The sequence below is a fragment of the Mus caroli genome, unplaced genomic scaffold (genome assembly GCF_978045245.1).
Source record: "Mus caroli unplaced genomic scaffold, Mus_caroli_1 scaffold_20, whole genome shotgun sequence".
NCBI classification, from domain to species: domain Eukaryota; kingdom Metazoa; phylum Chordata; class Mammalia; order Rodentia; family Muridae; genus Mus; species Mus caroli.
The window spans coordinates 48397493-48469581 of NW_028227275.1; the positions used below are offsets into that span (position 1 = coordinate 48397493).

At 37.7% G+C, this 72089-nt stretch overlaps 3 protein-coding genes across 3 annotated transcripts; 1 reads left to right on the top strand and 2 right to left on the bottom strand.

Moving 5' to 3' along the window:
• Positions 1 to 20369: 20369 nt before the first annotated feature.
• On the bottom strand, positions 20370 to 21347 carry LOC110285805 (olfactory receptor 5B2-like). The gene has a single exon (XM_021152227.1). The coding sequence runs from the start codon at positions 21345 to 21347 to the stop codon at positions 20370 to 20372; it is 978 nt and encodes a 325-aa protein (XP_021007886.1).
• Positions 21348 to 40112: 18765 nt separating this feature from the next.
• On the bottom strand, positions 40113 to 41057 carry LOC110285790 (olfactory receptor 5B2-like). The gene has a single exon (XM_021152198.2). It carries the CDS (start codon positions 41055 to 41057, stop codon positions 40113 to 40115), a length of 945 nt encoding a protein of 314 aa, XP_021007857.1.
• Positions 41058 to 54198: 13141 nt separating this feature from the next.
• LOC110285663 (olfactory receptor 5B12-like) lies at positions 54199 to 55143 on the top strand. Its single transcript, XM_021151990.1, has one exon. The coding sequence runs from the start codon at positions 54199 to 54201 to the stop codon at positions 55141 to 55143; it is 945 nt and encodes a 314-aa protein (XP_021007649.1).
• The last annotated feature ends 16946 nt before the right edge of the window (positions 55144 to 72089 follow it).

Sequence of the window (72089 nt, forward strand, 5' to 3'; positions counted from 1 at the left end):
CAAGTGTGTTCTTGCCAGCGAGAACAATAGCTCGGGACAGAGATCAAGGTAATACAAACTGGTAAAGAAGAATTCAGTGTATCCCTGTTTGCAGATGATGTGATATTCATACATAAGTGACCCAAAAACTTCTACCGGAGAACTTCTACAGCTGATAATCAACTTAGCAAAGTGGACAGATATAAATTTAAATCAAACAAATCAGTTACCTTCCTCTACACAAATGAGAAACTAGCTGAGAGAAAAAAATAGGGAAACAACACCCTTCACAACAGTCACAAATAATATAAAATAGCTTGGGGTTACTCTATCCAAACAAGTGAAAGATATGTATGACAAGAACTTCAAGTATCTCAAGAAAGAATTTGAAGAAGACCTCACAAAATGGAGAGACCTCTCATGCTTATAGACTAGGATTAACATAGTAAAAATGACCATCCTACCAAAAGCAATCTGCAGATTCAATGAATCCACTTCAAAATTCCAATACAATTCTTCAAAACACAGAAAGAGCATTTCTCAATTTCATATGGAGAAACAAAAAAGCTCAGGATAGTGAAAACAATCTTAACAATAAAAGAATGCCTGCAGAGGGATGGGGTTATCATCTCACAGTCAAAAACTCTGATCCAGAATTGTTCCTGTCTGCATGGACAAGGAGAAGAGAGTGAGGCAAAGGAGGTCCAGTGACCACTTAATATTGGTATCCAGCTCAAGGGGAGAATCCAAGGCCTGACACTATTATTGATGATATGGTGTCCTTACAGACAGGAGCCTAGCATGGCTGTATTCTGAAAGACCCAACAAGCGGCTGAATGAGTCAGATGTAGATACTTGCACCCAAACAATGTACAGAGGTCAGGGATTTCTGTGGTTAAATTGGGAAAAGGCTGAAAGAAGCTGAGGAAGAGGGCAATACCATACATAGTCTGACCTCAGTTAGAGAAGATGTATCTAACCCTCATGAGACTTGAAGCCCCAGAAATTGTGTAGTCCTGGTTGGGAAACTGGCATGGGCAACATTATCTTGGAGCTCAGGAGGAGGAATGGGATGACGAACAGTTGGATGGCAGACTGGAAGGGGAATAAAAATGGACTGTAAAAACAAGATTAAAGATTAATAATAATAATAAATAATAATAATAATAAATATTGGACCCCCAACCAAAAAAAGCCCAGGGCCAGATGGCTTTAGTGCAGAATGCTACCAGACCTTCAAACATTTGGAATTCAAATAAAAAACTAATTAATAAAAATTAGTTTTGAAATGATGTTTAAAATCTAGATTTTGTAACGTGTTTAGAAGAATCAAATGGAAATTATATCATTACACTTGTTTAACAAAGCATAAAACATTTCCTTTTTTTAAAGAGACAGATTTAATAATATATGTTTAATTCCATGTTTTAATCTTATTTTTTAACGTTTTCCAATTTTTTGATTAGGTATTTTCTTCATTTACATTTCCAGTACTAGCCCAAAATTCCCCCATACGCTCCCACCCACACTCCCCTACCCACACACTTCCACTTCTTGGCCCTGGTGTTCCCCTGTACTGAGGCATATAAAGTTTGCAAGACCAATGGGCCTCTCTTCCCAATGATGGCTGACTAGGCCATCTTCTGCTACATATGCAGTTAGAGACACGAGCTTCGGGGGAGGGGGAGTACTGGTTAGTTCATACTGTTATTCCACCTATAGGGATGCAGACACCTTTAGCTCCTTGGGTATTTTCTCTAGCTCCTACACGGGGGGCCCTGTGATCCATCCAATAGCTGACTATGAGCATCCACTTATGTGTTTGCCAGGCACCAGCTTAGCCTCACAAGAGACAGGTATATAAGGGTCCTTTCAGCAAAATCTTGTTAGTGTATACAATGGTGTCAGCGTTTGGAGGATGATTATGGGATGGAACCCCAGGTATGGTAGTCTCTAGATGGTCCATCCTTTCATCTCAGCTCCAAACTTTGTCTCTTTAACTCCTTCCATGGGTGTTTTGTTCCCAATTCTAAGAAGGGACACAGTGTCCACACTTTGGTCTTCATTCTTCTTGAGTTTCACATGTTTTGCAAATTGTATCTTGTATCTTGGGTATTCTAAGTTTCTGGGATAATATCCACTTATCAGTGAGTATATATCATGTGAATTCTTTTGTGATTGGGTTACCTCACTCAGGATAATGCCCTCCAGGTCCATCCATTTGCCTAGGAATTTCATAAATTCATTCTTTTTAATAGCTGAGTAGTATTTCATTGTGTAAATGTACCACATTTTCTGTATCCATTCCTCTGTTAAGGGACATCTGGGCTCTTTCCAGCTTCTGGCTATTATAAATAAGGCTGCTATGAACATAGTGGAACATGTGTCCTTCCTACCAGTTGGAACATCTTCTGGATATATGCCAAGGAGAGATATTGTGGGATCCACCAGTAGTACTATGTCCAATTTTCTGAGGAAACGCCAGACTGAATTCCAGAGTGATTGTACAAGCTTGCAATCCCACCAACAATGGAGGAGTGTCCCTCTTTCTCCACATCCTCACCAGCATCTGCTGTCACCTACATTTTTGATCTTAGCCATTCTGAAAGGTGTGAGGTAGAATATCAGGGTTGTTTTGATTTGCATTTCCCTGATGATTAAGGATGCTGAACATTTTTCCAGGTGCTTCTCAGCTATTCGGTATTACTCAGGTGAGAATTCTTTGTTTAGCTCTAAGCCCCATTTTCAATGGTGTTATTTGATTTTCTGGAGTCCACCTTCTTGAGTTATATATATATATATATATATATATATATATATATATATATATTGGATATTATTCCCCTATCTGATTTAGGATTGGTAAAGATCCTTTCCCAATCTGTTGCTGACCTTTTTGTCTATTGACTGTGTCTTTTTGCCTTACAAAAGCTTTGCAATTTTATGAGGTCCCATTTGTCGATTCTTGATCTTACAGCATAAGCCATTGCTGTTCTATTCAGGAAAATTTTCCCTGTGCCCATATCTTCGAGGCTTTTCCACACTTTCTCCTCTGTAAGTTTCAGTGAGATTATTTCATTTTGACCAAAAAAACAACTCACCAAATGGAAATTCTGAATCTGAACATATTTTCCCCAAAAGTGGGTGGATCCACTACAAGTCATTTGTCTGTAGATTAACAAGTAGTAGTAGGAAACTTAAATAACTTCACTAAGAGACAGGACATGTAGACAAGGATCAGCAGAGAAACAGTGGAAATGAATGAAATCATTTTTTATTAGGTATCTTTGTAGCCTCCGCCAGCCTGAAGCTGGCTTGTGCAGACATGTCGCCACTGATGTGGACCCACCTGTGGTGCAGCTTTCAGACTTGGCTGGCTTCTTTTGATGTGTCAAATGCCCTGCTCTTCTCAGAGATCCTGATGCCTGCTGAGATACCTTTGAGGCAATCCATGTTGTATGGTGACTTCGGGCTGGCTTCAGGCACCAAGAATGGATTGGTGGGGGGTGGGCCTTCCCCCTTTATAAACCCAGTCTCTTAGTAAACTCTTGGGCCTTGATCAGAGAAAATTTGTCTTGGCTTCATTCTTCTCTAGCAGTCTAAGACTTTTTCAGCCTCAGCCTGCCTTTCAGGAGTACCCGGTTCTTATAGGCCACAAGCAGCTTACAACTACAGATTGGCGCCTGAACCAGGGACCTAAAAATGGTGGGATACACTGAGGGAACGCTGCCTTATGTAGAGCTCCACGAGAAGGGAAGTACAAGAAGATTGTGTAGGGCACAGTGAGTAACTGGATTTATGCTAGTGCTGGTTTTAAACTTCATTTTTTTAAAGTGTTGCTGAAAGTGCTATAGGATACGGGCTAAGTTGGAGCAGTGCTGACCCAGCGCTGATTCCACTTAGGATTTGGCAGCGAAAAATGTGACTAGAAACTTCAAAACAGGCGGTTGTCCACAGTCAAGAACTGCATTAGGCGAGAGGAGTATGGCTTAAAATAATAAAATAAAATAAAATAAAATAAAATAAAATAAAATAAAATAAAATAAAATAAAATAAAATAAAATAAATAAAATAGAGGAAAATGGATTTCAGAAATCTCCATGGACGCAGGGAAATCTGAGACGTCCGGCCTTTTCTCTGGCCCCTACAGGAGAAGTTCTCTACCCTCTTTGTATTGTTTGATGCACTAATCTGTCCACGTGTCAATCCATGTATGCTTTTTTTCGCCTTGTCTGAGTGACTAAATGTTCTGTGTTTCTTGTTGAAAAATAAAAATGGCTAAAACTTTATTTGCTGATTCAGCAAAGCCCGAGAATGGCCCACACTTTAGCCAAGAATCAAGCACAGCAGGGGAGCCACTGCTGAAAAACTGTTTTTAAAGAAAAGGAGTCTGTAACCTCTTAGTTCTAAGACAAATAAGCTGATAGTTTTTTCCTAGAAAATTCTCTGCAATCATGATTATTGTGTTTAGCAAATGACAAAGTGCTTTTTTATCTTATAATTATAGCTAGAAAAGTTAAAACTCTTTGATCTAAATTTATAAGATTCGTGTAGCCACTTAATTTGGTTTTTTAACTGGTCTTAAAGGTGTAATATGTTCCAAATGTCTTCATCATAGAATATTAGCTTATAAGTTATTGGGTATGATTAAAAAGGTGCAACAATGGTAGCAAGACAGCTTTAAATTGGTAACTCAGGGTTGGTGTCTTTCAAACACATGGCATACAGCAGGCAAAAAAACTAGGCCTCTAAGGATTATCTAGTTGAGATAATATTTAATGTGATTCTTATCTTAGAAAGTAGACTTAGAGATAAGATTTAAAACAATGTCTCTTTAATGAAACATTAAAATTTGCACTGTCATGCATTCATAGATATAAATTAGCAGCCAAATTTTGTAACATGATAGTGATGTTTCTAATATTGATTTTAAAGATGACAAATTGTTTTAAAATTGGGGTTTGCTTTCCCAAAGTTGTAGCTATAGTCTAATATTGCAAGAGAAACTTAAAAATTCTAAAATCTGTCCTCGCAGCAAGAGAAACAAAGCTCAGAGCAGCTTCAGGGAAGCTTGTGTGACATTCTTTTGTTTTGCAAGTGGTGCCTAAGGAAGTTCTTGAAACTTGCCTCTCCCTGCCTTCTGGGGAATTTTTTAACTATATAACTTTGTTGCAGATCTATCCAGATGTTATTCTAAATAAAGTTCAAATTCAAAATGTATAAAAGGTCAATCAGGTGGTAGAACTTATAAAGACATTACAATCTGGCTTGCCTACTTCATATAAAGTTATTATAGATTTAAAAGTTTCTTTTTTCCTTTGCTTCATGATAATTGTAAAGGGTTTGCTACTAGTGAACTTGTTATCACTGGAAAGTTTTGCCTCTAGGTATTATTTTACATTATGTAAGAAAAAATTTTATTGCCTCTGCTTCAATACAAGAAGCTAATAGTTTGAATCTTTCAGTGTATATTGTTTCCTAAATGGAAAGTATGTTATTAGCTAATGCCACTCAAGGGAAGTTTACTTCAAATCTTTGCTCTCACACAATGAACTTTAAAGTTCTGGGGAATAGTTGTTGCTCCATAAGACTCAGAGGCAATATCTTTTTAATATTTGTGGTTTTAGTTATACTAGAAAATTGTGGTACAGAAAATCTAAGAACGAAAAAATTGATTTGCTTCAAAATTTTATTTTCAAAAGCTTCCGGATGTTAATTGGCTAAGACCTCACCTTAAAGTCTTAAAGTGACTTCAACCTTTGTTGGATGTTATCTTGAGAGACACAAATTAACTAGTAAAAAACAAGGCTTTCCAGAAAATAAAGGAAAAACATTATAATTGTTATCAATTATAATCAATTGTAATTAAATATTAGCTGCTTATTTTAATTATGGTTATTAAATGTGCCCACAGCAATTCTTTGGCAAGAGAAAACATTAATGTAAAATCATCTTTCTTCACCTCAAAGTAAAGTTTTAACATCCTATTATAAGGCTGCTGTGGTGCTAATAAAGAATTGTAAGATAAAATCATATATTTTAGAAAACCTATAACAAAAAAAAAATGTGTCTTAAAAACCTGACAAAATGTCTGTTCCTTGTTCCAAACGGCAATTAAATTGGTTATTGCAGAATATTGACATTTGGCCTATTGCATACAATCATTTTAAATATAATTGATAATCACTATCCTAAAGATAAGTTAAAAATTTTATGCATGCTTTTATGCCTTCTATAAATTCATGCATGCGTGCATCCAATTTACTGTGTTTAAAAACAGCCCTTGTATGGGAGAAAAGTATATGTGAATTGGATCACATGCTTATTCTTTTGAGTTTTCTCCTGCTTCAGCACAGATAATTAAATTGTGTGCTATAGATGGTGTTTTAAAATGTTGAATAATCAAGCTTTAATTTGTATATTTATCAATATATATCTCAGAGCTTACAATTGCTTAAAATTCTTCATCTGTCAGATACTATAAATTATCAAATTTGCAATGGTTTATGCACTTACAACTCATAAGAAAAAATGCTGTTCTTTATAGAATACAGTTTTTGGACATTTAAGAATTTGTCCTAGATTGCCTGGGCAAGACCTTAAGTCAATGCCATGCTAGATTTATATTCCAGGTGGATTACAGGCCTTACACAAAAATAATTGGCCATATAGTCTCGTTCTTTATATAATCGAAACAGTAATGGCTTTAGATAATATTTTGGTATTTTTAAAGAATATGCATGTCAAATTGTAAAAAAAAAAAAAAAAAATGTTCTTAGTACCCTCAGATTCTACTTGTTTCCACATAATGGTGATAATTCTTGAGAACTTATACTTAATCAATTGCTGCAAATGGATACTCTTATTTCTGATTAATAAATCAATTATGCACATGTGACTAATAATACCCTTTCAAGCAATTTCTTTTTGCTTCTCTACATATGGGAGAGGCCTCTAGAAAGGTAATTGATCATTGTTTACAAACCTTTAATGCTATGGGATTGCCTAAACTCATTAAGACAGATAATTGGCCATCCTATACTGGCAACAATTTTACTTCATTTTGTAAGGAAATTGGTATCAAACATAAAACTGGAATTCCTTATAACACCCTTGGGACAAGGAATTGTTGAACGTGCTCATTGCACTCTGAAAAATTGGCTTTTAAAAACAAAACAGGGGGGGCTGGTGAGATGGCTCAGTGGGTAAGAGCACCCGACTGCTCTTCCGAAGGTCCAGAGTTCAAATCCCAGCAACCACATGGTGGCTCACAACCACCCACAACGAGATCTGGCACCCTCTTCGGGAGAGTCTGAAGACAGCTACAGTGTACTTACATATAATAAATAAATAAATCTTTAAAAAAAAAAAAAAAAAAAAACAGGGGCAGTTATAACCCCCCCAAGGTTACCAAAAGCACATCTTGCTTTTGTCTTTTTCGTTTTAAATTTTTTCAATCTGATATTAAAGGTCAGTCTGGCATCCAGTTACTTCCAGTTCTTATGCCATGGATAAATGGCGGGAACCATTAACTAATGTGTGGAATGGTCCAGACCCTGTGTTAATCTGGAGAAGAGGTTCTGTCTGTGTTTTTTCACAAAAAGAAGATGGAGTGCGATGGCTGCCTGAAAGATTGGTTCTTCAAATGGACACAGATCCTGAATCTTTCAGTAAGTATGATTCTAACCTCCTTGATGGCTAAAAATTCTTTTTAGCTGAAAAAGTTAATTTGGAGCACAGCCTCCACTCTCAGAGAATTTTCGGCTTTTCTGTTAATTCTCAAAGCCATATCCCCCACACTGTGAGGTCAGAGTCTGAGCTTGATCATTGCTAATTTGCAACTGAATAATAAAGTACCTGGACTTCCCAAAAGAAGCTTTTTTCCTGTTGTTTTTCAACTGTCTCAATTTTGTTTTTCAAGCAGGTCAGTCTCTCCTTACAGCCTGATTTCAAAAAGCGTGCACCCTCACCTCCAGCAAGCAGAGGTGGCAGAAATTCATTAATAAGAAGAAGCATTTTAAGTATATCTTGTGGCTTTGGTCTGATTTGGGAATAAGTGTGCTATGAGAGACAGTCAGCCAATGACGGGCAGCCAGATTTCAGAACTATATCAATCTAAGATAGAGGTATATGCCAAGAGGACATAGTTTGTTAATAATACACCACAGAGTCATGTTTGTATAAAATAAACACAAACAGGCTGCATATATACTCCTACGGATAAGAATGGTTCAGGAAAATCTGAGTCCCCAAGCCAGGCGCAGCCGCCAGCCACCATAACTCGCAGGCAGGACTATGAAGCATAAATAATTTTTTTGTCTTGGTCCAGCTATTTTTATTATATTATCAGGGAGGAATTGTAGCCTCCCCCAGCCTGCAGCACTCTTGTGCAGACCTTGTTGCCACTGAGGTGGGGCCACCTGCGGTGCAGCTTTTCTACTTGGCTGGCTTCTTTTGATGTGTCAACTGCCCTGCTCTTCTCTAAGATCCTCACAGGCCTTGATCAGAGAAAATTTGTCTTGACTTCATTCTTCTCTCGCAGGCTAAATCTTTTTCAGCCCCAGCCTACATTTCAGGAGTACCCTAATCATGTAGGCCATGAGCGGCTTACAACTACATATTTTCTTCATTTACATTTCAAATGCTATCCCCAAATACCCCTATATCCACCTCCCACCCTATTCTCCTACCCATGCACTCCCACTTCTTGCCCCTGGTGTTCCACTGTAATGGGGAATATGAAGTTTGAAAGACAAAGGGGCCTCTCTTCCCAATGATGGCCGACTAGGCCATCTTCTGCTACATACGCCACTAGAGACATGAGCTCTCCAAGTACTGGTTAGTTAGTATTGTTGTTCCACCTATAGGGTTGTAGACCCCTTATCTCCTTGAGTACTTTCTCTAGCTTCTCCATTGGGGGCCCTGTGTTCCATCCAAAAGCTGACTGTGAGCATCCACTTCTATGTTTCCCAGGCACTGGCATAGCATTATGAGGGACAGCTATATCAGGGTCCTTTCAGCAAAACCTTGCAGGAATATACAATAGTGTCTGTGTTTGGTGGCTGATTATGTGATGGATCCCCAGGTGGGGCAATCTCTGGATGGTCTATCCTTTCATCTCAGCTCCAAATTTTGTCTCTGTAACTCCTTCCAAAGGTATTTTATTCCCAATTCTAAGAAGGATCAAAGTATCCATAAATACTTTATAAATAAGGCTGCTATGAACATAGTGGAGCATGTGTTCTTATTACCAGTTGGAACATCTTCTGAATATATGCCCAGGAGAAGTATTGCTGGATTCTCCGGTAGTACTATGTCCAGTTTTCTGAGGAACCACCAGACTGATTTCCAGAGTGGTTGTACAAGCTTACAATCCCACCAACAATGGAGGAGTGTTCCTCTTCTCCACATCCTCGCCAGCATCTGATGTCACCTGAAGAATTGATCTTAGCCATTCTGACTGGTGTGAGGTGGAATCCAAGGGTTGTTTTGATTTGCATTTCCCTGGTGATTAAGGATATTGAACATTTTTTCAGGTGCTTCTCAGCGATTTGGTATTCATCAGTTGAAAATTATTTGTTTAGCTTTGTACCCCATTTTAATGGGGTTATTGGAATTTCTGGAGTCCATCTTGTTGAGTTTTTTTATATATATTGAATATTAGACCCCTATCTGATTTAGGAATGGTAGAGACAATTTCCAAATCTGTTGGCGGTCTTTTTGTCTTATTAACAGTGTCTTTTGCCTTACAGAAACTTACCAGTTTTATGAGGTTCCATTTGTCAATTCTCGATCTTAAAACACAAGCCATTGCTATTCTATTCAGGAATTTGTCCCCTGTACCCATATCTTGAAGGATTTTCCCCACATTTTCCTCTATAAGTTTCAGTGTCTCTGGTTTTATGCGGAGTTCCTTGATCCACTTAGACTTGACCTTAGTACAAGGAGATAAGAATGGATCAATTAACATTCTTTTACATGATAACCACCAGTTGTTCCAACACATTTGTTGAAAATGCTGTCTTTTTTACAATGGATGGTTTCATCTCCCTTGTTAAAAATCAAGTGACTATAGGTGTATGGGTTCATTTCAGGGTCTTCAATTTTATTCCATTGGTCTACCTGTCTGTCATGATACCAGTACCATGCAGTTTTTATCACAATTGTTCTGTAGTACAGCTTTAGGTCAGGCATGGTGATTCCACCAGAGATTCATTTATCATTGAGAAGAGTTTTTGCTATCCTAGGTTTTTTGTTATTCCAGATGAATTTGCAAATTGCCCTTTCTAATTCGTTGAAGAACTGAGTTGGAATTTTGATGGGGATTGCATTGAATCTGTAGATTGCTTTCAGCAGGATAGCCACTTTTACTATATTGATCCTGCTAATCCATGAGCATGGGCGATCTTTCCATCTTCTGAGATCTTCTTTGATTTCTTTCTTCAGAGACTTGAAGTTCTTATCATACAGATCTTTCACTTCCTTAGTTAGAATCACACCAAGGTATTTTATATTATTTCTGAATATTGTGAAGGGTGTTAGTACTGGCTAGTTTTGTGTCAACTTGACATAGCTGGAGTTATCACAGAGAAAGGAGATTCAGTTGGGGAAATGCCTCCATGAGATACAACTGTAAGGCATTTCCTCAATTAATGTTCAAGGGGGAAAGACCCCTTGTGGGTGGGACCATGTCTGGGCTGTTAGTCTTGGTTCTATAAGAGAGCAGGCTGAGCAAGCCAGGAGAAGCAAGCCAGTAAAGAACATCCCTCCATGGCCTCTGTATCAGCTCCTGCTTCCTGATCTGTTTGAGTTCCAGTCCTAAATTCCTTGGTGATAAACAGCAGTATGGAATTGTAAGCTGAATAACCCCTTTCCTCCCCAGCTTGCTTCTTGGTCATGATGTTTCTTCAGGAATAGAAACCCTGACCAAGACAGTGTTGTTTCCCTAATTTCTTTCTCAGCCTGTTTATCGTTTGTGTAGAGAAAGGCCATTTATTTGTTTGAGTTAATTTTATATCCAGCTACTACACTGAAGCTGTTTATCAGGTTTAGGGGTTCTTTGGTGAAATTTTTAGGGTCATGTATATATACTATCATATCATCGGCAAATAGTGTTATTTGGACTTCTTCCACTCCTATCTGTATCGCCTTGATCTTCTCCTTTTGTTGTCGAATTGCTCTAGCTAGCAATTTGAGTACTATCTTGAATAGGAAGAGAGAACTTGGGCAGACTTTTCTAGTCCCTGATTTTAGTGGGATTTCTTCCACCTTCTCACCATTTACATTAATGTTGGCTACTGGTTTACTGTAGATTCCTTTTAGTATGTTTAGGGATGGACCTTGAATTCCTGATCTTTCCAAGACTTTTATCATGAATGGGTGTTGGATTTTCTCCAAATGCTTTCTCAGAATTTAGTGAGATGATCATGTGGTTTTTGTCTTTGAGTTTGTTAACATAGTCGATTACGTTGGTGGATTTCCATATATTAAACCGTTCCTGCATCCCTGGAATGAAGCCTACTTGATCATGACAGATGATTATTTGATGTGTTCTTGGATTCAGTTTACAAGGATTTTATTGACTATTTTTGCATTGATATTCAAAAGGGAAATTGGTCTGAAGTTCTCTTACTTTATGGGTCTTTAGGTGGTTTATGTATCAGAGTAATTGTGGCTTCATAGAATGAAATGAGTAGAGTACCATTTGTTACTATTTTGTGGAATAGTTTGAGAAGAACTTGAATTAGATTTTCTTTGAAGGCCTGATAGAACTCTGCACTAAACCCATCTGGCCCTGGGCTTTTTTTTTTTTTTTTTTTTTTTTTGGTTGGGAAACCATTATGAATGTGTCTATTTCTTTAGGAGAGATGGGACAGTTTAGGTCATTAATCTGATCCTGATTTAACTTTGGTACCTGATATCTGTCTAGAAAAGTGTCCATTTCATCTAGGTTTTCTAGTTTTGCCTTTTGTAAAAGGATCTGATGGTGTTTTGGATTTCCTGAGGATCTGTTGTTATGTCCCCCTTTTCATTTCTGATTTTGTTAATTAGGATGCTGTCTCTGTGCCCTTTAGTGAGTCTGACTAAGGGTTTATCTATCCTGTTGATTTTCTCAAAGAACCAGCTCCTCCTTTGGTTGAGTCTTTGAATAGTTCTTCTTGTTTCCACTTGGTTGATTTCAGCCCTGAGTTTGATTATTTCCCGCCTTCTACTCCTCTTGGGTGAATTTGCTTCATTTTTTTCTAGAGCTTTTAGGTGTGTTGTCAAGCTGTTAGTGTGTACTCTCTCTAGTTTCTTTCTGGAGGCACTCCAAGCTATGGGTTTTCCTCTTAGGACTGATTTCATTGTGTCCCATTAGTTTGGGTATGTTGTGGCTTCATTTTCATTAAACTCTAAAAAGACTTTAATTTCTTTCTTTATTTCTTCCTTGATCAAGGTATCATTGAGTAGAGTGTTGTTCATCTTCCATGTGAATGTTGGCTTTGTATTATTTATGTTTTTATTGAAGATCAGCCTTAGTCCATGGTGATCTGATATGATGTATAGGACAATTTCAATATTTTTGTATCTGTTGAGGCCTGTTTTCTTGACCAATTATATGGTCAGTTTTGGAGAAGGTACCATGAGGTGTTGAGAAGAAATTATTTCCTTTTGTTTTAGGATAAAATATTCTGTAGATATCTGTTAAATCTATTTGTTTCATAACTTTTGTTAGTTTCACTGTGTCTCTGTTTAGTTTCTATTTCCAGGATCTGTCCATTGATGATAGTGGGGTGTTGAAGTCTCCCACCATTATTGTGTGAGATATAATGTGTGCTTTGAGCTTTACTAAAGTTTCTTTAATGAATGTGGCTGCCCTTGTATTTGGACCATAGATATTCAGAATTGAGAGTTGGAATCTTGGAAGATTTTAACGTTGATGTGTATGAAGTGCCCCTCCTTGACTTTTTTGATATCTTTGGGTTGGAAGTCGATTTTATTCAATATTAGAATGGCTACTCCAGCTTTTTTCTTCAGACTGTTTGCTTGGAAAATTGTTTTCCAGCATTTCACTATGAGGTAGTGACTGTCTTTTTCTCTGAGGTGGGTTTCCTATATGCAGCAAAATGTTGGGTCCTGTATGTGTAGCCAGTCTGTTTGTCTATGTCTTTTTATTGGGGAATTGAGTCCATTGCTATTAAGAGATATTAAGGAAAAGTAATTGTTGCTTCCTATTATTTTTGTTGTTAGAGTTGGAATTCTGTTCTTGTGGCTGTTATCTTTTAGGTTTGTTGAAGGATTACTTTCTTGTTTTTTCTAGGGCATAGTTTCTGTCCTTGTATTGGTGTTTTCCCATTATTACCCTTTGAAAGGCTCAATTCATGGAAAGATATTGTATGAATTTGGTTTTGTCATGGAATACTTTGGTTTCTTCATCTATGGTAATTGAGAGTTTTGCTGGGTATAGTAGGCTGTCCTGGCATTTGTGTTCTCTTAGGGTCTGTATAACCTCTGTCCAGGATCATCTGGCTTTCTTTGTCTCTGGTGAGAAGTGTGGTGTAATTCTAATAGGTCTGCCTTTATATGTTATTTGACCTTTTTCCCTTACTACTTTTAATATTCTGCCTTTATTTAGTTCTGATTTTTGTTCTGATTATTTTGTGTCAGAAGGAATTTCTTTTCTGGTCCAGTCTATTTGGAGGTCTGTGGGCTTTCTTTAGGTTAGGGAAGTTTTCTTTTATAATTTTGTTGAAGACATTTACTGGCACTTTAAGTTGAAAGTCTTCATTCTCATCTCTACCTATTAATCTTAGATTTGGTCTTCTCACTGTGTCATGGATTTCCTGGGTGTTTTGAGTTAGGATCTTTTTGTATTTTTCATTTTCTTTGATTGTTGTGCCCATGTTTTCTATGGAGTCTTCTGCAACTGAGATTCTCTCTTCCATCTCTTGTATTCTATTGCTGATGCTCACAACTATGGTTCCTGATTTCTTTCCTAGGATTTCTATCTCCAGAGTTGTCTCCCTTTGTGATTTCTTTACTGTTTCTACTTCCATTTTTAGATCCATGATGTTTTTTTTCAATTCCATCACCTGTTTCATAGTGTTTTCCTGTATCTCTCTAAGGGATTTTTGTGTTTCCTCTTTAAGGGCTTCTAGCTGTTAACCTGTGTTTTCCTGTATTTCCTCTTTAAAGTCCTCCATCATCATCATGAGAAGTGACTTTAGATCCATGTCTTGCTTTTCTGGTGTGATGTTGTATCCAGGACTTGCTATGGTGGGAGAGTTTGGTGCTGATGTTGCCAAATAACCTTGGTTTTTGTTGCTTCTGTTCTTACGATTGCCTCCTGCCATCTGATTATCTCAAGTTCTTGTTGCCTCCAATATATCTGATTGGAGTCTGTCCTTCCTATACTCTCAGTTGATTCAGGACTCCTCAGAGTCCAGCTTTCTTTGTGATCCTTTTATTGTGAGCTCCTGTGAATCTAAGATTCTGGGTGTGTCAGAGTTCTTGGCAGTCAAGCTTCCTCTGAGACCCTCAAATAGTGGTGTGACCCAGCTCCTATTATCCTGGGATTCTGTTATCCTGGGCGTGTTACAGTGCCTGGAAGTGTTATCTCCTTTGAGGACCATGGAGCTGTCTCGTCTGTTCGAAACCAACGTAAACCAGTACTGATCAAAAGGAACCTGGGCCTCTGGTCAGGAAGCGCTCCAGTGTTCTTGTTCCTGCTGTCACAGGCCTGTCACAATTGGATTGGAACTGATGTTGTGTTCCACTCACCAGAGATCCTAAGATCAAGTGGAGAGTCCTATGGGGACTGTGAGGGTGTCTGCCAATTCCATGCCCAAGGTGATCCTGACCTGGTGCTGGTGCCAACCAGGAGGGACTTGTGCCCCTAGTCAGGAAGGTTTTCTGCTTCCCTAATGCTGTCTCAGGTCCCACGCAATTGGATTGGAACTGATGTTGTGTTCCACTCACCCCAGACCCTAAGATCCTGTGGAGAGTCCTTCCATGGTCAAGGTGACCTGGTGCTGGCGCCAACCAGAAGGGTGCATAAAACATTTCTAAGATTTATATAAATTAAATGTCAAAAGAAGAGACCTCAAGTGATTACTAGCAATAGCTAATACAATGACAAAAGTGGACTATGTTAAAGTTACTCAAAGTGTAATAAAAGAAGTTCTGAATGGCTGCATGTAGAAGAATAGAAATAAATCCATATTTATCACTCTGCACAAATCTCAAGTCCAAGTAGAGCCCAACATTATGTAACTGCCTTGAACACACTGGCACAAGAGACAAATTCCAGAACAGAACACTAATAGCTCAGGCACTATGATCAACAAGTAATAAATGGGACCACATGAAGGTGAAATGATTGAAAATGAGAATCTACAGAATGGGAAAAGATCTTTACTAACCCTATCTGACAAAGCACTAATATCCAAAATTGTGGAGAGCCGCAATAACATTTACCATCATAAGATGGCGCTGGCTCCACAGTGCCTTATGCCACTAAACAAAGAACAAGCTATGTGCGCATGTGCAAGGAGCAAAAGCCCGCCAAGTCACTAGCCCATCTCCGGGGCTTAGGAGATCGTGGGTGAAGCTACCAGTCGGGTATAGACACATCACAACAGGGGGTATTTAAGCAACACGTTTCTGAGCCTTGTTGGTCTTTCTCATCAAGATGTAATAAAGATTAGCTATGGAAGGATCTTGTGTCCTGTGTGCGTTCCTGCGGGCGGGAACAATAGCTCAGGACACAAAATATATAAATAAATCATGAAATTAGACACCAACAAACTAAATTAAAACCCAATTATAAATGGGGTATAGAGCCAAACAGAGTTCATAACAGAGAAAATTCTAATAGCCAAGAAACACTTAAAGTGCTGGGCGGTGGTGGTGCACACCTTTAATCCCAGCACTTGGGAGGCAAAGGAAAGCAGATTTCTGAGATCGAAGCCAGCCAGGTCTATAAAGTGTGTTACAGGACAGCCAGGACTATATAGAGAAACTCTGTCTCAAAAATGAAGAGAAGAGAAGAGAAGAGAAGAGAAGAGAAGAGAAGAGAAGAGAAGAGAAGAGAAGAGAAGAGAAGAGAAGAGAAGAGAAGAGAAGAGAAGAGAAGGGAAGGGAGGGGAGGGGAGGGGAGGGGAGGGGAGGGGAGGGGAGGGGAGGGGAGGGGAGGGGAGGGGAGGGGAGGGGAGGGGAGGGGAGGGGAGGGGAGGGGAGGGGAGGGGAGGGGAGGGGAGGGGAGGGGAGGGGAGGGGAGGGGAGGGGAGGGGAGGAGAGGAGGAATAGAAAAAAGAAAGAAACACTTAAAGTGTCAACATTCTTAGTCATTAGGGAAATTTATATGAAAAGAACTGTAAGATTTCATCTTACACCCATCAAAATGGCTAAGATCAAAAACTCAAGTGACAGCACATGCTAGTGAGAATGTGGAACAAAGGGAACACTCCGTCATTGCTCGTAGGAATGCAAATTAGTACAACCACTTTGAAAATCAATTTAGTGGTTTCTCAGAAAGTTGAGAAGAGTTCTATTCCTATACCACTCTTGGCATATACCCAAAAGATGTCCTACTGTACCACAAGGACATTTGATTAACTATGTTTTATTTATTTGTAACAGCCAGAAACTGGAAACAACCTAGTTGTACCTTCACTAAAGAATGGAAAAAGAAAATGTAGTACATCTACGCACTCAGGTGTTAAAAACAAATACATCATGAAAATTGCAGTCAAATGTATGTAACTAGAAAATATTATCCTGAGTGAGGTATCCCCAACCCAGAAAGTTATACATGATATGTATTCACTTATAACTGGACATTAGCCATAATGTACAGGATAACTACACTACAAACCACAGACTCGAAGAAATTAAATAATAAGGAGAGATCAAGTGACAAATTGTAAATATCACTCAGAAGAGGAAATAGAATTGGAGGTGGATGGAAGAAAAGAAATGGGTGGGAGAAGGTAAGGAGGGGAACTGAAATGGGGATCATGAGGGGGGCAGAAGAGGGCTGTGAGAGAGAATGGAAATTGGTAGGGAGAGGCATCTCTAGGATTAGCCAGAGACCTGGAAAGGGGGAGACTTCCGGAAGTCTATGGGCATAACCCTAGCTGAGGTTCTTAACAGTGGAGGATATGGAGACTAAAGTGACTATGTCCTGCAGCCAGGTGGGACTTCCAGTTTAGGAAAGGGATATCCAAATTTTTTCCTGCCTTCAGGATGTGCAGGGATAAGGATGACCCAAAGACCAGGTTTAACTTGAGACCCATCCCATGGGAGAGAACCAATGCTTGACACTATTTTTTTAATTACATTTTTATTAGATATTTTCTTCATTTACATTTCAAATGTTATCACCTTTCCTAGATTCCTCTCCAAAAGTCCCCTATACCCTTCCCCTGCCTAGCTCCCCAACCCACCCACTCCTGCTTCCTGGCCCTGGCATTCCCCTGTACTGGGGCATATAATCTTCACAAGACTAAGGGCCTCTCCTCCCATTGATGGCTGACTAGGCCATCCTCTGCTACATATGCAACTAGAGACACAAGCTCTGGGGAGGGGGTGGGTACTGGTTAGTTCATGTTGTTCTTCAAATAACATATAAAGGCAGACCTATTAGAATTATACCACACTTCTCACCAGAGACTATGAAAGCCAGAAGTTCCTGGACAGCGGTTATACAGACCCTAAGAGAACACAAATGCCAGCCCAGGGTACTATACCCAGAAAAACTCTCAATTGCCATAGATGGAGAAACCAAAGTATTCTCACACAATATCTTTCCACCAATCCAGCCCTTCAAAGGATAATAAAGGGAAAACTCCAACACAAGGATGGAAATTATGCCCTAGAAAAAGCAAGAAAGTAATCCTTCAACAAACCTAAGAGAAGATAGTCACAAGAACAGAATTCCAACTCTAACAACAAAAATAACAGGAAGCAACAATTACTTTTCTTTAATATCTCTTAATATCGATGGACTCAATTCCGCAGTAAAAAGACATAGACGAACAGAATGGCTACATAAAAAGGACCCAACATTTTGCTGTATATAGGAAACCTACCTCAGGGACAAAGAAAGACAAATACCTCAGAGTAAAAGGCTGGAAAACAATTTTCCAAGCAAATGGTCCAAAGAAACAAGCTGAAGTAGCCATTCTTATATTGAATAAAATCGACTTATGCTTGACACTATACTCTGCTATGCTTGGAGATAGGAGCTAGTATAACTATCTCTGAAAGCCTTTATCCAGTAGTGAATGGAAACAGAGGCAGAGACCAACAGCCAAACATCAAGGGGAGTTTGGGGAGTCTTGGGGAAGAGTTGGAAGAAATATTGAGGGAGCCAGGAGGGAGAAGGACACTACAAGAAAACCTAGAGTCAACTAACCTGGCCCCATGGGGATTCACAGAGACTGAATCAGCAACCAAAGATCATATAGGGGTTGGACCTAGGCCCCTGATACATTTGTAGCAGATATGCAGCTTGGTCTTCATGTGGGTCCCCTAAAAATTGGAGTAGGGTCTGTCATTGATTTGGTTTCCTGACATTGGATCCCCTTCTACTAGCTGGACTTACTGGTCAGGTCTCAGTGAAAGATATGTGCTTAGTCCTGCTGCAATTTGATGTCCTAGAGCAGGCAGTACCCAAGGTGGGCTTCCCTTTCTCTGAGGAGTAGGGAAAGGGATAGTTAACAGAGGTATTTGGAAGAGTGGGAATGGGAGGAGAGGAGAGAAGGGGTGTTGCTACCAGAATGAAAGTAAGTAAGTAAGTAAGTAAGTAAGTAAGTAAGTAAATAAATAAATTGATGGAAAAAAGTTCTAGGAGATAAAAAATCAAGGTAATAGTTCAGTTATTTTTTAATAAGCTTGGAAATTTAGATTCAGGTTGCATTACTCAGACTACGTGTTTGTTTACTCCCAAACTCTACTCAGTGTTTCTCTTCTAGAAAACATGGATTTCAGGTAGGCACTTTGTTATTCACAAAAGCATTCAAAACCAATGACAATTTTGCATCTAGTCATGGCTGTAATACTAAATCATTGACAAGTTTTGCTCAGTAGTATTGTGTATAGCCAGTACCTAAATTACTAAAAAAGATAATGCCCATCTCTTTTTATTTTCTTTCCAAAGAAAAATATGGAAATACAGAAGATAGACTTTCAAAATTTCAAGAATGACAGAAATAAACAGATGAAATAGACATGTACCCTGGCATAGAATTTAGAATAACAGTAGTCTAAATAGTAGATCTTCACACTTCTACATGAGCTACTACTATTTGAGAAATAATATTTATTTATGTCTTCATATTTTGTATCCTTTTATATATTTCTAATTTTTTTTTGTTTTTATAAGACACGTTTGAACATAACCAATCCCTTCCCCAACTCCACCATAACCACCAACTCATACTTTCCCATCAAACCTTGGATTTTACTTTTTCTTCCTCCTATCACATATGGTTCACTGTGTGCCCCTACCCAGAAAGTCCTGCAAATAGACCCTGTGTTCTTATGCAGTTTAACTGACCAGGGTCATATTATTAATGAAAACTGACTTTCCTTCTCCCAGAAGTATTTACCTCCTCCTCCATCTGTACTTGAATTTTGTCTGACTTAACATTGTGCAGATCTTTTGCATTCTATCACAATCACTGAGAGCAGATACATATGTGTACGTTCCATTCTGTGTCCAGAAAACACTGTTTCCTTGATTTTGCCTACCACTTAGGCCTCTTATAATCTCCCATCCCTCTTTTTCACAAAGATCCTTGAACCCTGGGAAGAGAAGTCTCATATGTATATCCCAATTAAGACTGAGAACTCCACAACCCCCTGTTCTCTATATGTTGACCATATTTTGTATTCTTTAGCAGACTAGCATTATTGTTTCACATTATCTCTGATATAGAGAAGTGCTAGTCAACAAACAAAAACAAATTCATCCTCACCCACTTTCTCAAAAGTTAGTATCTCATTCCTCATATTTAAATGTTGATGAGGTTTAAATACCATCTCCTGGTGTAGAGTGGTTGAGGAAATGAGCACATTTTTAGTTAAAATTTTAAATTACATAATTTTCAGTGAGAAAACTGCCAGGAAATTTCACATAAACCACATGAATCATGCTCCAAACTATAAGAGACCATGAGTACATGAACAAATATTTCCTAGAAAATAGCCACTATCATTAACCAAAAGAAAATGAGACTATCTTGTAACATTTGGCTAATCTGGAGTCATGTAAATTATTAAACACCATGACTAAGCCCTGATACAAACACAAAGGAACTTCCCTGACCAGACAAGTATGTGCCATACTAAACCATTTCCAAGAGCCTCTAAATGTGGGAAATTTCTGCTACACAATAGATAAATGATTAATTACATAAACCGAATAAATCTCTAATAAGAAATTTGTGTTGAGCAGACTTCAACTTCTCAATGGCTTTCTTGAAGGCATTATGAACCTCTTTATTCCTTAAGCTATAAACAACTGGGTTTAACATGGGAACTACTGTGGTATAGAAAACAGATGCCATTTGGTCATTGTCCATGGAATGACTAGAACTGGGCTGTAAGTACATGAAGATTATAGTTCCATAGAATATAGTTACAGCAGTGAGGTGGGATGCACAAGTAGAGGAGGCCTTCTTCCTTCCTTCTGCTGAATGCATCCTCAGGATAGCAATGAATATAAATGCATAGGAGGTCAAGATAACTATCAGAGAAAAAAAGACATTGAAGGATGTTATGATAAAGAGCACAATCTCATTTGTATATATATCAGAGCAGGAAAGATTTAGGATTGGAGGTATATCACAAAAAAAGTGATGAATCACATTAGAATGGCAGAAGGAGAGATCAAAGATAAACCCAATATAGACAGAAGATTCAGCTAAACTGAACACATAACAGCCAATCACCATGCGAGCACACACACTGGTAGTCATAGTTGTGGTGTAATGTAAGGGCTTGCACACTGCAGCATGCCTGTCAAAAGCCATGACAGCAAGTAGGAAACAGTCAATACTGGCAAAAGTCACAAAGAAGAACATTTGAGCAACACATCCTCCATAGGAGATAACTTTATCCCCTGTGAGAAGCCCAACCATCACTTTTGGAGTCACAGCAGAGGAATAAACATAGTCTGCCAAGGAGAGGTGACTGAGGAAAATATACATGGGGGTATGGAGATGGGAGTCGAACCAGATCAACACAATCATGCCCAGGTTCCCAATCAGTGTGATGAGATAGATGATATTGAATATGATGAACAGGGGGGCTTCCAGGTCTGGGTTGTCAGTTAGTCCCAAGAGTATGAATGCATTCACTCTACTGCTGTTGGCCACATACATTTTAGAACTGTATTTTACCTATCAAAATAAAAAAAAGACATAAACAATTTGCTAAAATTTGTCTTTCTCAGACTGCATAAGGCCCTATATTCAATCCTCAGTAACCCTCACAAGTAAACACAAGATAAAATAGGGAAGAAACAATGTAAAGAGTTTGAGTTTAAACTGCTCAGAATACTTCTTAATGTATTGTTAATATACAATGAACAACAATAATAACATACTAAATATAAATGATGTTTTAATAAGATAAATAATATACACATGTTATTGGAAAAGAGAAAATAAGAAAAAGAAAAACTATTTGAATCATATCACTCAAGCTCTTTATGTCAGCAATCTTCTAACTATAACTCAAAATTATTAAGCAAAATAAATCTTTCACAAATACTGAATACTAACCAGAAAATTGTGTTTCAGAAGGAATAAGAAGCAGAAATTTTGAAATGCCATCTTTTGCTATAGCATAACCTGTTAAAGTTCAGGTTTGACCACTTACCTTACTTGGCTACATAATCTGATTATAAAATAGCCTCCTTGGTGTACAAAACTCAAGGGAAATATCTGTTGAAAATATAATAAAGCCTCAGTAACCAAGAATTTAATACCAACATAATTCAGCTTTTGGTCTTTTACTCTCTTGTTCAACACAAAATCCATAAGCGTATGCAGGACTCTCTTCAACATGTACCCCCAAAGCATTCTCAGTGACTAATTCCAAGAGAGCTACTATCATTTGGGTCATAGCTGAGAAGAACTGAGACTTCATATTAGTCCCTGGGAAAGTTGGTAAAAAGAAATCTCATGTGATATGCAAATATGGGAGCTTAAAGATGGTGGGGATGAAGAATAAATATTATAGTTTTGTCTTTTTAAATACAGAGAAAATTTATGCAGAGACTGCATCTTTTTCAGTTATTATTTCTCTGACAATTTCACATGTGTTTGTAAGTCATTCCAGTTATTCTGTCCTATTGCCATTTTTTATCTTCTTTTGATAGGGACCAACGGTTCCTCTTCTCTATTTATTCCTTTCTCAGCTTCATGACTTAACTTTGTCTGTGACACACCCAGTTTATTCAGGGCCATCTAAGTGACCATTGGATTAGAGCTGCACATTGCAACCCAGTGGAATTACCATGGGTACAAAACTGAAGACAATGACTGTCCCCTTTTCTGAATCTATCAGCAATAGTTAAACATTGAGGGGTAAGGCACCATAAACCATTCTTCCATCCATAACTGGTTATCAATGTATCTGTTTTTAACTCTAAGGATAACATTGACACCAGTCTCCTTTGTGCCAGACACTGTTGTCCTATGTTTTATAGATTCATACCCCCAAAAATTCTAAATTTGAATATGATAACCTAAGCAATGTAGTTTGATATTATAAGGTTATTTCTCTGTGTCTTGTTATACTTAGAATAAAGCTAAACATATAAGATAGTGTCATTCTATCTAGGAAGCAAAAATGAAAATATTGTGAAGTCACTCCTACCTGGGTGATAGAGTGAGATCAAGGCTGGCTTGAGTAGCTCAGCAAGATGCTGTTTAAAAGTAAAATTAATGAAAACACTGAAATGGAGCAGCACAGGATAGTAAGGTGTTTGTATGCCATGAACAACACCCTAGGTTCATTGATCAGCATCATAAAACAATCAATAGAGACTTGGGGAGATAAAGATAGAGAGGAGAGAGAAATAAATGAAGGTACAGAATGACCCAAGAACTTTACACATGAAAATTAATCCAAGATAGCAAAATGTGCCTGAGCATCAGGTTATAGATCACATCTTAGAATTCAGTTTTTTATTTAATAACTTTACTTAATTACATTTTCACTTAATAACTTTTAAAGTTTCCAAATAATTTTCCTCTAAAAAACATGAAGATGTGAGATGCTGCATAGTTATTGGAGAAATATGTGCCCATATGTTTGAGTATCTGTAGTATATGCAATCAAAACCCAGAGAAGCCTTGGTTGATTTTTCTTCCTGCTATTGTGCCTATCACGCAGCACACACAGCATACAGGCAGTCCATTGTTTATATGAGGAAACTACTGAAGAAATATTCGTAATTCTCCCAAACAGCTATTTCAAGAGCAATCCCACTAAGAATTTAAACATTTCTAATGATGTCTGATCTGAGTCTTGAAAAAAAAATCCAAACATATTCTCATACTTTTTTGTTGGTATTTTCATAAGAATATATTCTTATAATTTATATTTTACATTGAGTTCAATACAGGTAGTATGAGTAGCTTTCTTTAAGAATTGTGTTGAAATAGACTCTAAAACTATTTTTAAATTATACTATGCATATTCTTTTTGAAATATAACCAAGAATAATAACCAATGTAATGGCATTTAAACATAATTGAAATATATTTATTGTTATACTTATGTTATTAATATTCACTGTATTCTCCATGAATTTCTCTTACATGAGTCTTTGAGAATAAAGCTATGACAGGTTGTTCAAACATAGTATTCTATAAATCAAAAGATACAAGCCACTAGTGGATGTTGAAATTAAATAATGGATTAAACCAGCAATTTTTTTAAATTATGTTAAATGACACTGGTGTTATTAGTAATGATTTCTAATACAGATAACTGGTATTATATTACACTGTTCTGCTTAAAGTTTGCAAATATTACCTTACATAAGACAAAAGGAACATAAAGATGAATCTCAATTGCATAAAAAAGCAGGAGTATATGGTAGTTTCATTTATTCTATGAATATACCCATGATGGAATGTGTGTGTGTGTGTGTGTAGATGTAGATTAGATAGATAGATGGTAGAAAGATAGATAGATAGATAGATAGATAGATAGATAGATAGATAGATAGATAGATAGATAGATGATAAGTGTGCATTTTCCATGTCACAATATAAATTGTACTTCTAGCTATATACTCCATATTCAAAGAACACTTGATCATGCAAGAATGTTGCTTTAGAAATGCACATTAAATAACTTAACAAACAGTTGGTTATACATAGACTTCATTCAGTCCTTCATTTATGTGTTCCTCATGTTAAAATTCACTTACTGAGCATGCTTCATCTTCTCAACATTCTCTTAAAAACAGATTTGAAACAGTGAAAATGAAGTCATCATCTATTTGGAAGTAGAGGAAGCAGTTGTGTTTTGGGGCTCCTTGTAAAAAAGTATGAGCTCAGAAGGATATTAGATACCAGAATGTTAAACTCTGATCATTCCATAGAAAAAAATACTTACCATTGTAACTTTACACAAAAGTTTTTCTGCTTCTGCAGTCTGAACAAAGCAAACCAAAAGCTAGAAAGTTACCTTGTTTTTTAAGGAAGGTGGCACTGTGTCACTTGGGACCCAATTGGAAGTCCCTCTCAAAAAAGGAAAGATCCATTTGAAGAAGTTATGTCTTAATGACTAGATGAGCAAAATTCTCCAGAGACAGACAGATACAAGGAAAAGGTTATTATTATGTTGTGGTTACAGAATAGTCTCTAACCTGTCACATAGAGCTGCTAGGAGAAAAAAATAGACAGAAGACAGCCTATACTCTATAAAGTGGCCAGCAACTCCAGTAGAAAGGAGCACACCATTGTGAACTTAAATATCAATTTTAACTGGGTATTTGTTTGAGCTAGATTTTGCTTCAGACTCATTAGTATGCAAGTGTGAATATAAAACAATAACACCAAGACAGACCTCTCTGCCTATCTGTTTCTTGAGCATGTTGTCCTTTGTCCTTCAAAACTTCCTAAAGATTGGCCAATTGGCATCCTTTCTTTATTCTATGTCTCATGAAACAAGCAGGGCATTTGCTAAACTTAGACAAATTTCATAAAAATCAAGTATGCATGATAGTTTTGAATCCCTTCTGTCTCATCCAGTGTCACTAAAAATAGTTTTACTCATTTTTTTCCTCAAATTCATAGTTTACTTGTTTTTAATTGATACACACACACACTTAAATACTCATAGTACCCTAAGAAATCTCTGTAATTACAAAAATTTCAGTTACAAAAATATCAAAGTGATAACTTTTGTCATTATTTTAATTTATATATTTCTTTTGTAAATATAAAGTTTTAATACATTAAATAGGAGCCAATCATTCAATCAATATTTTTTACCTATCACACATAAAATAATCCTATGGATGATGTAGGTTTTTGTCCCCTGCTTAGAACTACTTGGAAAGTGATGAGACTTGGTTGCCTTTAAGTATTTTTACCCATGGCATGTTATAGCTAACAATAATTATCAGAATACATTTTTGCATTGCTTTTAATATTCAGTTATGTTATCTAGGTAGGTCCCTTTTTGGCTCAACCAAGTAGGGGAGACTGAATGGCTTTACTCCTGAACACAAAAGAGAGTATCTTTTCCAGACGTATCTTTTCTTCAGTCAGTTCCTCTGTGAACTGAAGATGAATTACATGTGATAACTTTTCAACTCAATGACGTTTACACTGAAGATACAGTAATAAAAAAATTACTGTTGTGTGTCTTTATTACCTGATAGTAGTACCAGCAATAGTAAGAAGCCACGATTATTTTAATCAGTAGGTAGGTGGCATTTTTACATGTAGAAGGCAGCTAAACTTTGTGTGGATGGGCTCATTTAGATAAATTATCTGAAAGCAAAACACTGAACTTCTAACTCTGAAGATTAGTAACATTGAAATATTTAGTGAGTGAACAAGAAAGAAATTTCTAGAAAGGAAAGATCAAAAGATGATAATGCAGAAGATTTACATCATTGACTAGATTGGCTTCTAAGAGCTACATCATAAGAAAGGGCAGGGTGAGTTAAACTTGAGAAGCTGTTCATAGTTTGGAGAAAACTCCAAACTTAAAATGTAAGTACAGCCATTCTGCCATGTGAAATTCCTATGGAAACAGTCATTGCTGCTCCAACTTTTGTGGGAGCTTTGGGTGTTCATTGACTTCTAATGCGTAACCTTTTTTTGTTCTTTCTTCAAAGGGTCATCTTTCCAGTACCTTTCCATTTTTTTTCCTTTTCTGTCAAAAATTCCATCTATTAAAAAAAAAAAAAGAATATTAGTTTCACTGGACCAGTTCCCACCTTACATGATGATATCCTCACTACTTGGTCACATTTGCAAAAGATGTTTGTCTAAATAAGGTGAATATGGTCATAGGAATATTCAGTAAGGGTGAAGGCTTCTTTTTGGAGGACAGAATTCAATCTATAAGACAGTGGGGGAGAAAGGAGGGTCAAACAAAAGAAATAAAGGTGAGAAGATGAAAGATAAAAAAAAAAAAAAAAAGAAATGAATGCCAAAAGGCCCTTGGCACACAGGTTGTTCCTTCTAAAATTATCTCATGCATATCATGTTGAATGCCAGACACCTATCTTATCTCCACATAAAATCTGCAGAGAAATTGGTGCCCAAAAGGACATCCACAGGCCTTCATTCTATTCTCCTAGAGAAGTAGTAATTACATTGTCTATAGAGACTTACCCACATCAGCTTGTTGAGGAATAACAGTCATTCATATGTGTGTGTGTGTGTGTTCATCTGTCCATCTGTCTGTCTGTGTCTCTGTGTATGTCTGTCTGTGTCTGTGTTTTATTGTGTAGCTATGCCATACAAATAAAAATTTCCCCTTTAGAGAGTGGAGGAAAGTTCATAAGATTTGGGAAGCTAACAAAACTTACAATTGTATGAGAGTTTACAAGTCACAAAGCTTAGAAAGTTACAAAATTCATGAGTCCTTAACCACATGTTATATAAATATCTAGTGATAAGCAGAAGACGGATTTGTGGTAGTCTGCAAACTGTACTCAGATTTTGTGTTTTTATCAATCTAGGGTAGAATTTTAGTTATGCAACGGCCTTTAAATCCCCCATGATTTGTGCTGTAAGTAACCTATCATCCTGTTCCTATTAGAGCCTGCAATGCACTCACTTCTTCACCAGGATAAATTTTGTTGGAATCAGTTTTCAGTCTGTTTCTGGTGCTGTCTTGGATGAAAAGCTATCCATTCATGTCTTTCTAGAACAAGTCATGCATAATGATTTAACATTTATTCAGTTCAAGATATTTTCTTTTTTATGAATTATTTTAACTACATGTTGCTGATTTCAGAAAAATCAATTTAAAAATACACTTATACACTGTTGACAGCAGTGAAAATTTATGTGTCCACTATAAAACTCAATATAAAAGTGAACCTAACCCTCAAGCGATGGGAGGCCCCAGGGAGTTTAGAGGTGTGGTGGGGTGGAAGTGGGAGGTAAGGATATCCTCATGGAGACAGGGACAGGGAGGAAGTATGGAATGTAGAACAGTTGGAGGGTGGACCAGGAGGGGAATAAACTCTGGGGTTTAGAATAAATAAAGAAATAATAAAAAAAATATCTTAGAGTAACTCTAACCAAACATGTGAAAGATCTATATGATGAGAACTTCAAGTCTCTCAAGAAAGAAATTGAAGAAGACCTCAGAAAATGGAGAGATCTTTCATGCTCATGGACTGGTAGGATTGACATAGCAAACATAGCCATTCTACCAAAAGCAATCTAGAGATTCAATGAAATCCCCATCGAAATTCCAACACAATCCATCAAAGACATGGAAAGAGCAATTCTCAATTTCATATGGAAAAACAAAAAGCCCAGGAGAACGAATACAATTCTTAATAATAAAAGAGCTTCTGGGGGAATCACCATACCTGACCTCAAGCTGTATTACAGAATAATGGCCAGCAGAATTAATGGAAATATACAACCTCAGGAGGAAGGAGATGGGTGGGACTCTCTCCAGTGACCTGGAAAGTGAGAGATTCTCAGGACTCAGAGGGAGGGACCTTAGAAGAAATAACCAACAATGAGGAGAGGGAACTTGTAGAGTCCACCTGAGTAGAAAGACAGAGAACATCAAGTGGAGGGATGGAGTTGCCACCCCACAGTCAAAAACTCTGACCCAAAATTCTTCCTGTCTAAAAGAACTACAAGAACAAAAATGGAAAAGAGACTGAGGCAAAGGAGGTAGACTATCTGACGCAAATTGGGATCTAGGTCAAAGGCAGGCTCCAAGGCTTGACACTATTACTGATGCTATTGTGTTCTTACAGAAAGGAGCATAAGACAGCTGCCCTCCTAGAGGCCCAATAAGCAGCTGACTGAGACAGATATAGATTCTTGCACCCAACCAATGAACTGAAGTTGGGGACTCCTGTGGTTGAATGAGGGAAAGGCTGGAAGAAGTTGAAGTGAAGAACAACCCTACAGGAAGAGCAGTATCCTTAACTAACCTCTGAGATCTCGCAGACACCGAGCCACCAACCAGGCAGCCTACACTGGCTGGTACAAGGCCCCAGACACATATACAGCAGACACCTGCTCTAGCCACAGTGAGAGAAGAAACATCGAATCTTAGAGACTTGAAGCACCAGGGAGTGCATAGGTCTGGTGGGGTGGGGTGGGATGCTGTGTGTCGGGGGGTTATCCTCTTGGAGAAGGGGAAGGGGGGATGCTATGAAGAATTGTAAGAGGGTAGACCTGAAAGGGGTTGTACTGGCTATTTTTGTGTCAACTTGACACAGCTGGAGTTATCACAGAGAAAGGAGCTTCAGTTGAGGAAATGCCTCCATGAGATCCAACTGTAAGGCATTTTCTCAATTAGTGATCAAGGGGGAAAGGCCCCTTGTGGGTGGGACCATCTCTGGGCTGGTAGTCTTGGGTTCTATAAGAGAGTAGGCTGAGCAAGCCAGGGGAGGCAAGCCAGTAAAGAACATCCCTCCATGGCCTCTGCATCAGCTCCTGCTTCCTGACCTGCTTGAGTTCCAGTCCTGACTTCCTTTGGTGATGAACAGCAGTATGGAAGTGTAAGCCGAATAAACCCTTTCCTCCCCAACTTGCTTCTTGGTCATGATGTTTGTGCAGGAATAGAAACCCTGACTAAGACAGGGGTGTAATGACTGGACTGTAAAAAAAAAAAAAATGGTGCAGGTGAGAGTGTGAACTACAGAAGCTAACAGCATCTGGGATAGGCAGAAGCCACACAGCTTCTGGAGCAGACCCCGTTTTGGGCTCCAGACATCCAGGCACCTTCCCAGCCAGAGGAGAGTTGTCCTCCCTGATTGGGAGGGCTATGCTGGAGCACCTGGGGAGCCATCTAGGTTCCCGGACCCCTCAGAGACTAGTCTGTGCAGGTGAGTGTGTGGACTACAGAAGCTAACAACTTCTGGGACAGGCAGAAGCCACACAGCTTCTGGGGCAGGCCCTGTTTAGAGTTCCAGACATCCAGGCACCTTCCCAGCCAGAGGAGAGGTGTCCGCCCTGATTGGGAGGGCTTTGCTGGAGCACCTGGGGGAGCCATCTTGGTTCCCAAATCCCTCAGAGACTAGTCTGCACAGGTGAGAGTGTGGACTACAGAAGCTAACAGTTTCTGGGACAGGCAGAAGAGACACAGCATCGGGGGCAGACCCCGTTTCGGGCTTCAGACATCAGGGCACCTTCCCTGCCAGAGGAGAAGTGTCCGCCCCTCGTGGAAGGACTTTTCCCGAACACCTTGGGGAGCCATCCCTGGTATGGGATCTCTCATTGACTAGACTGTGTAGGTGAGAGTGCCAACTACAGAAGCTACATAGCTTCTGGGACAGGCGGAAGCCAAACAGCTTCTGGGACAGACCCTGTTTCAGGCCTTCATATTCTGCTAGGAGGCAGGTCCGAATACCAGATATACCGAATACCAGGGAAGGTGCACACCTTCCCTGCAAGAGGAGAGCATACAGAGAATACTCTGACCACTGAAACTCAGGAGAGAGCTAGTCTCCCAGGTCTGCTGATAGAGGCTAACAGAATCATGGGAGGAACAAGCTTTAACCAGAGACAACTATAACAACTAAGTCCAGAGATTACCAGATGGATAAAGGCAAACATAAGAATCTGACTAACAGAAACCAAGACCACTCACCATCATCAGAACCCAGCACTCCCATCTCAGCCAGTCCCTGATACCCCAACACACCAGAAAAGCTAGACGCAGATTTAAAAGCATATCTTATGATGATGGTAGAGGACATGAAGAAGGACTTTAATAACTCACTTAGAGAAATAGAGGTGAACACTGCGAAAGAGGTACAAGTCCTTAAAGAAAAACATGAAAACACAACCAAACAGGTGATAGAATTGAACAAAACCATACAAGACCAAAAAAGGGGAGTAGACATAATAAAGAAAACCCAAAGTAAGGGTTTATTCAGCAACAGAATATAAGAGATGTAAGAGAGAATCTCAGGTGCAGAAGATTCCATAGAGAACATGGGCACAAAAATCAAAGAAAATGCAAAATGCATAAAGATTCTAAGTCAAAACATCCAAGAAAATCAGGACACAATGAGAAGACCAAACCTACAAATAATAGGAGTAGATGAGAATGAAGATTTTTACCTTAAAGGGCCAGCAAATATCATAAACAAAATTATAGAAGAAAACTTCGCAAACCTAAAGAAAGAGATGCCCATGAACATACAAGAAGCCTACAGAACTCCAAATATACTGGGCCAGAAAAGAAATACCTCCCAACACATAATAATCAGAACAACAAATGCACTATATAAAGATAGAATATTAAAAGCAGTAAGAGAAAAAGGTCAAGTAATATATAAAGGCAGGCCTATTAGAATTACACCAGACTTTTCACCAGAGACTATGAAAGCCAGAAGAGCCTGGACAGATGTTACACAGACACTAAGAGAACATAAATGCCAGCCCAGGCTACTATATCCAGCCAAACTTTCAATTACCATAGATGGAGAAAATGAATATTCCAAGACAAAACCAAATTCACACAATATCTTTCCACGAATCCAGCCCTTCAAAGGATAATAACTGAAAGAAAAACAAACAATACAAGGACAGAAACTACGCCCTAGAAAAAGCAAGAAAGTAATCCTTCAACAAACCTAAAAGAAGAGAGCCACAAGAACAGGATGCCAACTCTAACAACAAAAATAATAGGAAGCAACAATTACTTTTCCTTAATATTTCTTAATATCAATGGAATCAATTCCCCCAATAAAAAGACATAGACTAACAGACTGGCTACACAAACAGGACCCAATATTTTGCTGCCTTCAGGAAACCCATCTCAGAGAAAAATGCAGACACTACGTCAGAGTGAAAGCCTGGAAAACAAGTTTCCAAGCACAAGGTCTGAAGAAACAAGCTGGAGTAGCCATTCTAATATCGAATAAAATCAACTTCCAACTCAAAGTTATCAAAAAAGAAAAGGAGGGGCACTTCATACTCATCAAAGGAAAAATCCGCCAAGAGGAACTCTCAATTCTGAATATCTATGCTCCAAATGCAAGGGCAGCCACATTCATTAAAGACACTTTAGTAAAGCTCAAAGCACACATTGCACCTCACACAATAATAGTGGGAAACTTCAACACACCACTTTCATCAATGGACAGATCGCGGAAACAGAAACTAAACAGGGACACAGTGAAACTAACAGAAGTTATGAAATAAATGGATTTAATAGATATCTACAGAACATTTTATCCTAAAACAAAAGGATATACCTTCTTCTCAGCACCTCATGGTACCTTATCCAAAACTGACCATATGATTGGTCACAAAACAGGCCTCAACAGATACAAAAATATTGAAATTCTCCCATGCATCCTATTAGATCACCATGGACTAAGGCTGATCTTCAATAACAACATAAATAATAGAAAGCCAACATTCATGTGGCTTAACATTCAAGTGTACAACACTCAACTCAATGATACTTTGGTCAAGGAAGGAATGAAGAAAGAAATTAAAGACTTTTTAGAGTTTAATGAAAATGAAGCCACAACATACCCAAAATTATGGGACACAATGAAAGCATTTCTAAGAGGAAAACTCATAGCTCTGAGTACCTCCAAAAAGAAACTAGAGACAGTACACACTAACAGCTTGACAACACACCTAAAAGCTCTAGAACTAAAGGAAGCAAATTCACCCAAGAGGAGTAGAGAGCAGGAAATAATCAAACTCAGGGGCGAAATCAACCAAGTGGAAACAAGAAGAACTATTCAAAGAATCAACCAATCAAGGAGCTGGTTCTTTGAGAAAATCAACAAGATAGATAAACCCTTAGCCAGACTCACTAGAGGGCATAGGGACAGCCTCCTAATTAACAAAATTAGAAAAGAAAAGGAGACATAACAACAGATCCTGAAGAAATCCAAAACACCATCAGATCCTTCTATAAAAGGCAATACTCAATGAAATTTGTGAAACTGGATGAAATGGACAAATTTCTAGACAGAACTAGGTACCAAAGTTAAATCAGGATCAGATTAATTATCTAAACAGTCCTATATCCCCTAAATAAATAGAAGCAGTCATTAATATTCTCCCAACCAAAAAAAAAGCCCAGGACTTTTAGTGAAGAGTTCTATCAGACCTTCAAAGAAGATCTATTTCCAGGTCTTCATAAACTATTCCACAAAATAGAAGAAGAAGGTACTCTACCCAATTCATTCTATGAAGCCACAATTACTCTGCTACCTAAGCCACAGAAAGACCCAACAAACATAGAGAACTTCAGACCAATTTCCCTTATGAATATCGATGCAAAAATACTCAATAAAATTCTCACAAACTGATCTAAGAACACAACAAAACAATCATTGATCCTAACCAAGTAAGTTTCATTCCAGGGATGCAGGAATGGTTTAATACACGGAAATCCATCAACATAATCCACTATATAAAAAAAACTCAAAGACAAAAACCACATGATCATCTCCTTAGATGCAGAGTCAGCATTTGACAAAATCCAACACCCATTCATGATAAAAGTTTTGGAAAGATCAGGAATTCGAGGCTCATACCTAAACATGATAAAAGCAATCTACACCAAAAGAGTAGCCAAGATCAAAGTAAATGGTGAGAAGCTGGAAGCAATCCCACTTAAATCTGGGACTAGACAAGGCTACCCACTTTCTCCCTACCTATTCAACATAGTACTTCAAGTCCTAGCCAGAGCAATTCAACAACAAAAGGAGATCAAGGGGATACAAATTGGAAAGGAAGAAGTCAAAATATCACTTTTTGCAGATGAAATGATACTATATTTAAGTGACCCTAAAAATTCCACCAGAGAACTAAACCTGATAAACAGTTTCAGTGAAGTACCTGGATATAAAATTAACTCAAACAAGTCAATGGCCTTTATCTACAGAAAGGATAAACATGCTGAGAAAGAAATTAGTGAAACAACACCCTTCACAATAGTCACAAACAATATAAATACCTTGGCATGACTCTAACTAAGGAAGTGAAAGATCTGTATGATAAGAACTTCAAGTCTCTGAAGAAAGAAATTAAAGAAGATCTCAGAAGATGGAAAGATCTCCCATGCTCATGGATTGGCAGGATCAATATAGAAAAATGGCTATCTTGCCAAAAGCAGTCTACAGATTCAATGTAATCCCCATCAAAATTCCAACTCTCCAATGAATTAGAAAGGGCAATCAGCAAATTCATCTGGAATAACAAAAAACCTAGGATAGCAAAAACTCTTCTCAATGATAAAAGAACCTCTGGTGGAATCACCATGCCTGACCTAAAGCTGTACTACAGAGCAATTGTGATTAAAACTGCGTGGTACTGGTATAGCGAAAGACAAGTAGACCAATGGAATAGAATTGAAGAACCAGAAATGAACCCACACACCTATGGTCACTTGATCTTTGACAAAGGAGATAAAAGCATCCAGTGGAAAATAGGCAGCATTTTCAACAAATGGTGCTGGCACAACTGGTGGTTATTATGTAGAAGAATGTGAATTGATCCATTCTTACTTTCTTGTACTAAGATCAAATCTAAGTGGATCAAGGAATTCCACATAAAACCAGAGACAATGAGACTTATAGAGGATAAAGTGGGGGAAATCCTCGAATATATAGGTACAGAGGAAAAATTCCTGAATAGAACAGCAATGGCTTGTCCTGTACGATCAAGAATCGACAAATAGGACTTCATAAAATTACAAAGCTCTGTAAGGCAAAAGATACCTTCAATAAGACAAAAAGGCCACTAACAAATTGGGAAAGGATCTTTACCAATCCTAAATCAGATAGAGGACTAATATCCAATATATATAAAAAAAACTCAAGAAGGTGGACTCCAGATATCAAATAACCCCATTAAAAATGGGGTTCAGAGCTAAACAAAGAATTCTTACCTGGGGAATACCGAATGGCTGAGAAGCACCTGAAAAAAAATGCTCAGCATCCTTAATCATCAGGGAAATGCAACTCAAAACAACCCTGAGATTCCACCTCACGCCAGTCAGAATGGCTAAGATCAAAAATTCAGGGAACAGCAGATGGTGGTGAGGATGTGGAGAAAGAGGAACATTGCTCCATTGTTGGTGGGATTGCAAGCTTGTACAACCACTCTGGAAATCAGTCTGGTGTTTCCTCAGAAAATTGGACATAGCACTACCAGAGAATCCAGCAATACCTCTCCTGGGCATATATCCAGAAGATGTTCCAACCGGTAATAAGGACACATGCTCCACTATGTTCATAGCAGCCTTATGTATAATAGCCAGAAGCTGGAAAGAACCCAGATTTCCCTCAACAGAGTAATGGATACAGAAAATGTGGTACATTTACACAATGAAGTACTACTCAGCTATTAAAAATAATGAATTCATGAAATTCCTAGGCAAGATGCACCTGGTGGGCATCATCCTGAGTGAGGTAACACAATCACAAAAGAACTCACATGATATGTACTCACTGATAAGTGGACATTAGCCCAGAAACTTAGAATACCCAAGATACAAGATACAATTTGCAAAACACATGAAACTCAAGAAGAACAAAGACCAAAGTGTGGACACTTTGCCCATCCTCAATTGGGAACAAAACACCCATGGAAGGAGTTACAGAGACAAAGTTTGGAGCTGAGACAAAAGGATGGACCATCTAGAGACTGCCATACCCGGGGACCCATCCCATAACCAGCCTCCCAACGCTGACACCATTGCATACACCAGCAAGATTTTGCTGAAAGGTCCATGATATAGCTGTCTCTTGTGAGGCTATGCCAGGGCCTGGCAAACACAGAAGTGGATGCTCATAGTCAGCTATTGTATGGAACACAGGGCTCCCAATGGAGGAGCTAGGGAAAGTACTCAAGGAGCTAAGGAGTCTGCAACCCTATAGGTGGAACAACAATATGAACTAACGAGTACCCCCCGGAGTTCGTGTGTCTAGCTGCATATGTATCAGAAGATGGCCTAGTTGGCCATCATTGGGAAGAGAGGCCCCTTGGTCTTGCAAACTTTATATGCCTCTGTACGGGGGAACGCCAGGGCCAAGAAGTGGGAGTGGGTTGGTAGGGGTAGAAGGTCTGGGGGACTTTTGGGTTAGCATTTGAAATGTAAATGAAGAAAATACCTAATTAAAAAATAAATTTAAAAAATTAATGATAATTTAAAAAAAAAACAGATTGAAAGTAAACCTGCCTTATGATCTTGATACACTACTCTTTTTTATAAAGACTAACCCTCAAAACAAAGTCAGTTTGTCATAACGATACTTCCATGACCATGTTTACTTATAATCTGTTCATAATACCTGAATAATATAATTAGATGAAGTATCTATGAACATATTTTTCCTTTATCCTATGTTTTCTTTATTTACATTTCAAATGTTATCCCCTTTCCTGGTTGCATCTCTGAAGACCCCCTATATCCTCCCTCCTCCCTCCTCCTCCCACTCACCAACCCACCCACTTCTGCTTCTTGGCCCTGACATTCCCCTATACTGGGGCATAGAACCTTCATAGGACCAAGGGCCTGGCCTACCACTGATGACCAACTATGTCATCCTCTGCTACATATGTAGTAAGAGCCATGAGTCCAACCATGTGTTTTCTTTGGTTGGTGGTTTAGTCCCAGGGAACTCTGGGGTTACTGGTTCGTTCATATTGTTGTTCCTCCTATGGGGCTGCAAATCACTTCAGCTACTTGGGTTCTTTCTCTAGCTCCTTCATTTGGGGACCTTGTGATCCATCCAATGGATGACTGTGAGCATCCACTTCTGTGTTTGTCAGGCACTGGCAGAGACTCTCAGGATACAGATATATCAGGTTCCTGTCAGCAAGCACTTGTTGGCATCCACAATAGTGTCACAGTTTGGAGATTGTATCTGGGAAGAATCCCCAGGTGGGGCAGTCTCTGGATGGTCATTCCTTCAGTCTCTGCTCCACTCGTTGTCTCTGTAACTCCTTCCATGGGTACTTTGTTCCTCCTTCTAAGAAGGATCAAACTATCCACACTTTGGTCTTCCTTCTTCTTGAGTTTCATGTGTTTTGTGAATTGTATTTTGGGTATTCTGAGCTTCCAGGCTAATATCCACTTATCACTGAGTACATATCATTTGTGTTCTTTTGTGATTGAGTTACCCCACTCAGGATGATATCCTCCAGATCCATCCATTTGCCTAAGAATTTCATAAATTCATTGTTCTTAATAGCTCTGTATCCAATATATACAAAGAACTCAAGAAGTTAGACTCCAGAGAAGCAAATAACCCTATTTTAAAAAAATGGGGTACAAAACTAAACAAAGAATTCTCAATGTGGAATACTGAATGGCTGAGAAGCACCCAAAAAATTTTCAACATTCTTAGTCATCAGGGAAATGCAAATCAAAACAACCCTGAGATTCTACTTCACACCAGTCAAAATGGCTAAGATCAAAAACTCAGGTAACAGCAGATGCTCGCAATATTGTGGAGAAAGAGGAGCACTCCTCCATTGCTGGTGGGATTGCAAGCTGGTACAACCACTCTGGAAACCAGTTTAGCAGCTCCTCAGAAAATTGGACATAGTACTACCAGAGAATACAGAAATACCACTCCTAGCATATACCCAGAAGATTCTCCAACATGTAATAAGGACACATGATCCACTATTTTCATAGCAGCTTTATTTATAATAGCCAGAAGCTGGAAAGAACCCAGGTGTCCCTCAACAGAGGAATAGATACAGAAAATGTGGTACATCTATCAACAAATTAAAAAACTATGATAGGTAAATAATGATACATGATACATAGATGGTAGATAGATAGAATTATGTACTATTCAATTTTAAAGCAAAATTCACATCACTTTAAAATTTAAAAACCATCAGTCATCAAACTGTAATCAACCATTCACATCAACATATGTCTCTCATATATGATATTTAGAGGTAAAAATACATGAAAATTAAAGGGGAGCATTATGTATAAATAAGGGGTAAAGGAGCTAATAATGAATAATAGTGGAAGTAAATATGACCAAAATAGAGTAAAGGCATGAACTGAAATATGATAATTATATTCAGCATAGTATACCATTTATAGACACTAATTAAAATTGCTAAAGAAAAAGATTTCCCCATACATATTACCATTTTTTTCTTCTACATTTCTTTGGTTGGTTTAAATATGATATAGTATAGCTGGTATTCGTATGATGTTTCCATTCATGAATTAATTTTTCTTTAGCTCTGTCCACTTTTATTACATTCACTAGTGCCCTTGGCCTACCCCACAGCACGCATACCCTTTCTATGCAGTAAATCTAACACTCTCAGGCTTTTTTTATTCTTGCTTTTATACTATATGAAAGAAAACATGTGATAACTGCCTTTCTGAAACGGCCTTATTTATCACAACCTGATTATTTATAGTGCCATGCTTTCTCCTTACAGTTATAATTTCTTATTTTGGGCTGCATAGAAATGTGCATACTACATTTTATTTACAATCCTTCTGTTGTAGGACAGCTAGACTGAGGCTAGAGATTGGCCTCTGAGAATAGAGTGGTGAAAAACATGTGTGTGCAAGTGTCACTTATACATGCTCAGAATCATATTAAAAGCAATCTCTTCATTTCATGGGCTTATTCATAGAACTCCCAATGAAGGAAACACAACAGAAATTTCACTTTCAAGTTAAATGAGAAATGGGGTTCTGTGAAGTATATTTTGTTTGTATAAATATGTCCGTGGTTTAATAGAACCTTCATTTCAAAGTGAAAATGTCTCAACACAGAGAATAGTGCATTTCACATTGCTATTCTAGATACTGATGTTTGAGAAGTATGTTGTTTTGGGCCACTATTTGTTTTCTTATTTTAGCATTTTACCTCAGGCAAATTTTTTTTCTGTATGTGCATGCATGTACATGTGAAGGCCACAACTGTTTTGCACCTCGAGGGCTAACTTCCTTTTCTTTTTAAGGGTTTCTCTTATTGCTCTTATTGGCCAGGAGCTTTACTATTAGGCTATCCTGGCTGGCTGGAGAGCCCTAGGACTCTACCTGCATATGTCTCCCAAACACTGAAATTGTAAGTGTGAACTACCATGCCTAACTTTTTTATGTGGGTTCTGAGAATCAAAATCAGGTCATCATGTTTACTCTGTAAGCAATTTTATCAAATAGGTATCTCCCCTGCCCTGATGAGTATTTATAAATGTAAATAGAAGAATGTCAGTGTTCATATGATTTCATAAAATACTCAAGTGTTGTCTTAAACCATTAAATCTTAAGGAATCTTGTTACACAACAAAAGATTACTGATTAACCATACAGATTTTTAAATCTCCTGAGATGAGGTTAATTGCTGACAAGCCTTTAATCCCTGTATTTAGGAGGCAAGTGGCTCTCTGTGAGTTCAAGGACAGCCTGCTCTGCATCATGAATTCCATGTCAACCAAGGCTATATAAAAAGACTATGTCTCCAAAACAAAAACATCAAAGACAAAAGAAAATAATTGTGATAAATCAGGACACTGAAAGTTGTCCTTGCACACAAAGCAACTAGCTTTGCTATTTTTCACTGTCCTGTTAAGTCATCTGAAGTATCGTCTGCATTGCTTTAAGACTTTCCTTTGTTTCTTTTATAAGTGTTAACTGGCTTTTCTATATTTAAAAAGATACTAACAGGGATGTAGCTCAGTTGGTGAAGGACATATCTAACATGCAGAAAGCCCTGTGTCCTACACCCAGCCAGGGGAAATAGAACATAAAACCACACCTTTGTGATTTCAATGGTTCACACCTATAATCAATACTTAAGACAGGTAGAGGTAAGAGGATCAGAATTTCAGGGTCAATATTTGCAATATGGTGAGTTTGACACTAGTGTGGATTCCAGGAGACTATATCTAAAATAGATGAGGTAGAACATAGGAAGAGTTGGCTAAGTGTCAATAGAAAAGCCTGTTTAAAGGTATTCATTGAAGGGTCTTTCCTTCTTGACAAAGATGGAAAGAAACAGGAAGTTTCTGACACACTGTCAGATTTGCAGTAACTCAGCTTTGCATTATTAGCAAATTCCAAATGACCACCACCAAGGGGCAGTAGAACCTATGGTATTAAGTACAAATAATTTAGTATATGAGCTACATATAAGAGTAAATCCTAATTTTATTTAAAGCTGGATTTCTGATGATATATTGTTTGATATAGCTATTAAGTGGATCAATATCCATCCACTAGCTCTAGACTTTGTATAATAAGTCTGTATTTTATATCATGACTTGTAGTTTTAAGTAAAAATAACTAAGTCATTAAAAAAGGAATGTGATAATTTAGTAAAAATTAATAGGAGAAACAAAAATAATACTTCAATTAAATGTTTAATATTTTATCCAGATGTTTTTCACAATCATGGCTCAGCTATTTTCAATAAAATGTATAATCTATTTTTTTAATTAGGAGTTCAACAAAGTGTTCATTTTCTCAACAACTTTCTTGAAAGCATTATGAACCTCTTTGTTTCTTAAGCTATAGACAACTGGGTTTAACATGGGGACTATTGTGGTATAGAAAACAGATGCCATTTGGTCGTTGTCCATGGAATGACTAGAACTGGGCTGTAGGTACATGAAGATTACAGTTCCATAGAATATAGTGACAGCAGTGAAGTGGGATGCACAGGTAGAGAAGGCCTTCTTCTGTCCTTCTGCTGAATGCATTCTCAGAATAGCAATAAATATGAATGCATAGGAGGTCAAGATAACTATTAGAGCAAAGAAGACATTGAATGAAGCTAAGATAAAGAGCACAATCTCATTCACATAGATATCAGAGCAAGAAAGAGCCAGGATTGGAGGTATATCACAGAAAAAGTGATGAACCACATTAGCACAGCAGGGGAGGGAGAAGGTGAATCCAGTATGTATAGCAGACTCAAACAAACCCCAGGAATAACAGGCAATCACCATTCGAGCACACACACTAGTAGTCATAGTTGTTGTGTAATGTAAGGGCTTGCACACTGCAGCATGCCTGTCAAAAGCCATGACAGCAAGTAGGAAACAGTCAACACTGGCAAAAGCCACAAAGAAGAACGTTTGAGCAACACATCCTCCATAGGAGATAACTTTATCCCCTGTGAGAAACCCAGTCATCACCTTTGGAGTCACAGCAGAGGAGTAAACACAGTCTGCCAGAGAGAGGTGACTGAGGAAAATATACATGGGGGTGTGGAGGCGGGAGTCCAGCCAGATCAACACGATCATGCCCAGATTTCCAATCAGTGTGATAAGATAGATGAGACTGAATGTGATGAACAGAGGGACTTGCAGCTCTGGGATATCAGTCAATCCCAAAAGGATAAATGTAGTCACCTTAGTGTTATTCTCCAAGTATGACATTTTGAAATTGTGTTTCACCTGTAAAAATAAATAAATAAAGTAAAGTAAACTTATTGTTTCTGTACAATAATTGATGCCAAATCACTCATGTTACTCAAATGACATTATCTGTATAATTTCACTACCAATGCAGCATTCCCAATACAATTAGACTCCCATAATCTTGCTGTTTTCTCACAAAATAATTTATGGAACCTTCTGTGTGTTGTCTGTTAGTTTCCACCATCACTCAGATATTCAAAATAATCATTCCGTTGTCTTCAAAGTATCAATCATATAATCTCATTTAGGATGAAATTTGTTGCAATAATAAACTGAATTTTAAACCTGTCATTTCAGAGTCAGATACAAAATAACTAAGCACTATGCTTCATATGACTAGATATCAACAAATATACTTTTAGTCTTCCTGTCTTATTGCCTGAGAACAGTCGTGTATCACTGTCTTTTGGATGTAGCATGATGAGAAATGAGACACTCATTCATACAGCTGGAAAACATTGTAGATCTAAGGAAAGGTATTCATCCTTTAACTCTTCACAGATAACAGTTCTCTTTAAAAGACATGCCCATAAATGAAGAAAATATCTAATTAAAAAAAGACATGCCCAAAAAGTGTATAAACACTTACTTATCACTTAAACAAATTGAGCAACCTACACCTGCTCCACCCCTTGAAAAAAGCAACACAGAATAAAAAGAAATGCTTATTCTTATTTTAACCCTTTCAACAAATGTAAGAAACTGAAGAATTTAGTTAATTTATTGAAAACAAACATAGTATTTACAGATTTTCCTGCATTGCATGATTCTTTTGGATATTTTTAAAGGTGATTGAAACCATACAAGCATTCTGACAGGTGGCACGCTGTAATTATACAGAACATAGTCTCTGGCACTGACCTGTCTGCACGTTATTCCTGATGTATCCACTTAAAGATCATGTAACTTTGTGTAAATAGCAACCTTTCTGTGCCTCAGTTTAAAATACGAATGAAAATTGTCCTTCAAAAGTATGCTTGGAGAATGTAATAAGTTGACATGTTTAAATCACTAAAAATTCTATCCTCTTTTAAGACACAATAAATTATAAATATACTATCATTAAACAAATATTGCTATTAATGTATTAGTAATAAAATATAGAGTATCTTGGAGGAAAAGACAAAATATCAAAAAGAAACTCAACAAAAATATTTTAACCATTTTTTGAGAGACATTATGTAGAAACATTTTTAACTTAAAATGATTTTCACAAATATAAACAATATGAAATTTTACTCTGAGATGCAAATTATGACACACTATACTTTTATTATGTGACAGTATTTTGAAGGTTATAAAATTTTACTCAATAATATAATCACTTCACAAAAAGTCCTCCACAGTTTATATAATTTTCTTCCTTTAGCTTTCTTAGAATAGTCTATGTATGCCAACTGGTACCTCTTCAGTTTTCAAAATATACTTTGTATACCTGGTCAAACTAAATAATTCTAAAAATAATGGGATGCTATGATTATTCCATTTGGGCTCTTTCACTTCTCTCCACTTATAACATGATGTTAATCTTATATCCAAAATAGCTCCAAAATTCATTTTCTAGTCACCACCTCTAGAGGAGCCACACTAATCTACAGACAATTATGACACAACTGAAAAGAAATTATCCCAATTCAGTCAGTAGGAAAGTTACAACACAGAAACCTTATGTTACACACAAATATGGACACCTGGATAAAGTAGGCATAAGTACTAGGTCTTGGAAATATTATTACTTTACCTTTTCAAATGCAGAGAGATGCATACGAAGACTGAATTTTTCTCTAAAGATAAAATGATGCTACAGTCCTACTCAGAATGAGGAAGAAAATAATCTCAGAAAGTAGACAAAATCAGGGATCTGAGAGGGAGAGAGAGGTAGAGGGAAAAGGGGAGTGGTTCAGATACAGGAGGAGATGGGGGAGATGTACAGGAGGTCAGGAATTTGAAAGGAGGTATGTGTCAGTGGTGAAGGGGAAACTGGGAGGTTAGCCACTAGAAAGTTCCAGATGCCAGGGACCTAAGGAGTTCCCAGGATCCATCAGGGAGGACATTAGGCAAAATACCCAACAAAGGGGAGAGAGAACCTGAAGAGACCATATCCAGTGGATAGGCATGACACCCCCCCCCCAGTTGGGGAATAGAACCACCCACCTACCTACCTCAAAATTATTAATCCAGAATTCCTCCTGTAAAAAGGAACTTCAGAGACAGAGTGTAGCAGAGACTGAAGGAAAGGCCATCCAGAGACTGTCCCACATAGGGATCCATCCCATCTGCAGACACCAAACCCAGACACAATTGGTGATGCCACAAAGTGCTTGCTGACAGGAGCCTGATATAGCTGTCCACTTGAGAGGCTATGCCAGAGCCTAACCAACACAGGTGCAGATGCACACCGCCAAACATCTGACTGAGCTTGGGGAACCCAATTGAGAAGTTAAGGCAAGGACTGAAGGAGCTGAAGGGGTTTTCAACCCCATAGGAAGAACATCATTATCAAACAATCATATCCCAAAAGCTCCCAAGGACTAAAATACCAACAAAAGCAAACATATGGCTCCAGCTGGATATGTAGCAGAGGATTGCCTTATCTGGAATCAATGGGAAGGGAGCCCCTTGTCTATGAAGAGGCTTGATGACACAGAATAGGGGAATGCTAGGGCACTGAGGCTGGAATGGGTGGGCGGGTGGGGGAGCACACTCATAGAATCACGGGGACAGGGGAGGGGATGGGAGTTTGTGGAGGGGAAACTTGGAAGGGGGATACCATTTGAAGTGTAAATAAATAAAATAACCACTAAAATATTAAATAAAATGAGCAACGTTCTCCTCTATGCCTCATGCTGTTATTACTGTGACACTTCTTTGTTCATACATTTGTCCACATTTTCCCATCTGTTCCTATTTTATGCTCTTCCCATTCCTACTATTCTCTCCCTTTTACCTTTATGTTCTTTTTCTTTCATCTCCAAAGTCTTAATATGAGTGAAACATGGGATATACATTTTCTTTATAGAACTACTATCCAAAACACAGAATTTCAAATGGCTACAATAATAGTATCTCTTATTGTTTAAATATTGTGATTTTTTCCCTGTATTTTAACTAAGTGGTGAGCACTCACAACATATTAGAAACTTGGTGATAAATTGAATCTTTGGTAAATGATTATACCATTAAATAGCTTGCTATCTATTTCCACATATGAAATAAAACACAGACAGGATTGAGCTAGAAACTTGCCTTGCTCTTCAAAGAAGGTATAACAGTGTCACTTGAGATCCCGCTGCAAGTCACATCCAATGAAGGAAAGGACCCTGCTGAAGAAGTTAGTCTTAGTTACTACTCACAAAACTGAAGTTCGATAGCATCACATGGTTAAATAGAAATTATAAAATGTCCAACCCATCACACATGCCTGCTATTAGACCAACTAGAAGAAAGTCTGAACACTCTGTAAAGCTATGAACAACTGTAAGAAAAGGACATCATTCTAAACACTTACCTCACCTTTAACTGAGGTATATAACTTTTTAATGCTATAGGCCTATAATAATATGTAAGTGTGTGTTTGAAAACCATTTTGCACAGAGCTAAACAGATGGCTCACTGGTTAAGAGCATGTTTCACTCTTACAGAGTACCTAAGTTTGGGTCCAAACACCTACCTCAAGAGACTCCCAAGCATCTATAACTCCAACTCCTCTAGCCTTTGCAGGCATGTATATTCACATATTCACACAATTAAAGAGTAGCAAAAATAAATCTTTTCTAACAACCTTTTACATTAAATCCAATAAATGATTGCCAAAAGGCCCTTGACTGCTCCACTAAAAACAGTGTCAATTAGAGACATTTTGAGATTCTAGAGAACAATACAAAGGATCCAGGAAATTTATATACATAACATCCTTCAGAGACTACATGCCCATGAGGACAGACACATCTCTCATGCAGGTTGCCTAGAGAATCAGCAATTAAGCTGTCTGTGGAGACCTGTCTCAGCTTCAGAGGAATAAAAATGTAATCTTATCTGTGGTTAAGTTTTATTTTCTGTATGGAATACTTTTTCTTTTTTTTAATTTAAAGCTTTTTATTTTTCAAGATTTCTTGCTTTACCTGCATGCTGTCAATGTCAAATATTGAAAGTAAACCTTAGATCCTCATGGAAAGAATTTAAGTTAATTCAGCTACTGGTAAAGTCAGTACTGAAGATTTTCTCAAAAGAATAAAAGTAAAACTATTATATAATCTACATGTACCATTTCTGGGCAGATATGCAAAAACATCAGAGTCAACTTACTATAGAGACATTTGCACACCCATGATTACCATAGCACCATTCACAGTGGTCATTATAAAATCAGCCTACATGCCCATCAGCAGGTGAATGGTAAAGGAAATGTCTCTTTTCAGCCAGGAAGAAAGAAATTATATTTTCTGCAGAAAAGTAGATGGAACCAGACATCATGTTAAGTGAATAAAATAGGCCAACTGACACAAGATCAAATACTTCATGTTTTCTCTCATATGTGAAACAGAGAGGAAATGAAAGTAAAAAGAAGGCTACACTGTACTATAACAGGAAATGGTGGATAGGGGTGTGTAGCAGTTGGGGAGGGGAAACTGGGGGTAGCCACTAGAAAGTCCCAGATGTCAGGGATCCAAGAGGTTCCCAGGACCCAACAGGGAGGACTTTAACTGAAATTTCCAAGGTAGGGGAATAGAACCTACAGAGACCATATGCAGTGGATAGACACAGTCCCCGGTTGAGGGATGGGGCCACCTACCAACCTCGAAAGTATTAATTCAAATTTTCTCCTGTCAAAAGGAAATGCAGGGACAAAAAGTGTAGCAGAAACTGAAGGAAAGGCCATCCAGAGACTTGCCCACCTAGTGATCCATCCCATCTGCTGACACCAAACCCAGACACTATTGCTGATGACAGGAGCCTGGTATAGCTGTCCCCTGAGAGGCTCTGACAGAGTCTGGCCAATATAGATGTGGATGTACACAGCCTGACATTGGACTGAGCATGGATAACTCCAATGAGGAAGTTAGGGCAAGGACTATAGGAGCTGAAGGGGTTTGCAACCTCATAGGAAGAACAATATCAACCAATCAGATCGCTCAAAGCTCCCAGAGACTAAACCACCAACCAAAGAGTACACAGGAGGGTACCCATGGCTCCAGCTGGATATGTAGCAGAGGATTGCCTTATCTGGAATTAATGAGAGGGCAGTCCCTTTGTCCTGTGGAGGCTTGATGATCCAGGATAGGGGAATGCTAGCCCACTGAGACAGCAGTGGGTGGGCGGGTGGGGGAGCACTCTCATAGAGGCAGGGGAAGGAAGGAGGGGATGGGGGGATTGTTGAGGGGAAACTGAGAAGGGGAGTAACATTTGAAGTGTAAATAAATAAAATAACCAATAAAAAAAGAAAGTCACCACAAACATTCAAATAACCTTTTATACTTTATTGAAATTAAACCCATTAGGTTGCACAATTAGTATACAGTAATAAAAATCTTTAGGAAAAAATTTTCAGTATTTATTTAATATTTATAATTTACATCTTTATTATTCTAAGCATTAATTCATGTAAAAATACATACTTATGAATTTTATATTAATATTCCCTTTCATACACATATTATGCTTCAATACAATTGATTCCCATGTACCATCTCTTGTCTTCTCCTTTCTCCTCTCTCCCTACTCCCTTAATCTTCCTAATTGTCAACTTAATTATCACTTTCAGGTTGACTTTTTAAAATATATTTTATTTACTCTTCTGGCATAAGAGAAAATGGGATACTTGTCTTTGTGAGTATAACTTATTTTACTTTTACATGAACTTGTGTGAAACATCAGTTTTGAAAATGGCCTTTCTTTGCAGCCAATTAATTATGTGTGTTGTATTTTCTTTATTCATTTGCCGATGGACATCTATTCTAATTGCAAATTGTAAACATTATCAATAGCTCTTAAATAAATATGTGTATTCAGATACATGTACTGAATATGCTACTAAAAGAAATATACACATTTAATGATGGTCTCCATAGGACCAGATAATAGAAATTTTCATTTGGAATTACAAAAGACCATCACTATCGAAAGCTATTCTAAGTAAAAAGATCAAATGATAGACTCAGATCTTGTCTTAGTCAGGGTTTCTATTCCTGCACAAACATCATGACCAAGAAGCAAGTTGGGGAGGAAAGGGTTTATTCATCTTACACTTCCTCATTGCTGTTCATCACCAAGGAAGTCAGGACTGGAACTCAGGCAGGGCAGGAAGCAGGAGCTGATGCAGAAGCCATGGAGAAATGTTCTTTACTGGCTTGCCTCCCCTGGCTTGCTCAGCCTGCTCTCTTATAGAACCAAGACTATAGCACCACCTACAAGGGGACCTCCCCCCTTGATCACTAATTGAGAAAATGCCTTACAGTTGGATCTCATGGAGGCATTTCCTCAACTGAAGCTCCTTTCTCTGTGATAACTCCAGCTGTGTCAAGTTGACACAAAACCACCCAGTACAGATCTAATCAGAAAGAGATTTACTATCTGTATAATAGCCCTCCGTTTTGCAATAGTGAGTACACTTTCTCTGGTAGATTTATACTCTAGCATACAGGATTCTGGGTAAGACCATTGTTCTCTTTTCTCCACCAGCAGACTGAATAAGACCTTCCAGCCCTGGGAAAAGAAGGTCTCAGATAGAGAGTTTTCTGATCAGTTTAAGATTGAGTTCTGTATATTCTGCAACTATAATGTGGGGTGTCCTCAGCAATATTGTCTTACTATCTAGTTATGGTGTATAAGCAAAGTAATGGCAGTAGCCTGTATTTAAGAGGCATAGGAGGAGTTGGATGGGACAGGGAAAGGTGACTATAACCCAGAAACATTATATACATTTATGAAATTTATCAAAAAATATAAAAACTAATAAGCAGATCAATACTGGAAACATAAAATGCCTGATTTTCAGATACACTGCAAAATCACAGTAACAAAAACATCATGGTATTGGCACAAAAGTAGATCCACAGAGCAATAGAGTAAAATGGAGGATCCTGAAGTAAAGTAGAATATGACTGAGGAACTCACCGAGGTTGACTTCTGTCCTTTACACACAAGTAGCCCACACACACTGACATACATATATACATATATACATATATAGATATATACACACAAACATATACAAATGAATCAAACTGCAAATTATGTCATGTGACATGCTAAAGTCCAAGAACTAGCTGGCTAACCCTATCTATTGGCTATAAGTCCCATGTGTGTCTTCTTTTATGTTGTATGATAAAATTCTTACCCATGCGACATTTGCTACATTTATTTTTATTAAAAATAGGTTTATTACATAATATATTCTGATTACAATTTCTCTTCCTGTACTCCTCCCAGTTCCTCCTCACCTCCCTTCCCATCCAGATCCATCTCCTTGCTGTTTCGCATTAGAAAACTAACAGGCTTCTAATGGATAATAATAAAATATATTATAATATAGTAAAATAAAGCAAAAACTAACACATAAAAATTGAACAAAACACTAAACAGAAACAAAAGTGCCAAAAGAAGCCTGGGAAAGAGCACAGAAATTGATTAATCCTTGTTCTCAGTTTACTTTAGTGCCCCACCCTTTTAGCTAGTCACCCTAAATAACCCAAATATTTTTCTTTTAGCCACTAAGTTAATAAAACCTATTTTACTTCTTCTGAATGTAAAGAAAAGTTCAAATAACACCTTAACTGTCTCTTGGAACTCTTTATGTCTTATCTAGATGTGAGGATAAAATAATTTACCAATAAATAGGATCATGTTGTGTTTACGGAAAGAACAAGAAATGTGTACACTGATCTTGGCTTCTTTACAAATATCCTAGAACTGAAGGGAAAAGTAACATACGCCCCCATGCTTCACTGATAAGCAAGCTCTGATTGATATACACTACTAAATGAATATGAGGTTTCTTCCATCGAGTATTTCTGAGAAACTTAACTCTGAAGACTGCATGGCCAGCTGTAGAAGGCCAATAGAAAATGAACTCAATGCCAACCTTCGAAGTTCCTTGTCACATGTTATATCTTGATTTTCCTTTTTTAAAAAAATTACTTAAAATTATCTTATTGCATTCTATTTTTTATTTTAAATTGATTTAATTTATGTATTTTCAACTTTCTTTTAACCTATATGCTTTGGTGCTATACATTATGGCTTCTAATTTAGTATTTTTATGGACATTCTGTGTTTGTGTGTGTGAGTGAGTACATCTCAGGTTTTGTGCTTCTTACGATGTTTGCTTTATACTTATAATAACAATACTCGAGCATCACAAACGCAAAGAACATTTCTTAATTTGTTAAGTAAGTCTCACTAACTTGGTAGCATTGTAGTTTAAACTACAGCACTGTAGTTTAAACTCAGGCAGGGATAAAAAACTATTGAACACATTGACATTTCTTCTCAAAAGTTAAATAATACCAATTAAGGGAAGCATACATGTACTATACACACAAAATAAAAATTCCTATCCCTTAACTGAATGTCAAATTGAAATCCTACAATTCTTTCATTACCAACAAGTTTATTTACATAATTACTGAAAATAATCCTGTGATATCCATCATTATGCAGAGTTGGAATTCCCATAGAATCATTAATAACCTACTCCCCAGTTGTGTGAGATAAAGACTTGTTGAAGTCCCCTTGAGATGTTTTCCCTATGAGGATTCATTGACTGCAGATCTCTCTCCTGGTTGCCACTTCCTAACATGTAATATTTCCACTGGCCTCTCACTGAAGAGAGCGGCTCATAACAAGAGCCTCTTTTACATTTGTTTTTGTTATTGACCTGACTATTAACAGCTGTCTAGAGCCAATAATTAATTTCTCCCCAAGTGGCTTGCAAGTAAAAGCATGTTCTTTGGGGAAAATAGCAGTGGTATTATTCATTTGGATAAAACAGTAAGAACACCTTACCACGTATGAGAAATGGTAAGAGCATTTTTTGTCACACCAGGCATCCTCCAGAGCAAGTGTTCTTAGGATTACCTGTCTATTATTTCTTTTTATGGATGAGCATATTATGAACTTTAAAGAGTTCAGGTAATTTATCTAAGAAGGAAAATTAGGAGTTGTAGGACTAGAGCTTGTGATAGAGGGATCCAAAGCCAGTTGTGCTACTTTCTTTCATTTGGACATCTTTAACTTCTGTGCCAAACACTAAGTAAAATTCTCCAAATATATGTTCTGGCTTTCAAAGACTAAATTATGAATTTTGTATGAAAGTGCCATGTCTGCATGCTGCATTACTCAGGAAAGAAGGTAAGCCTTGGGGTGAGACTCATAACCCTCATGACATCGAGGACAGAAGTAGCCAGAAGAATATATCATATGAGCTCAGCCATTTTCCCATTGATTCACCTAGAGCTTATATGGTAGTATTTTATATATTGCTCTACTTTGTATCAGAGACAATCAGAGGCTGTTTGCTCAAATCCAGTGGTGATATTGTAAAAAAAAAATATGTATTTATCATATGGCATAAGAGAGTTATTAGAGCATGAATTTCTACTTTGCTAAAATTATTTTTTAATTAAAACTACTATAATTTGGTTGGCTCTTTTAGAAAAAATGATAATACATTTTATTTTAACTAATGCCAGAGTTGATGAGAAGAACAAATGGGGGTATGATTATAAAATGTTATTGCAATCAGGAAAATCTTAGTAATATTTTTAAAAGGAGGAGTTATTAATGAATGAGAGTATATAGAAGTTAAGAACAAGCTATAAAATGCTCAGAAATAGTTGTAAAATTATAGCAGATGTAACTATAATATTAAAAAAGTTTACACTGAAACTCTACTTCTAGCCATAGAGTCCTAGCTGGTATTAGAAACAAGGCATGTTAACCATTAAACAGACGGAGCAATTCTAAATCACTATTTCATAACTGTAAGAAAATCATAAATCATCATGCTTTTCTTGACAAATGAAAAATAAGAATAAAGCTCAATATCTATTGGTCTTAATACTTCACTATGAAAATTTCCAAAATTAGGAAATGTGCTATGTGCATTTCTGGGAACCAAGAAATCAGCAAAATTCTCATACCCAAAGCAGATACAGTGCTTATTAAGAGAATGAAAAAATGGGCATCACCTAGGACTTTATACAGCTCATTCACTTTTATTTTTTAAAAAAGTTATTCAAAAGTTATATATAAGGCAGGGCACTCCAACTTTTGAAGATCCAGCTGTTTTTATACACAACTAAGACTCAGAAAGACAGATGATTGTCTCTGAGTTGCATTTAAAACATTCCCATGAGTTACATACATTTCCTTGACTCCTTTTATGTTCTATCACACTCTCTTTATAAAAATAAAATAATACTAAAATAGATGTTGTTTCTCACAAAAGATACAATAAAATTTGTTAACTAGAATGATTAGTTGTATGAAACATCTCATTTCTGCAGTTACATGTTGGGAGCCATCATGTCAGTGCAGGGAAATGTACCTACATCCTCTACAAGAGCAGCTGGTGTTTCTCTCCACCCCACCCCCCCCTCTCTAGATTTCTAAAATACTTAGGTAAAAGACCTTCACAAGAAAAAGCAAATTCAACCTTGATTTTAAAACATTCTTTATTTATAAATAAGTGAGGATCCCAAAACAGGCACGACTTAAACAGGCTTCTATATTTTCTTATGCAATTCCCACTAGTGATAATAGGCATTAAAATTGCACATTTATAAGGATTCAAAATTAACATCTGCATATGACAGAAAATATATTTGTCTTTCTAGGTATGGGTTGCCTCACTAAGGATAATTGTGTCCAGCTCCACCCACTTATCTTTAAATTTTATAATTTCATTAATTTTCTATTTTATCTTATCAAAGGTCTCTTGTATTCTGAGAATAGAAAGGTAATGATATAAAATAAAGGCTATCCTATATTTTAAGCATTACAAAGTAAAAGCATTATAGGATGCATATATCATCTGCATTTTATCATCTACCTTATACTTTTATACTACACTAAGGTGCAGATATGTAAGTTTATATCCATGATGACTAAAGCATAAAAGAATTCTTGTGTTTACACAAATGGGTTGGCTATTCACCTACAAAGAGAGAAATCTTGCATGAAAAATGAGAAGAGACTATCTGAAGGACAGAAGGATAGTAGGGTATATGAAGAGTACAAATGTCATTAATTTTGTCATGGACTTTTAATTTTAGACTTTTATCCAGAAGCTCTATCTTGTGTATTAACCACTTCTGAAATCAAAATAAACAAAGTACCTTGATTGCATCACAATGCATAATATATGTTATATAGTGGTTCAAGTTTGTGTTTTAACTTCAGTCAAGGAAAAGGTTGTAAAAACCCAGACACTAATGCATAAGCCAGCAAGATTTTGATGCAGGGACCCTGTTATAGCTGTCTCATATGAGGCTATGCCAGTTCCTGGCAAATACAGAAGTGGATGCTCACAGTCATCTATAAGATGGAACACAGGGCCCCCAGTGGAGGAGCTAGAGAAAGTACCCAAGGAGCTGAAGGGGTCTGCAACCCTATAGGTGGAACAACAATATGAACTAACAAGTACCCGCAGAGCTCGTGTCTCTAGCTGCATATGTAGCAGAAGATGGCCTACTCGGCCATCACTGGAAAGAGAGGCCCCTTATTATTGCAAATTTTATATGCCCCAGTACAGGAGAATGCCAGGGCCAAGAAGCAGGAGTGGGTGGGTACCGGAGCAGGGCGGAGGGAATGTATAAGGATAGCATTTGAAATTTAAAATGTACATACAGAAAATATCTAATAATTAAAAAAAGAAAAAGAAAAAGGTTGTTTAAAAAAAGAAAAAGAAAAAGATTGTAGTCATATATATACCTACTAAACAAATTCATGGACATTATGTAAAGCATAGCTGGCATTTACAACCAAAAATTTCTGACCTGGAGATGAACTAGGGTAAGGAAACCAGGATACCTGGATGTAAATGTAAAACAGGTTTAATGGGAAAATGAAATTTTTATTGAGTAAATTTCATAATTCCTAACCTATAAGTTAATGATTCCTGTGTGTGGTGAAAGGCATGTCCTATGTATTTTACTCTACAATGAGACTAATTAAAGTTAAATTCAGTCTCTTAAATATCCTTCCTTATTATAGAGTATTTTTTATATAACTTGACATAGGTGGGATAGAGTGAAATGAGACTAAAATTAAGTAAACTTTGTAATACTTTTGAAAGAATTCATGTTATGAATGCTTATATGCTACCAAAATACTTATGCTGAAATCCTAACCTCTATAGTGATGATATGTTAATGCAGAGTCACTGGAAGATGTATATGGTGTAGATGCTGTGAGAGGAAAAACGTCATGTGACTGGAGTTGGCTTCCATAAGAAACAAACAACAAAGAGATAAGACCTTCTACCACAGAATTCTAGAAGGCATGTATAAAGGAGAAATTAGGAACTTATGACACACCACTGCTCCTGAGCCTACACGATATGAAGATATAAATTTATGGTATTTAGATTCGGTCTACAGTGAAAAGAATTAACATAAAAATTTCAAAACCCACAGTTTCATTAACTATTCACCCAAACAAAGATGAAAACTGAGCAAAATGCAACAAAAATTCAGAAGATGAATGAAAGGTATGTATTTCCTGATATTACATATTACCCTGAATAAATTAATACATTAAAAAATTCCAGTTCAGTGAAAAAATAGTTTTGCTTGCTTTGAAACTTCAAATTCAGACTTTGTGCTTTTCTAGGGAGAAATTAATCTGGCAGTCTTATCTAAGACTTTTTTGAGCTTCAATTCTAAATTGAGATACATCATCTCATCTAAACAAAGTATGATCTACTTCTATTTTAAGCTTGAATTTTGCTGCCTCAACCTGCTTGGATCAGAATGCTGGAAAGGAACATTGCATCCTGAAGGAAAGCATGGGGAAGACAGACAGACAGGACCAGCAGCACTCTCTCCATCCTCATTCTCATCTCCTTTCTCTTTGATACAGGGCAGTCCCATGATCCTCAATGGAGAACAGTACAGAGGTGACTGAGTTCATTTTCACAGGATTAACAGATGACCCAGAGCTCCAGATACCACTCTTCATTGTTTTCCTTCTCATCTATCTCAGCACTGTGCTTGGGAACCTGGGAATGGTAGGGTTGATCCTGCTGGACTCACACCTCCACACTCCCATGTACCTTTTCCTTAGTCATCTATCTCTGGTGGACTTTGGTTATTCTTCAGCTGTGACTCCCAAAGTAATGTCAGGTCTCCTTTCAATAGACAAAACCATATCCCATAACACTTGTGGAACCCAATTCTTCTTCTTCGTGGGCTTTATAACCACAGAAAGCTTTCTCTTGGCTGCCATGGCTTATGACCGCTATGCAGCAGTATGTAAGCCACTGCATTACACCACCACCATGACTACAAACACTTGTGCTTGTCTGACCATAGGTTCCTATGTCTGTGGCTTCCTGAATTCCTCTATCCACACTGGGAACATTTTCAGGCTTTCCTTCTGCAAGTTCAATGTGATAGACCACTTTTTCTGTGATGCACCACCTCTCCTGGCCCTATCATGCTCAGACACCTATATCAGTGAGACTGTGATTTTCTTTGTTGTGGGTTTTAATGCTCTTTTCTCTATTGTAGTCATTACGATTTCCTATCTGCTTATTTTCATCACTATTCTGAGGATGCGTTCATCTGAAGGACGCCAGAAGGCCTTTTCTACCTGTGCTTCCCACCTCACTGCAGTCTCCATCTTCTATGGGACTGTCATCTTCATGTACTTACAGCCCAGTTCCAGTCACACCATGGGTACTGACAAGATGGCATCTGTGTTCTATACCATGGTCATTCCCATGCTGAACCCTTTGGTCTATAGCCTGAGGAACAAAGAGGTTAAAGGTGCATTTAAAAAAGCTGTAGGAAATGCAAAATCTGCCTTAACATTTTTATTTTAGTTTTACAACAAATCTATGATAAGACAGCTTCATTTTCTTTCTAAATGTATGCATAATATTGACTAACCATCCCATAGAGTTGTAATTATTAAAATAATTTTCCAGCTATTTAATAAGAGCACTATAGTCAATGGATTAGAAGCAATCACTCATCAAGGCAGAATACTAGATTTAAAATATCATTTTAAATGGATATAGTCATATCTCATGCTCATATCCACTCCTGTGTGTATATGTGAATTGCACATGCATCTCTCTTTAATGACAATCACATGGGGAAATCCTTACCTGCTACAAAAATGAAAGTATCAAGAACATGCAAAGCTTTAAAAAAATATTAATAAACATCACAGCCAGGCAGTGGTGGGGCACACCTTTAATCCCAGCACTTGAGAGGCAGAAGCAGGTGGATATCTGAATTCAAGTCCAGCCTTGTCTACAGAGTGAATTACAGGAGAGCTAAGGCTATACAGAGAAACTTTATCTCAAATATAAAAAAAAAAATAGTAAACATCAAGAAAATGAGTCACCCAACTTAAAATCATGGCATGGAACTGAACAGAATTCTCAAAAGAAGCAACAGAATTTGCTATGGAATATTTTCCAAATGTTCAAATTCTTTCCATGAGGAAAATTCAGATTAACAGTACTTTGAGTTTTCATCTAACGCCTGTCAGAAAGGGTAAGATCAAAAACAAAAGCACGAGATAACAAAACCTGCCATCCATTTATGGAAAGGGATCACTTTTGCACTGCTGGTGGAAGTGAAAACTGGTGTGGTCACTATGGAAACCAGTGTAACAGTTCCTGCAAATGTGTGAAATAGATATACCACATAACCAGCTATACCTGTCCTGACATATTCCAAAGGACTCTGTATTCTACAGATATACTTGATCATCCATGTTTGGTGTTACTCTGTTAAATATAAAAAACGGAGACAGCTTAGATGCCCCTCAACTGATCAATGGACCATGAAACTGTAGAACACATATACAATGGAGTACCATTCAGCTGTAAGAAAAATAAAACAATTAATCTCACAGAAAAATGATATGGCTGGAAATGATCATAATAAATTAGGAAATCCAGAGTCAGAAAACTAAACACTGAATGTTGTCTTTAATATATGTAATCTATATTTGAATATTTAGATATACATGCTTAAATTGTGGTGCCTAGAAAATTAGTAAGTGGCCATAGGTTGGAGGAGGTGATTTAAAGAAAAAGAAAATAGAATATACATAGTCTGTAGAGGAGAAACTATTGGAAAAGGAAGAGTCAATGGAATGAGAGATGGGATAGCAGAGAAAAGAATCAACAAATATGGGGAGAAATAACTAATGCTATGTTTTTGAAAATGTCATATGAAGGCAACTACCATAAAAGTAGTAGAAAAGTCTCCTAAAATGATACATTATACATATATATCATGTTCATATATTTCAAGAAGTTTAAATATGGTTTCTCTGTAACAAGGGGATAATTCCTCTCTCAGATATCATAGTCTAACAATTACTCTTGGTTATCCTTTGTAACTTGGAACTAAGAAAATATAACTGAAAACATACCATACTAGAATCATATGACAGAAAAATCAATCAATCTGGTATCAACCTAGAAACTTCATCTCTACTCACTAGCTTTCATACTGCTGAAAGATTGCCATTTACACTACTGGAGTAGAAAAGTATTCAACAATAGTGCCAATTTGTTATCCCAAGCTACTGAAAAAAACAGATCCATTTGTACAATAGTGGTATGACTTGTGTAAAAATAACAAATCTCCTCCTTTGGAGATTTAAAGTCCACTTTAAAAGGCATAGCTTGTGCCTAGTACCATTAACTGGGCCAAGAAAGCATGGCTTTCTAGGTCATAAGCCCCAGGTAGAACGCCAATTTTATTATTCTGCTAAATTTACATATAGTATTACTCTTCCCACTAAGTTCTAATTTTTATTACCACAGATTGGTGTGTCTTTTAACTCTCATCAGAACTTTTTTCAGGCAATAATGGTTCATTCAAACATAATTGATCAACATGTAGAAAATAAGACTGCAGAACACTTAGCTCTGGGTGGAACATCTATTATAATAGTCATATCTCCAAAGACCAAGGTTCATCATAGAAAGGTGTTAGAAAGATGCAGTGGAATTCTATACTAAAGTAGTATTGACTGGGTATAATACGATTTATATACATATAAACTTATAGCAACATGACTTCATACATAATATCAAGGAAGCCAAAAACCAAGCATGAATGAAGGAGGTGATCAGAATATTCTACTTCTAGCTGAGTAGTTTTTGGCAATGTGACTGCTCAGAGAGAAGAACTGAGATTTCTTCAGGAATATAGACCTTGAAAGACTGCCCATGTTCAAGTAGACAATCCTATGCTCACACACATACTGGCCAGAAGTAGGCTCGGTTAATTTAAGAGGAAGGCCTCATAAAATTTAAAGGAAAAAAAGGGAGTAGGAGGATACAGGAAGAATTGTAGGGGAGGAAGTCAGGGAGGGTTTGATCAAATAATATTCTGCATTGTGAAATTCTCAATAAAAAATTTTAATATTTTTAAGTAAATTTCTTTATACAGGTACTTATTTTATAACACAAACCCCCATAATGGTGAAGCATTATAAAGAAACCAATATGTTTATTTGATCATATTAATAGAGTAAATGTATGAATATGAGCATTATTAGTTATATATAAGTATAATACTAACAAATATAACACTTAGCTATTATTATCAAACATCAAGAATTTCATTGTTATCAACAATATAATGTTATAAGTTAATAAATAAACAAAGCTTGTCAGCTTCCCTAAAGACACTACAACCTGAAAGCATCCCAGGAGTTCTGCATGCAGGGAGATAGGCAAGGGTCCCTCCCAAAGGCTCACAGCCGCTGGGACACCCGGGAGTCCAGTGACTTGGAACCCATGATGTACCAATCCCCCCACCCCAAATTCCACTCCCCTTCTGGACAGTGCATTCTTCAGGAGCAGATGACCACCTTGTCTGTGCCCCTAAGAACACCACAGCCTGAAGGCATCCCAGGAGTTCCACTGCATGAGGAGTAACTGGGCAATTGATACCACAGTCTCTGAAGATGTTCCACTGCACGCAGAGCAACTGACCTGACAGTCTGAAAGCCACCCCACCCCACCCCACCCCCAGAGTTCTGTTGCATACGAGGCAACAGACCCCACATTCTGAAGGCCTCCGTGGAGAACAGCTACACACAGAACAATAGCTTGACTGCTCCTCTAAATCCCCAACAGTCTAAAAGGCCTCCCAGGAGATGTGCTTCAGCCAGGGCAAACAAATCAGCAGCTTCTCTGCACCTTTGAAGACCCTACAGTTGGAATGTGTAGCAGGAACAACAAGGTTGCCTCTTTGTAAATGCTAGGAGCAGTGCAGATGCAAAAACATTCCCGCAGGAGTACTTAATGGAGGACTGCCTGAGAGAGCAAGCATTGCTGATGCAAATAATGCCAGGCAATCAGGAACTGCTGCTTAGAATAGATAATTTTTTGAAACCAATGGGGGGCATGGGTAGAGGGTATTAAAGGAGCTTGCAGCAGTGCTCTGATGAGCTTGCTGCAGCATTCTCACCTGATCCCAGAGTCTGCATCCTTGACTCTGTTCCAACCACCTCCAAACCTCAAGAGCAGGTAAGGATAGAATTGAGTGCTGTCCAGGGCACAGGCAACAGGAAAGCCTCCCAGAAGACCTCCCAGAAGAGCCACTGTGGCCAGGACAACAAGTCACCAGTGCATGTGCCCTTCTGAAAAGCCCACAATCTAAAGGTCACAGAGGGGGTCTGCTCTAGCCAGGGCCACAGGCCTACCAGGAGACCTGAAGCAAGCCAGGGCCAAAAGAGGTAGGCCCCAAAAAGAAACACCCAGACAGGCAAACATTAGGGATAACCAGATGGCAAGAGACAACCACAAGACCATAAGCAACAAAAAACAATATACATGGGAACAAATGAAAACCCAGGCTACTATTCCCAGCAAAACTATCAATCAACATAGATGGAGAAACCAAAATATTCCATGACAAAACCAAATTCAAATAATATCTATCTATCAATACAGTCCTACAGAGGATTGTAGAAGGAAAACTCTAACACATGGAGGGTAAATAAACCAAAGAAAAAATAAGGTAATCATTTCACGACAAAGCCAAAAGGAGAAAATCACATGCACATAATGCCACCTACAACAAACATAACCAAAACTATCATCTGTCTTTAATATCTCTCAATATTAATGGACTCAATTCACCAATTTAAAAAAAAACATATGTTAACAGAGTGAATATGCAAACAGGATGCACCTAACCCTCAAGAGATGTGAGGCCCTAGGGAGTGAGGTGGTCTGGTTGGGTGGGTGTGGTAGGTGGGAACATCGTCTTGGAGAAAGGTTTTGGGGGAGGAAGTATGGGACATGGAACAGTCAGAGGGCAGACCAGGAAAGGGGAAAAGACTGGACTGTAAAAAAGATTAAAGAATTTTTTAAAGACAATAAATAAATAAATAAATAAATAAATAGCCATGACACACACACAAAAATTACCAGAGGAAAGTGTCCAGGGCCCATGGAACAGTCAAACAGGGTCTGGGGAACCACCTGTGGAGAGAATGAGAGGCAAGAAACACAAGGATGGACAGCAAGTCTGATTGATCAAGCTGTCAATTATTTTTTCTTCCTCAAATTCTTTCTTTCTTTCTTTCTTTTTAAATATTTTTATTAGATATTTTCATTTACATTTCCAATGCTATCCCAAAAGTCCCCCATACCCTCCCACCCACTCCCACTTTTTGGCCCTGGCGTTCCCCTGTACTGGGGCATATAAAGTTTGCAAGTACAATGTGCCTCTCTTTCCAGTGATGGCCGAATAGGCCATCTTTTTATACATATGCAGATAGAGTCAAGAGCTCTGGGGTACTGGTTAGTTCATAATGTTGTTCCACCTATAGGGTTGCAGATCGCTTTAGCTCCTTGGGTACTTTCTCTAGCTCCTCCATTGGGGGCCCTGTGATCCATTCAATAGCTGACTGTGAGCATCCACTTCTGTGTTTGCTAGGCCCCAGCATAGTCTTACAAGAGACAGCTATATCTGGGTCCTTTCAGCAAAATCTTGCTAGTATATGCAATGGTGTCAGCGTTTGGAAGCTGATTATGGGATGGATCCCTGGATATGGCAGTCTCTAGATGGTCCATCCTTTCATCACAGCTCCAAACTTTGTCTCTGTAACTCCTTCCATGGGTGTTTTGTTCCCAATTCTAAGAAGGGGCAAAGTGTCCGCACTTTGGTCTTCGTTCTTCCTGAGTTTCATGCATTTAGTAAATTGTATCTTATATCTTGGGTATCCTAAGTTTCTGGGCTAATATCCACTTATCAGTGAGTACATATTGTGTGAGCTCCTTTGTGATTGTGTTACCTCACTCAGGATGATGCCCTACAAATCCATCCATTTGCCTAGGAATTTCATAAACTCATTCTTTTTAATAGCTGAGTAGTACTCCATTGTGTAAATGTACCACATTTTCTGTATCCATTCCTCTGTTGAGGGGCATCTGGGTTCCCAGGCAGGTTTTATGCCCACAGAAGCAGGGTATGGGGAGGAGGAGGATGCAGAATCACTTTGTTTCTGGGAGAACGCACCAGTTCCCAAAAGCAGAATAGTGGCTAGGTAAAAAGTTCAGCAGGAGGAACAGAACAGAATGGGTTGCTAGTTACCTGTCCACAAGATCTTTAGCTATTTGTTCTTAAATGGGAGTAGTACTTTCCCATAGAGGCCTCAACTTTTTCCCACACAAATCTCAACTAAACTAATACTTTTCCACTAAGGCCAAAACTTTGTAAGTAAGCACTTATGGCTGACAAGGCAGTTAACATTCAAACAGGAAAGAAATTATCAATAAGTTATATAGCAAATAATGTTTAGACTTTTAAAAAGGTATAAGTTATTTCAATTTATATGAAATAGGGTCATAGAGTTTTGCAAGCAAATGGATAGAACTAAAAAATAACATTCTGAGTGAAGTAACTCAGACCCAATAGGACATGCATGGTATAAACTCACTAATAAGTGGATATTAGCCAAAAAGAAAAAAACGATAGAATATCTAAGATACAATCCACAGAACTCAAAATGTTCAACAAGCTGAAGGGCCCAAGTGAGGAATCCTCAGTCCCACTTGAGAGAGAGAGAAGAAAGCAACCTCAGGGTGGTAGAGAGGGAGGGATCTGGGGGGAAGGCCAGGATGGAAGAGAGGGGAACCTGATCTGGTATTGGGTTAGGGAAAGGACTGAAGCCCTGAGGACCAGCAGAAAGAATGGAAACAGGCAACCCAGAGAGTTAGGAGGTAGGGAAGATTCCCCAGAATGTACCAGAGACCTGGAAGGTGAGAAACTCTCAGAACTGAAATGGAGGAACCCTAGATGAAATGCCCTACAGTGGGGAGAGGGAACTTGTAGAGCCCAGCTCCAACAGAAAGACAGGGCATCAAGTGAGGGATGGGGTTGCTATCCCACAGTCAAAACTCTGACCCTTAATTGTTCCTGATTGAAAGAACTGCAGGGATGGAAATGGAGAAGAGCCTGAGGAAAAGAAGGTCCAGTGACAGGCCCATAGTAGGATCCAGTTCAAGGGCCCTATGACACTATTACTGAAGCTATGGAAGACTCACAAAGGGAGACCTATCAGGACTGCCTTCTGAAAGACTCAACAAGCAACTGAAAGAGTTAGATGCAGATATTTTCACCCAACTAATTGATAGAAGCTGCTGACCACTGTGGTTGAATTATGGAAAACCTGGAAGAACCTGAGAAGGAGGGTGTACTGGCTAATTTTGTGTCAACTTGACACAGCTGGAGTTATCACAGAGAAAGGAGCTTCAGTTGAGGAAATGCCTCCATGAGATCCAACTGTAAGGCATTTCCTCAATTAGTGATCAAGGGGGAAAAGCCCGTTGTGGGTGGGACCATCTCTGGGCTGGTAGTCTTGGGTTCTATAAGAGAGCAGGCTGAGCAAGCCAGAGGAGGCAAGCCAGTAAAGAGCATCCCTCCATGGCCTCTGCATCAGCTCCTGCTTTCTGACTTTAGTTCCAGTCCTGACTTCCTTTGGTGATGAACAGCAGTATGGAAGTGTAAGCCGAATAAACCCTTTCCTCCCCAACTTGCTTCTTGGTCATGATGTTTGTGCAGGAATAGAAACCTTGACTAAGACAGAGGGTAACCCTGTAGGGGGACCAGCAGTCTCAATTAACATCGTCCCCAGAGATTTCCAGACTCTGGATCACCAAAAAGGCAGCATACACCAGCTTATATGAGGCCCCCAACACGTATACAGCAGAGGATTGTTTTCAGTCAGAGAAGATGCCCTAACCCTCAAGAGACTGGAGGCCCACATCTTTGTGGAGACAGGGGAGCAGGGAGGAGGTATAGAATGTAGAACAGTCAGAGGGTGGACCAGGAGGGGAATAAAATCTGGAGTGTAAAAAAAAAAAAAAAAGAGAGAAAGAAAAGAAAAAGAGAGAAGGAAATAATAATATAAAAAAACTTAAATTAAAAATTAATGTATGCATCATGTTATAAATATATGCATCTAATAATTATGTTTATTGGTGGTTTTAAGAAAAATTATATTGTGTGCGTTTTCTGACCTTTTTTGGGTTGGATATTTTCTTTATTTACATTTCATATGTTTTCCCCCTTTCCAGGTCTCCCCTTCAGAAACACCTTATGTCATCTCCCCTCCCCCTGCCTCTATGAGAGTGCTCCCCCATTCATTCACTCCCATTCTGGCACTTCCCTACACTGGCATTGAACACCATCAGGCCCAAGGGTCTCTCCTCCCACTGATGTCCAACAAGGACATCCTCTGCCACGTATGTGGCCAGCACCATGGAACACTCCATGTGTATTCTTTAATTGGTGGTCCAGTAGCTGAGAGCTCTGGGGGAGGTCTGGCCTGTTGGCACTGTTGCATCCACCATAGGGCTGCAAACCCCCTCAGATCATTCAGTCCCTTCTCCAAGACCTCCATCAAGAACCCCAGAACTCAGGCCAATGGTTGACTGTGAGCTTCTGCATCTGTATTTGTCAGGCTCTAGCAGAGTCTCTCAGGAGACAGCTATATATGCCTTCTGTCAGCAAGCACTTCCTGGCATCCACAATAATGTCCAGATTTGGTGGCTTTATATGGGGTGGATACCCAGGTGGGACAGTCTCTGGGTGGCCTTTCCTTCAGTCTCTGCTCCACATTTTGTCTCCATATTTTCTCCTGTGAGTATTTTGTTCACCCTTCTAAGAAGCACTGAAGCATCTATATTTTGGTCTACCTTCTACTTAGGCTTCATATGGTCTGTGAATTTAATCTTGGGTATTCTGAACTTTTGGGCTAATATCCACTTATCAGTGAGTAGATACCAGGTTTGTTCATTTGTGACTGAGTCAACTCATTCAGTATGATATTCTCAAGGTCCATCCATTTGCTAAAGAAATTCATGAAGTCGTTTTTAATAGCTGAGTATTTCATTGTGTAAATGTATCACATTTTCTGTATCCATTCCTCGGTTGAGGAACATCTGGGTTGTTTCCAGCTCCTGGATATTATAAATATGGCTGTTATGAACATAGTGGAGCATGTGCCCTTGTTACATGTTGGAGCATCTTCTGGGTATATGCCCAGGAGTGGTAAAGCTGGGTCCTCAGGTATGTACAATTTTTGGAGAGACCACCAGACTGATGTCCAGCATGGTTGTATCAGCTTGCAATCCCACCAACAGTGAAAGACTGTTCCTCTTTCTCCACATCCTCACCAGTATCTGCTGTCACCTGAGATTTTATTTTAGCCATTCTGACTGGTGTGAGGTGAAATCTCAGGGTTGTTTTGATTTGCATTTCCATGATGATAAGGGATGTTGAACATTTCTTTTTCTGTTCCCAGCCCCTCAAGTTTTGTCAGTTGAGAATTCTCTAGCTCTGTTGTCCATTTTTAATTGGGATATTTGTTTCTCTGAAGTCTACCTTCTAGACTTAGTTGTATATATTGAATATTAGCCCTCTATCAGATGTAGGATTGTTAAAGATATTTTCCCAATCTGTTGGTTGCCATTTTGTCCTATTGACAGTGTTTTTTGCCTTACAGAAGCTTTGCAATTTTATGAGGTCCCAATTGTCAATTCTTGATCTTAGAGCATAAGCCATTGGTGTTCTGTTCAGGAACTTTCCCCCTGTGTCCATGTGTTCAAGACTTTACTCCACTTCTCTTCTATTAGATTCAGTGTATCTGGTTTTATGTGGAAGACCTTGATCCACTTGGACTTGAGCTTTGTACATGGAGATAATAATGGATTAATTTGCTTTCTTCTACAAGTTGACCACCAGTTGAACCAGCACCAATTGTTGAAAATTCAGGGTTCCCCTCCCCCACTGGATGGTTTTAGATCCTTTGTCAAAGATCAAGTGATCATAGCTGTGTGGGTTTATTTCTGTATCTTCAATTCTATTCCATTGATCTACCTGCCTGTCTCTATACCAATACCATGCAGTTTGTATTACGATTGCTCTGTAGTACAGCTTGAGGTCAGGGATGATGATTCCCCCAGAAATTCTTTTATTGTTGAGAATAGTTTTCCCTGTCCTGGGTTTTTTATAATTCCAAATGAATTTGAGAATTGTTATTTCTAATTCTATGAAGAATTGAGTTGGAATTTTGATAGGGATTGCATTGAATCTGTAGATTACTTATGGAAAGAAGGCCATTTTTAATATATTAATCCTGTCAATCCAGGGAGGATCTTTCCATTTTCTGAGATCATATTCAATTTCTTTCTTCAGAGAGGTAAAGTTCTTGACATACAGATCTTTCACTAGTTTGATTAGGGTCATACCAAGACACATTGCATTGTTTGTGACTATTGTGTAGGGTGACATTTCCCTAATTTCTTTCTCTACCTGTTTATCCTTTGAGTATAAGAAGGTTACTGATTTTTTTGAATTAATTTTTTTTAAGATTAAAAGGAATCTTTATATTTTGATCATATATATATATATATATGTACATATAGATAGATAGATAGATAGATAGATAGATAGATAGATAGCATATAAATACATACTAAAATGGACTTCACAGAATACACATAAAATTTAATGTGCAATAATATTACATAGTAGGATTACTAGAATAAATAGGTATATCAATCTTCCCAAGATCTTTTTTTTAATTTTTTATTAGATATTTTCTTTACTTACATTTCAAATGTTATCCCTGTTCCTGCTTTCCCCTCCAAATAACACCAGTTTTAGTTCATGGTGATCTGATAGAGTGCATGTGATTTTTTTCAATATTCTGTTGAGGCCAGTTCTGTGACCAGTTATACGGTCAATTTTGTAGAAGGTACCAAAAGGTGCTAAGAAAAATGTACATTCTTTTGCTTTAGGATGAAATGTTCTATAAATATCTGTTAGATCCATTTGTTTCTTAAAGTCTGTTAGTTTCACTATGTCTCTATATTTTCTGTTTCCATGATCTGTCCATTGCTGAGAGTGGAGTGTTGAAGTCTCCTGCTATTATTGTGTGGGGTGCAATGTGTGCATTGAACTTTAACATTTTTGAACATTCATTAAAGTTTCTTTTATTAATGTGGGTGCCCCTGCATTTGGAGCATAGATATTCAGAATTGAGAGTTAATCTTGGTAATTTTTTCCTCTGACCAGTATGAAGTGTCTGTCCTTTCCTTTCTTTGATAATTTTTGTTTAAGAGATGATTTTATTTGATATTAGAATGGCTACTCCAGCTCATTTCTTGGAACCATTTGCTTGGAAAATTATTTTCCAACCTTTTACTCTGAGGTAGTGTCTGTCTTTGTCACTGGGGTGTGTTTCCTGTATGCATCAAAATGCTGGGTTCTGTTTACATATCCAGTCTATTAGTCTATGTCGTTTTGGGAAACCAGAAGGCTCCTATTCCAGGCTGCTCCTTCATTCCTGTGCCCTGTGGGTTCTGGGAGAGACACTCTGAGCAGCACTAGTTGTTTTACCTGTGCTCACAGACTAATCTGCACTCCTGGGAGGGAAGCTTTCTCTTGCCACTATTTGGGTACAGAGTACTGTACCACAGGATCAGCTCTGGGCACAAACAGACACAAGAAGCACATTTTCTGACATTTAGATCAAAACAGTGTATTTTAATTTTGATTAAAACATTTTTAAATTATAATAAATAAATAATAAACAAATGTAATAACATTTTGAGTCACATATTTAAAATTTGGAATTTGTGTTACTTCAATTTTTCTCTAATTTGGAAAGTTTTAGGCAGCTATTTAATCCTTTCTAATTTGAAAAAAAAATGTTTTATTATACTTTTAACTCTTCCCATATCCTACTCATCTCCCCACTGACCAAACATCAATAAGATATGTCAAAAAATAAACAAAAAGTCCTTACATAGAAAGTAATAAAAGAGTTCAATTTGTGTTGGCCATCTACTCCTGAGCTTGGGACATGCTCTGGAATGTAGTTGATATACTTAATGAGACTCCATTGCAGAAAACTAATTTTTCCTTTGCCAGTGAGTATCAATCACAAATAACTTCTGAATTATGAGTGGAACCTTATGTCCACATTTCCATTTCTATCTTGGAGTTGGGACTTTGTCTGACTTAAACCTGTGCTAACCTTGTGCCTGTCACTGTGAGTTCATATGTGCATCAGTCCTGTTGTGTATAGGAGACCCTGTTTCTCTGAAGTCACCCATCACCTCTGGCTCTTGCAATCTTTCTGTCTCCTCTTCCAAAAATATCTCTGAGATCTGTGGCAGAGGTTTAATGAAGACATTTCATTTAGGATTGAGTGCTTCAAAGTTTCTCACTCTCTGCACATTGTCCAGTTGTGGGTCATTGTGCAAGTATCATTTTTTTAAGTTAACAATACTTTAATATCATCAAATGTATAAGCATTACTCAAGCAATTCCTTTTCATTTAAAATTTCATTAACAGGTTTTTTTTAATCTTTCACTTATTTATTTTAAACTCCAGATTTTACTCCCCCTGGGTCATCCCTCTGACTGTTCCACATCCCATACCTCCCCCTGACTCCTAGTCTCCACGAAGATGTCCCACCCTGCCCCTACCCCACCAGACCTCACTCTTTAAGTAGATACTGAGGATGCCAACTCAGGGCCTAATACCTTTGTAGCAAGCACTTTATTTTGCAACCATCTCGAAAATGCCAAGGAACTTAAAGAATTTCAAACATGAACTAAACTAAGCTTAGTAGGATTTTTAATGTGTTATTAACTTACTTAGTTATAAATACTGAGTTAAATGTGTGGCTAATAGAGGTTTACTTTTTTAAATGTTTGATTTCTGCTTAAGCTTTGTTTATATTTAGAAACCTAAAATGGCAATTGATGTTAACTAACAAATGCTTAGAAGCAATAGCTTAAATCTCAGGTATTGCACAGAAATGGATTGGTGAAACAATAGATTTCAGGTAAAGGTCTGTGAGAAATGTATCTTGATACATTTTTTATCTTGATGAAAAAGTAGATGAGGATTTCTAATACTTGTGTGATGTTCTAATCATGTGAATTTTCACAGAAAATTGAAAATTGGCATCTCATTTCTAAAGCAAACAAACTAGATTAATATCAAAAAAGAAGCAGTAGCTTATTGAACAGTAAAAAGACTATAAATAGAAAAGTATTATATATTTTATATTTTTAAAAGCTAGAAATATTTTTTCAAGTCTTTATAGTGAAGAAATGATAAGTATTTCAAGAGACAAAGATGTTTAGCATGACTTTTAATCTTAAACAGTGCATGTGTCTACAAACACACCTCATGATACCATGCCACAGTAATATACACAATTAATGATTTTAATATTTGCCAGTGAAAATGAATACATTCATAAATTTATTATTTACAAGTCACAAATGTATAAAAAGTTTAAACCAGCTTGATCCCTAAAGACCAATAATAGTTTCTTCCCTAGGAAGGCATGATGAAGAGCTTCAGGAATTCTCAGAAGAAAACTCTCTAGAGATATCCATATCTACAAATTTCTGTCCCGATCTCTATCCTAAAACACCAGCCTAAGTCCACAACATCTCATTGTAGAAAGAACACGCCTTGCCCATTGAATATCATTCATTCCTTTGAAGGGCAGTCACTCTTGGCTCGGGATTTGCTATCAACCTGCAAATATGATTAAGGTAGAGAGCTAAAAATGAAAATCACACTTAATAACCTTCAAATGATATGATACAGGCTACTGTAGTTTGTCATTTATAGACAGAATGTGGGAATTGAATGAGAGATGTGATTTTTTTACTTTGTTAATTTTACAAATATGAAAGAAGTAACTCTTACAAAGACATAGAAAAATGATTGGTAACTATAGACCTTGGTTTATGTAAATATGATTTTCTTATTTGGCTCCTGCCACAGTTTGCAATTTTTGATGCTAGCTGAAAGTGCTCCTCAGAAGGTACCTATCCAACATTCCACAGATGGTTTCATGATTTTGGACTGACTATTATATGGTGAGTGTCCTTTGTTTTATAGATATGTATAAGTATCTATACTGCATAAACACTAAAGTAAGAAATTTAGCACATATAGAAAAAAAGGGCTGTATGGATATGCTATGAATTCCTTGAAAAAACTAGAGTTTGCTCAAACCTGCTCTAGATGATCCAGATAATCCAACAAACATGAGTCTGAAGTATTTGTTTTTTTTGTTTTGTTTTGTTTTGTTTTGTTTACTTTTTTTATTAGGTATTTTCCTCGTTTACATTTCCAATGCTATCCCAAAAGTATTTGTAAATGTCACAATATTCACTACAGAGACTTGGTGATTTATTCACCAGGGTGATTCTATCCCCCAAAATATAAACAAAGAATAAGACAGATGACACTTTGATTAGTAAGTAAGTGGTGACCTTATCATGTTCTGTATATATTTTCATCTCAGTGGAAGTTACAAAATACAAACAAATATACAAAGGAGGCAAATGATCCATCTTGAAATATGAAAATATTCCTAAAAATGAACCTGCAATCCAATACTTTTTGCCTCTATCTCATACTGATTATTAAGAAATGTATTAAGCTCCTGAATCTAGAGATTTTTCCCTCTCAAGCAGTTTGTGTAATGTCATTTCCCTAATTTCTTTCTCAGCCTGTTTATCATTTCAGTAGAGGAAGGCTACTGATTTGTTTGAGTTAATTTTCTATCCAGCCACTTTGCTGAAGTTGTTTATCAGCTTTTGGAGTTCTCTGGTGGAATTTTTGGGGCCACCATAAGTATCACATATAAAATGAAAATCGCATTTAATGACCTTCAAATGATATGAAGTATCATAAGTATATGATCGTATCATCTGCAAATAGTTACATTTGGACTTCTTCCTTTCCAATTTGGATCCCTTTGACCTCAGTTTGTTGTCTAATTGCCCTAGCTAGAACTTCAAGGACTATGTTGAATACATAGGGAGAGAGTGGGCAGCCTTGTTTAGTCCCGTATTTTAGTGGGATTGCATCAAGTTTCTATCCATTCAGTTTGATGTTGGCTACTGATTGGCTGTATATTGCTACTACTATGTTTAGGTATGGGCCTTGAGTTCCTTATCTTTCCAAGACTTTTAACATGAAGGTATACTAAATTTTGACAAAGCTTTTTCAGTGTCTAATGAAATAATCGTGTGACGTTTTTCTTTGAGGTTGTTTATGTAGTGGATAACATTGATTGATTTGTGTATATTGAACCTGCATCCTTAGGATGAAGCTTACTTGATCATGATAAATGATCATTTTGATATGTTCTTGGATTCAGGTTGCATGAATTTTATTGAATATTTTTGCATCAGTTTTTATAATGGACATGACTATGAACTTCTCTTTCTTCGTTTGGTCTTTGTATGGTTTAGGTATAAGCATAATTGTGGCTTTACAAAAAACCCGGGATAGTGAAAACTATTCTCAACAATAAAAGAATTTCATGGGGAATCACCATCCCTCACCTCAAACTGTATTACAGAGCAATAGCGATAAAAACTTCATGGTATTGGTACAGAGACAGGCAGGAAAATCAATGGAATAGAATTGAAGACACAGAAACCCACACACATATGGTCACTTGATCTTTGACAAAGGAGCTAAAACCCTCCAGTGGGAAAAAAAGACATCATTTTTAACAAATGGAGCTGGTTCAACTGGTGGTCAGCATTTAGAAAAATGCAAATAGACCCATTCTTATCTCCTTGTCACGCAACAATGGAAGGAGGGGTCCTAGGTCCTATGAAGGCACGACAGATGCCCCAGTGTAGCGGAATAGACAGAGGGAAGGTGGAAGTAGGTGGTTAGATGGGTGGAGGAACACTCTCATAGAAGCAGAGGGAGGCAGGATGTGATAGGGTTTTTCTGGAAGGGAGGGAAACCAGGAAAGGGTTTGAAATGTAAATAAAGAAAATATCCAATAAATAAAATAAAATAAAATAAAATAAAATAAAAATGAACAAAAATCAAATAACAGAAAAGGGCATTTGCTTCCTCCGTTCATGCTGCATCTATGCAAAATTTCCCTCAAGCCACCATTTTCTAAGCCTGTCTTCTGTTTATTTTAAGCATTCCTTCCTATTCTCTAAATGACATACATGTATAATATTGGATTCTAAAAGGTTGGCTCCAGACTGTTGACTTCTAATGCTGAGGAGGACAACTTAGATCCTTCAATGTCTACTTTTCTCCATCTTCCCCATCAGAAATATTTCCTTTCCCTTCTTACCAATAGAATTATTAAATGGCTTTTGATTAAATAGTGTATCTACTATTGTTACCATGTGATTGTTAACAGCTTATCTATATCACTCAATGATTTTTTTATCTTAAATATCTTTTCCTTTTGATCAATCTTTTCTGGTATCTGTTTTTTGCTTAATATGTAACAAAAAAAATCATCTTCAGACTCCTAAGCAAAGCTATATAACTGTTCTCAGTACAGATGCAAACATAAGATAATCTGTATGTCCTAATAAGCTGATTCTAGGTCAAGTATCTACAAGATCCCTTATTCAGTTTGAGCTTCTTAGACTCTGGTCTCTTGAGTCCAGTACACAGCCTTGGCCTCAGCTGGTCCCTTATCATAACCCGGGAAATCATGTCTCTCAGCTGTGTTAAATTCCTGTTTGTTGAAATGGCAATGTTTTATTTTTCATTTATATTTTTATTATTAATTTGCTCATTGTTTCTTTTTCACTCTGTTGGGTGACCAGACTTTTCTTATGAAAAGTCGATGGTTGGTGAATTTTAAGATCTCACTGAAAAATGTCAGAGAAAGGGAAAGTTTGGCTAGGTGTTGAATTCTAAGTTCACAATGACTTCTTCCTTTCAGAAGTTTAGTAGTATTAGTATATTGTCCTTACCTCTGATATTTCTGATCTAAATCTAATGCCATTTTGATGTTTAATATTTGATGTATTTTTTCTTTATTCATGTTCTAGAAAACTTTACAATCAGATCTTGATATGGTTTTTTTATTAAATAATTCAAGCTAGAAAGCTGGTTCAGCAGGTAAAGATATATACTACCAGACATGACAACCTGAGTTTGGTGCCTGAGATCCAAATGGTAGCAGGAAAGAACTGACTCCACAAATTGTCCTCTGACTTGAAGCACATACTATGATTCATGTGTGCTTACTCACCCACCCACACCTGCACAAAATGAATAAATAAGTGTACTGATAAAAAAGAAAATGAAAATAGAGAAGTGGCATATTTAAAAAGTCATTAGTAGCTCTTGACAGGTGAGAGGAAAGGAAGTGTTGGGCATTGCTGAAATAATAATGGGACATGGATTCCTGAACAGAATTATTCATACAAGTCATATTAATCTATTAAATTGTTT

Excerpts from the sequence above, each read along its gene's own strand:
- LOC110285663 (XM_021151990.1), top strand. The coding sequence starts at position 54,199 with ATGGAGAACAGTACAGAGGTGACTGAGTTCATTTTCACAGGATTAACA.
- LOC110285805 (XM_021152227.1), bottom strand. The coding sequence starts at position 21,347 with ATGTATGTGGCCAACAGCAGTAGAGTGAATGCATTCATACTCTTGGGA.
- LOC110285790 (XM_021152198.2), bottom strand. The coding sequence starts at position 41,057 with ATGTCATACTTGGAGAATAACACTAAGGTGACTACATTTATCCTTTTG.